The sequence below is a fragment of the Lycorma delicatula genome, chromosome 8 (assembly GCF_047948215.1).
Source record: "Lycorma delicatula isolate Av1 chromosome 8, ASM4794821v1, whole genome shotgun sequence".
NCBI lineage: Eukaryota > Metazoa > Arthropoda > Insecta > Hemiptera > Fulgoridae > Lycorma > Lycorma delicatula.
The window spans coordinates 2,420,710-2,481,657 of NC_134462.1; the positions used below are offsets into that span (position 1 = coordinate 2,420,710).

At 32.2% G+C, this 60,948-nt stretch overlaps 1 protein-coding gene across 3 annotated transcripts; it reads right to left on the bottom strand.

Annotated features, from left to right (window-relative positions):
- Positions 1–1,856: 1,856 nt before the first annotated feature.
- LOC142328727 (E3 ubiquitin-protein ligase LRSAM1-like) lies at positions 1,857–57,909 on the bottom strand. 3 transcript variants are annotated; one of them, XM_075372689.1, is made up of 15 exons: positions 57,340–57,908; positions 45,151–45,264; positions 40,814–40,942; positions 38,763–39,066; positions 36,814–36,935; positions 29,353–29,382; positions 24,533–24,634; positions 22,132–22,240; positions 19,340–19,489; positions 18,272–18,371; positions 17,177–17,429; positions 14,769–14,888; positions 11,144–11,560; positions 8,720–8,846; positions 1,857–2,648 (listed from the first exon to the last, which is right to left on the bottom strand). In XM_075372689.1, exons 1-14 carry the CDS (start codon positions 57,403–57,405, stop codon positions 8,724–8,726), a joined length of 2,139 nt encoding a protein of 712 aa, XP_075228804.1. In that variant the 5' UTR covers positions 57,406–57,908; the 3' UTR covers positions 1,857–2,648; positions 8,720–8,723. The 3 variants fall into 3 exon arrangements, with proteins under 3 accessions (XP_075228804.1, XP_075228803.1, XP_075228805.1); XM_075372688.1 differs by lacking the exon at positions 1,857–2,648 and having other exon boundaries at positions 8,563–8,846; XM_075372690.1 differs by lacking the exons at positions 1,857–2,648; positions 29,353–29,382 and having other exon boundaries at positions 8,563–8,846; positions 57,340–57,909.
- Positions 57,910–60,948: the final 3,039 nt, after the last annotated feature.

Below are 60,948 nucleotides of genomic sequence, written 5' to 3' on the forward strand. Positions count from 1 at the left end.
AAGGCAATGAAGGTAAAGTTGTAGAATATTTTAACAATAATTTAACCCCAGAAAATCAAAATAAATCAGATTTTGATGTTTCAACAGTTGGTGTTTGACAGCTGAATAGGATGATTATATTTTTCATAACAAGAAATATTAACGAAATTTAAAATGTAAAATTCCTTGTCATCGTTAATAAAGATTTAACAAATATCTGCATAAAATATATGTATGTATAAATCCTTTGTCATATATCTCATGAGAAGTTTAGACAGTCCTTCACCAAGAGATAAAGATGGTTTAAATCTGAACGCTGTATGCCTCTGCAAGAGTTGAAGAACATGCTTGGAGGCAATTTTTTCCTAATTTTCAATTTTTTTGTGGGCACAAAACGATGTACCGTCATTAGCCCCGAACACGGTATTTATAGATTTAAAAAAAATTTAAAAAGATTAACTGAAAGATTACTCAAAGTATTATATAAACACAGAAGAAAATGCCCATGTCGTATGCTAAGAGAAAATTAGAACAATGATAAAGTACAATAATTAAAATTTAACTTAAAAGGGCAAAAATACCATCTGGCATACGTCAAATGGCATAAATAGACTAAAAGGACTATATGAATAATCAAATTTTTGAATCCAGATGTACGGCCTTCAGAAATCGTATGACGTTCGATGACCATGTTATCGAACATCGATAACATGGTCATATCATTATCAATTTTTTTTTTTATCTGGACCACCATTAAGAATTGCTTCAGAGGATGAGATGATGGATGATAATGTAGCATGTAAATCTATTGTCATTTCTCGTATCTGTAAGAACAGAAATAAATGAAACAGAAAAACAAAGAAATGAAGATTTTTTAAAGAATTAAAATACTGCATTATATTCATATTTATATGTAATGTATAACCACACACTCAATCTCTTTATCAATCTCTACCCGTTTGTTCCTGTAAGGTTTCTAGGAATTTTTAAAAATTAATATTAAATTATTCAGCCTATTTGCAAACTGCTGCTGTGAGCAAATGGTAAAGAAATGGTAATGTTTATCAGCAGTAGTGCTATTGTGTTTTTACATTAAACTGTGAAAATTGTTGGTGTATAAGTACATGTTAGGATCAGACGTTTTAATTTCAGGGCCATGCTATTCTGAAGCTGAAAGAATTATTTTTTCTCATTGTAAATTTTAAACTTTGAAGAAGATGATGGTTTTAAAAATAAATGACATTACATATTTAACACCAGAATTACAAAAGTAAAAAGTGGTTAACCAAATGGAATTAAATTAAATTATGTCCCTTCATAATGCCTTCAGCATGCTTTTCAATATTTATATACATATGCAGTTTTATCCCTTTCACTCCTGTTCATCAAATAGAATTTGATTTTTGGGTTCCTTCAGCAATTTTCAGTAATATGGTATATATATAGATGTTTTAAAAGAAATTCCTTAAGCTTCTATATTTAGCCCTATCACAACTGTAACATCTGCGAGCAAACACACACCTGGTACAAGCGTGAGTATAGCACAGTTGTGATATTTGGGTGTTTTCTTATAACCTATCACACATAAAAGTCTTGGATATTATTTGTTTGTAAACACAAATATCAGATATTTATTGTTTTCAGATTATTATAATTGGACAATCTATTTCATAATGTAATATTAGTTTAATTCGACATATTTTACAAAAAAATAAATAAATAAAATAATAGTGAAGTACATAGCATCAAATTACAATTAAAAATAATAATAAAACATTAATAGAATGAATAGCTAAAAAAAGTGTTTCTGTTGAATGAGAATTCACACATTTTTCACTAAAATGTAATTTGCCAGTAAAAAGGTAGACAACATAAATTTAAAAAAAAAAATTAAAAATAACATGAGATACCTTACTGCTTAAATATTAATTTTTAAGGTAACTTACTATTATGTAAACTTTGACATGAAACTTTTTGAAGCAGTTTGATTGTTTGTTTAAACATAAATATACGTCACATTTTTCACAATAGCTCATACGACTTTACCAACTTCGGCTCATACAGTGTTCTAACCATCAGGTACGTGGAGCCTTTAATTCATCTTTTACTGGCCAGCAATTAAATCAAACCGATTGTAACATTTGTCTGCAAATGGCATTGGCAAAGGTTTGTAAACATTACAGCTGCTTCCAGTTCTGGGAATGTTATTTAAATCATCATTGTCTAAAGTTTCTTGAAATATCCTTTTCCTCGGCCCATGAATTAAGTATTCAGATATTGCCAAATGGAAAAGTGATAAATCTAGAAACTGTTTTTCAGGAAGTGAATTTTTTTTACATTTAGAGTGATACTCAATCCAACTATTAACAGCAAGTGGTTGGTATCTTTATATTGGTATCTAATATGTGAAAGCAAATTTGGAGCATCTGGAACATGCTTGTTTAAGACACCTTTTGATCAATAAAATCTGACTGAGGAAGTTAGTCTATTTGCTGATACTTGTTCCTCTCCTGATATTCTAAATCCAACCCAGCTGCTGCTGCTTCCTGGAGAAAAAATTGGATCTGGTACATATTCATCATCGGAATCACCACCTTCCATATGTGAATTAGGGTCATCTAGAATGGAGATAACTGAACCTTTATCATTGTAAAGATTTTGCTACTCTTCTGGAAAACGAAAGAAAATATGCAGAAATAAATTGTTAAGCATTATGGGAAATATTTATTTGCTCGAAAAAGTTACAGAATACAAAATAATTTTTAAATAACTAGCATTATAAATTTCTAATAGTCTAAATAATGAACAAATTATTGTCACAAAATAATTAATTAAATTTCAAACAAACGCATTTAAAATTTGACTTGTGCCTAGCATGTAAAACTTTTCTGTTGTAAAGTTGCATAAGAAAATACTACATCTATTTCCTTCATCTAAATATTACTCTGTAAACAACTATCAGCATAAAAGTCTTGGATATTAAATACTCATTTAACTATGAGTATTTTTTTGGTCATACGATATTTCACTGAATGATGCAACAATTGTGACATACATCATATACTCCTAGAGCTCACAATTGTGATACTTTAAATAATAAGTAAGTTTTTACCCTCAAATTTAAAAGTAAAGACATTTTATACATATAATTTAAAAATGCAATCCTTTAGCTAATATTTTAACTAAACAAGAATGTTATTAAATGTGTTTTAAAAAAAATAAAAGTAATAATTACCTGAAAGGTCCATCATGCATGTAAATACAACAATTGTTCAAATCAGAAGTTGAGTTGCTGAAAGGGAAAATAATATATATCCCTGTTCTGAAGTACCAACATAAAAATGCAATTCAATCACAAAGGAAGAAGGGAACCACATGCAAAGTTGTTTAGACAAATCATCACTGAATAAAAGTACTGTTACAATTGTGACACCAGGGAGGTGGAGTTATATATGAGAGTTTTTAATAAAATATACAGAAAAATGTTATCAATGTACAAAGTAAAATATTAATGGAAAGAGAATTTAGAACTGTATGTTTGGCACATACACCAAATTGTTAGTAAAGTTTATGTATTACAAAACCATACACAGATATAAATTCAAATTCATCACGCATTAGTAATATCTGTTAATTTAGGCTGAATCATTCTATCACTCCCACATGCAAGCTTAATTATTGCTTTATGCATATAATATTGTACTGTAAGCTAACATTTGTCTGGTGCAGTACTATGCCTATGATAAAAATTAAAGATTTTATTTAGTCTTTGTTATTGATGTTTAATAACTATCATTTGTAATTCTTCATACCACTATTCAGTTCAGTGAAAGGAAGTATTTCAATATATGTTATTGTATTATTCTGTATCCTTATACAGTTTTATGGTTCATTTAAATTTTGTGGTTCATTTTTATAACAGTTTTATTTGGTGTTATTTTCATTCGTTTTAATTTACTCAGTATTTTTGTAATAATTTGGTTTTGACAATGAATGATTCTGTCATTAAACATAAACCGGGAAAACCCTTAAATAATTCCAAAAAAAAGAAACCTTAAAAAAACTAAGAAACCCTGAAACTGCAATCAAAGACATTGCTCGGAAACCATGTAGTGCAAGGGGCATTAGTGATAGAACAATTTTTAATATAACAATAAAAAAAGTTGTAATATAATAAATTGATGGTAAACATGTTAGCTCGACAAAGACTCGAAAGCATGTGAAAACGACTGAAAAGATGGACGATTTTACTAAAACCACTATCGGAAAAATGTTAATTTTTTTTATTTCAATAAAGAGCTTCCTAACTTAAAATATTAAATGCTGTGAATATCGATTTTGAATAGCCAAATATTTGTAGAAGTACATCACATCCTGTTTTAAGATTAATGAATTTTCATTTTACGTCCAAAATAAAATAATTCTTTATTGACTGAACGTGAACATATTATTTCATGGAATAGGAGATATTTAAGAAAAATTAGGCGATTTCGTAAAGAGGGTATTTATCTTTATTATCTTGATGAAACTTTGGTTAATACAGGATGTGTGTGGATGATAAGGTATGGGTGGATAAAGAAATAAGAGCGCAAAAGACGCTTTTACAAAAGGTTTGTCAACTCAGGTGAAAACCCTGGCTGGAAAGGTAAACGATTAATAGTAACACATATAAGTAGTGAAAATTGGGTTTTGAACGGTGGTTTATGGATATTTGAATCCAGACCTTCCCAAGATGAAATGAACAAATAATGACAATTTTATGCAGTGATTTATTGTCACATTATTATCACATTGTGATAATTGCTGCTGAAGAATCCATCATAGTAATGGATAATGCGCTGTACCATTCTCTGAAAACTAAAAAAATTCCAAATGCTTCAACCTGAAAATCGGATATGCCGAATGGTTAAAATCGGAAAAAATCGCCTACACCGAAGCCATATTATGTAATGACAAAATAGCTGTGTGAAAAAAGTACAATATACTTCATCATTACCAAAATAAGCATCCGACAATATTCAAAACTCACAGAAAATCAACAATCGCTAAAATTGGAAAGTTTAAAACAGAATGCTTCATCACAACGCAATTTATTTGTAAAAATAAAAAAATGATAATGAAGCACTAACTAAAGTCAGCTTACAAATAGATCATTTCTTAACTGCAAAAGGGAAAAAATTTACCGATGGTGAATTAATGAAATCATGCAGATGCATGTTTCAGGTTTAATTTAATTTGTATGTTATATTGTTTAAGGATAAGTGTAATTTACTGTATGTACATGTCAACTGTACAAGTGTAAACTTTGACTGAACAATATTACAACTATAACACAAACTAATGAATCTTCTAATGATGGTCAGAGAGACCCCAGAATCTAGTGGAGGTGGCTTACATAAACACAACTTCAAATAAAGGGAAGTCTTCAAATAAAGGGCATAATGAACGATGATAGGGAAGAGAGTAGAGTATTTCAAAATGCATAGCAACAGAATCATTGTAATAAGGATTAAATCAAAACCTAAGCCGACAACGATTGTTAATGAACGTCTATATGCCTACAAGTACTCATAATGATGATGGAGTAGAGTGTGTATACAAAAAATCAACGAAGCAATTAAACACATAAAAAAGGATGAAAATTTAATAATAGTTGGAGATTGGAATGCAAGCATTGGAAAAGGCAAGGAAGAAAATATTGTGGGTGAATGTGGGCTGGTCAAAAGGAATGAAAGAGGGGATAGACTTTAGAGGTTTGCACAAAGTATTATTTAGTAACTGCCAACAACCAGTTTAAAAATCATAATAGAAGAATATACACATGGAAAAAGCCAGGTGATACTGCAAGGTATCTGATAGATTATGTCATGGTTAAGCAAAGATTTAGAAATGAACTCGATTGCAAAGCTTACCTTGGAGCAGACATTGATAGCGACCATAACTTAGTGATAATGAAATCTAGATTGGGGTTTAAAATCCTGAAGAAAAAGTGTCAGATGAATCGGTGGAATTTACAGAAGCTTCAGGAAGCAGAGGTAAAAAAGATTTTTGAGGGGAACATTGCAAGAGGTCGGAAGACCTCTTGCAATGTTCAATGCTCAATGTTCAATGCTCAAAAATCTTTCCTTACTTCCTCCTCCAAGGAATGCCTTATCTTTCTTATCTTATAAATACCTATAATACCTTATATTTAATACCTTATATTTTTATCTATAATACCTTATCTTTCTTACTTCCTCCTCCAAGAGGAGGAAGTAAGAAAGATAAGGTAAAAAATATAGAAGAAGAATGGGAGAATGTTAAAAAGGAAATTCTTAAATCAGCAGAAGCTAAATTTGGTGAAACAAACAGTACCTTAGATGTCAGAGATTATATTGCAGCTGATGGATGAACGTAGAAAATATAAGAACGCTAGTGATGAAGAAAGTAAAAAAAGGAAGTATTGACAATTAAGAAATACTATAAACAGGAAGTGCAAACTAGTGAAAGAACAATGGATTAAAGGAAATTATTCAGAAGTGGAAAGGGAAATGAACATTTGTAAAATAGACGCAGCATACAGGAAAGTTAAGGAAACTTTTGTGCTACATAAATTAAAATCTAATAATGTATTAAACAAAGATAGTACACAGATATATAATACAAAAGGAAAGGTCAATAGGTGGGTGGAATATATTGAAGAGTTTTACGGAGGAAATGAATTAGAAAATGGTGTTATAGAGGAAAAAGAGGAAGTCATAGAGGATGAAAGGGGAGAAACAATACTGAGATCTGAATTTAAAAGATTGAATGGCAGAAAGGCTTCTGGAATAGACGGAATACCTGCAGAATTACTGTGCAGTGCAGGTGAGGAACCGATAGATTATACAAACTGGTGTATAATATTTACAAAAAAGGGAAAGTGCCATCAGACTTCAAAAGAGTGTTATAGTCATGATACCAAAAAAAGCAGGAACAGATATGTGTGAGAAATACAGAACAATTAGCTTAACTAATCATGTATCAAAAATCTTAATTAGAATTCTGTACAGAAGAATTGAGAGGAAAGTAGAAAAAGTGTTAGGAGAAGACCAGTTTGGTTAAGGAAAAGTATAGGAACAATGGAAGCAATTTTAGCACTCAGATTAACAGTAGAAGAAAGATTAAAGAAAAACAAACCAACACACTTGGCATTTATAGACCTAGAAAAGACATTTGAAAACGTAGACTGGAATAAAATGTTAAGCATTTTAAAAAAATTAGGATTCAAATACAAAGATAGAAGAACAATTGCTAACATTTACAGGAACCAAACAGCAACAGTAATAATTGAAGAACATAAGAAAGAAGTTGTAATAAAACAGGGAGTCCAACAAGGATGTTCCCTATCGCCGTTACTTTTTAATCTTTACATAGCACTAACAGTTAATAATATTAAAGAACAATTTAGATCCAGAGTAACAGTGCAAGGTGAAAAGATAAAGATTCTGCGATTTGCTGATGATATAGTAATTCTAGCTGAGAGTAAAAAAGATTTAGAAGAAACAATAAACTGCATGGATGAAGTCCTACAAAAAAAACTACTACATGAAAATAAACAAGAACTAAACAAAAGTAATGAAATGTAGTTGAAATAATGAAGATGGATCACTGAATATAAAAATAGGAGGAGAAAAGATTACAGAGGTAGAAGGATTTTGTTATTTGGGAAGTAGAATTACTAAAAATAGACCAAGCAGGAGCGATATAAAATGCCAAATAACACAGGCGAAATGAGTCTTCATTCAGAAATACAATTTGTTTACATCAAAAATTAATTTAACATCAGGAAAACATTTTTGAAAGCATATGTTTGGAGCTCAGCTTTATATGGAAGTAAAACTTTGACGATTGGAGTACCTGAGAAGAAAAGATTAGAAGCTTTTGAAATGTGGTGCTGTAGGAGAATGTTAAATAAATCTAAAAATATTTTGTTTTTAAGTGATATCTAGTGAAAGACTAAAGTCCAAATTTATTATAAAAACACAACTAGTGGTTTGAACCTTGCAAATATTAGCTAACTTTATTAATATCATTATTATTATAAATAATACTTTTACAGATACGAAATCAGTTACACTCATTCTCATAATTACATTGCTGATATTATCACAATGATCTAATCAACATTGATAACCTTTATAGACCAAACAACAAACACAGATTGGGAACCAAGCCAATGAAATATCATCAAATATTTGCATTAAATGAAATGGGAAAAAATGCACAATTCTTAGCAAGACACTAAACTGAAACCAAGAGATCTAGAAAGCAGCATATTAACTGCTAAATTAATGAGCCATTCAAGACATCATACCAAATTAAGGATGTTTGCAAGATATCATTTATTAAGGATGTTATTGTTTGAATAAAGAAAATTGTATGAAATTCTTTTATAAACAATTTTAATGTATGTGTAAAAAAATAAACTATTAGAATAAAATACTGCAAATCAGTTGCTTTGAAATCACAAAACTTGTATATACAATATTTATCTTACATTTACTACCTGTTCTAAGATTAGTAACAAGATGAAAAAGGGTTAATAATAATAATAACAACTAATAAGCATCACAAGTGAAAGATTTAATATAATTTAATTGAATTTATATTGCTTATAATACTAGATATATTACTCCTAAAAGAATGTTTGAAAATTAAATGTATTACAAAAAATTATATTAAAAAAATAGCAAAATAAGAAAATTAATATACAACTGACTTAATCAAGGCACTATAACACGAATTTTCTGGTCAATAGACTTGCGACATAAAGGACAGTTCCTCAGTGGTAAAACACAAGTCATGCATACACAAAGATGACCACAAGGAATGAATACAATTTGGTACTGTAAAAAAGATACACATAAATTCATACATTAAATAGTATAACCAAAATATCAAGTTTTATTATCATAATACATCAATCAATATAAACATTAATTATACATTTTTAAACTTAGTAATCCTAATAAAAACTTCCAGAATAAATAATAAAATAAAATGGCAAAGTTTTTCTGGAGTTAACTCTATTTTTTATTATTTACAATAAATTACCAAGCACTCTATAGTAGAGTTGAACCACGAACAAAATAGTTCATAGTTCATCACATAATTCTTGGATGGACAAGGGTTTCCCCAAAGGAAATCTGGGTCTATCAGGCGGTTCATTACTATTTAGAAGAAAAGCAATTTTATACAGTGTTTATTTGAACTGGTCAATACAAAATCATTAATCAGCTATGTACCATATCTAATAAAGATAAAGATAATCTCAGATTTGCTGAGACTGAATGAGATGAATGTTCATTACTTGGAGAAGCCCTTAATCATTTTTCCTGATAAGTTTTAGTTTTAACAGTAAACTTATGAGAAACTGTTTACATACTTCAATGAGAAAGATGAGGTGGATAAAATTTTAAGTGAAAATACCAAATTCACAAAAATTGTACCTCAGACTTTCTAGAAGTCGGCATAATAACTGGGCAGTTAGTGTAATGGATTCTGGCAGTGTAATGTAGTTAGTGATCCTGGTGGGTTGACCATTTCTTTTTCAGTACATACCTTCCCCTTATCACATGGTGTATATTCTTCCTTCAAAGTTCTGTAGATTTAGCTAAATGATTACTAAATTTGTGCTAACTATGCAGGGTAGCTTTAGACCGTCCATGGTATTCATGTAGTTTAAGGGGAACTTCTATCTTTGGTCCTGCCCATGAATAGTATTTCTTTGATGGCTACAATAACAGGCATCTTGGGATGAGGTACTTTTTCTGATAAAAGCAGATTTCTAATCTTTTTAATACACAGATATCAGTTATCAAAAAAAATATTAAATTTTAACCTCAGTTGGTAGAATTTCCATTTTTTGTTTGCTTCAACATGATAATCTGAGTAACTGTATACCCATTAAGTGAAATTTTGGCACTACATAAAGTAGGCATGTCAAAAAAGTGTCTTTGTATTGTTTAATTACCCTCTACCCATAAACCTTATATAAAGATTGTAAAATGTACTAAAAACTTTAAAATAATTATCAGATTTTTATTATAAGTTCTTTAATTAGATGTGACTAAAAGAGCACAGTATGTCTAAAAAAAAAGTAATAAATAAAATTCTTCTGTTCTATAATATGGCTGGTACTTGGATTAACTCTTCTAATGTAACATGCAACAATTTGGTAATGCATAATTAAGGCAAAAATAAGTATTCTAAAAAACATTTATTAATTTTTACTGAATGATTTCAGTTAATTTTGACAAAATGAATCCCTCAATATGTATAACTATCCTGGATACAACTTGCTCTACATTTACTTACTCACTCTGGCAAACAAAAAGAAAGAATCTCTTCTATGGCACTCGTCTTAAAATTATAGAAATTGAATGAAGCATTTAATGATGGATTAGCTGAAGGAAAACTGTTATTGCCAAGCAAATGCAGTTAATTATGATTCAGTATAGAGACCTACAATATACAAGAATATCTAACTGTTTTTGTCAGTGGTTTCTTACTTATAAAAAGTAATGGTTTTCTTGTATGAACAATTTTCTTTTGTGAGATTCTATCAAGGTCCATCAAACTAAACAATCACATATTTGACTCTTAATTTCTTTTTAAGTGGTCTCTTTGTTAAGTTACTTCTACAAAGCCATTGGTAAAACAAAATTTAGCATAGGACAAAACATACCTAGAAGGCAAAACTATTAATATACAATTTCCACTATATATAATAATAATAAATTCAAGCTGTAAAGATATGAACTAAGATAGAAAAGGACTGGAATATGATTTTGGCTTGGGAAACAAAATTTCTAAGAAGGAAAATGAAAAATAGAATAAACAGAAATAAAACGAGTAAGGAAAATGTAAATTAGGATTAAACAATCTCAGTGAGATTGGCTGCAGTGGTACTAAAAGAATGGAAGTGCAGAAATTTCTAATGTTTACAGAAAATGTAGAGATAGGGAGAACCCAAGTGAAAAGAAATAAGAAGACAGAAGGGCAAAAAAAAAGATGGAAAATAGATCTGAGAGGAAAAGAGAAAGGATAGAAAGCAGTTTTGAAGGAAAAGAACTGGAGAAAGACTTAGTCAACACTGAGACCAGTAAACAGAAATGTATATAACAGACAGCCGAATACAAACCTGTTTATCCATGCATATAACACATGTATTGCATTCTGATTCTTCGGTTTCTCCAATACTTTCATAAGAATGGACTAGATGTGCAGGAGGTGCGGATGGTCCAGGTACATCAGACAGTAACATAGGAGCAGAAGGTGCAAATTTTCTAGATTTTTCTTCTTTGTACATCTCAACAGCATATATTATTGCAGATATTTCCTGTTCAGAAACTCCCATTTCCAGCAATATTTTATCGCTAATATCTTGTATAGGACATGCTGCAAGATAAGGAAGGCAGTGTGCAGCATTAGCTTGAACTAAGTAATGAACAAGCAAGGGATCTAAAGATCGTTGTGCATTTACCAAGGACTCTGGACACTGATCCATTAAATGCTGATATTGTTGCAGCCAGAAATCATCATCCACACTATTTTGCACCTATAAAAAATATACAAACTGTGAAAAGGTCAACTATATATGTAACAAATTAAAAAAAAAAAAAAAAAAAACAAATATGATTTAATGTTAAAAACTGTGCTGGGGCGTCCAGGACACTTGTCATCTTTAACATCTTCACAACCTTCTTGGAAACATTTATACCACTTGTAAACCCTTGCTTTACTCATAGCAGACTCACCAAAAGCAATATTTAACATTTTTAAATCATTGCTACACTTATTCCATTCTTATAGCAAAATTCAACAAATTCTCTTATCCATTTTACTTACACAAATAATAAATTGCCGATCGTACCAAAGCATGTGTTACCCTTTGACATCTAACAACAGACTAAACAATATGGCTAAAAATGTACACATACTTTTCAGACAGATTTACCAATACAATAACAAAAAAATCCCGAAAATCGAACTAATACAACCTTTTTTTTTTCTTTTCCTGTTTAGCCTCCGGTAACTACCATTTAGATAATTCTTCAGAGGATGAATGAGGATGATATGTATGAGTGTAAATGAAGTGTAGTCTTGTACATTCTCAGTTCAACCATTCCTGAGATGTGTGGTTAATTGAAACCCAACCACCAAAGAACACCGGTATCCACGATCTAGTATTCAAATCCTTGTAAAAATAACTGGCTTTACTAGGACTTGAATGCTGGAACTTTCGACTTCCAAATCAGCTGATTTGGGAAGACGCGTTCACCACTAGACCAACCCGGTGGGCTGAACTAATACAACCTGCGAAATTTCAAAATACTCGTTACTTTTTGAACACACCTTGTGTATTTACAGAGGCTATATGAAGGTTGTTTAATGCAAATCACTCTGACTATTGACATGCTGCTGATTACTTGAAATAAAAATAATTAAATCCAGAGAAATCAACAAGAGCTTAATAATGATATAATTAAAGATGTTCACACTTAGAGCTTAATTATTAATTTTAATGGCTCTTTAATTAATTCATGCTTGTGGCTCACTTGGCTCAACCTTTAGGCCAGCCTTCATTATATTTACACAAAAACAGTAATGTATTCCTCAAGTTTTGATTAAAAAAAGAATCCATATATTACATGAAATATAAATCACCAAAACACAGTAATTAAGTAAGTTAAACTTCGATGTTAATTTCCATTAATCAAATCTTGCGGTTCACACAACTTCAGTTGGTATTAAATTCTCTAACTACATTAAAAGAATTCTTTTAATAATATGTCATTATATTTGAAATTGTTTTCTGTTTTGAAATTTTGACCTCTATTATGACCTAATATGACATTACATTTTACTATCCTTAACACAGTGATCAATAAGTTGAGAAATTATTTGATGTTCAAAACAAAATTCTATATGTGTGTGTGTATATATATATATATATATATATATATATATGTGTGTATGTGTGTGTGTGTTGTGTGTGGGTGTGTGTGTGTGTGTGTGTGTGTATAAAAGTGAAAATTATGATAAAAAAATACATTTTGTGCGGCTGGTAATGAACAATACAACATAAAAATATCATAATAGATTTATAATATTATTTTGCCCACTAGTTATTGTTATTGTGAATAAATAAGAAATAATAAATGTCATGGATTCGTTAATGAGGAAAACATTCAATTTGAAGATAAACAATAGTAAGTGAAAATAATGAACTTAACAGTTACAGAAAGGTGGATAATACATGTTAAATATTAAGGTAGAAGCATATAATAAATTTTACTTAACAGTATTTATGCAACGAAATTACAAAGGAAATTAAAAGACTACAAATGGATACTTGGATAAGTACAGGGTGCAGCAGAACCGATTAAGCAGTTTAAGGAGTTATAAAAACTTAACGGGGGAAGTTAAAATAAAATCATTTTTTCTCTATAGAGAAAAAACGTTTTTATTTTCTAAATTAGCAGTACATACCATTTAATAATCATTAAGTTTTGAAAAACAATCCTCAAGATGGCAGCTGTTAGCAGCAACACACTGTGATCTCTAGAGATGATCTCTGAAACTAAATAGCTCATGCACACATATTACGGGGTATGGCATTAACTTCTTCAATAATCTGCTCCCTTAGCTCTGGTAGGGTGGCATATAAATACCTTTTCCTTCAGAAATCCACAAAGAAAGAAATCACAAAAGCTTAAATTGGGTGACCACACAGCCCACCCCATATCATCCCTCAGAGAGACCAGACGTCCAGAAAGAATTTCTCTTAAAACATTAAGTGAATTTCGGGCTATGTGAGCTATAGCCTCATCCTGTTAGAACCACAAGTCCCCCAATCCCTCTTCTTCAACAACAGAAAATTCCACAACACTGAGACATAACATACGGAATTCATGGTCAGTCACAATATCTTCCTCAAAATACATCACACCGTCAGTTTAGGGAAATGTAGCGGTCTTTCATGAATAATTTAGAGGTTATTTTCAGCCCAGTAGCAGAAATTTTGCTTATTCACAGCCCCACTGAGATGAAAATGTGCCTCCTCACTACTGAAGAAAGCTGCCTTGGGAATGATCTGGGCAACAATTTGCTCATACAGATTTTGGTGGTTGGCATAGTCTGCTGGGTTAAATTCTTGAGATATTATTTTAAAGGGTTAAAAATTCAAATCGAAATGCAGAATCTTCCTCAAATGTGATCTGACAACTCCAAGGTATCAGCATGCCTCTGAGCATAACACCTTGGCAATTGCTCAATCATTACTCTAACCAGCTGCACATTTTCTGTGTTCTGATGGTTCTGCATCGGCCATGTGTACTTCTTAGTGTGCTGACAGTTTCCTCCAACTGTCTAACCTAGGACCAAATTGTGTTCACATTAGGAACGGCATTGTTGCATAGAATGTTGAACTGTCACCAAAAAGCTCTTTGTTTTACAATTGCAGATAGGTTGTTTTCAAAATATGCGTGCACACCAAAGCCATGATGTACTTCGATCCAAACATGTTGCCTCCTAAAATCCAGTCACCGACAGAACAGAGGGTGACTACATGCACCAGCCTACCCCCACCACTGTCTGAGCATTGACCACTCCTAACCACTTAGTCGGTTCTGCTGCACCCTGTAAAACAAGTTGTAATGCTAAAAAAGAAATTTTGTTACAACCAATGTATAAATAGAAATAAAAAAGAAACGTTTACGAATATTTTATTTAAATGACTTGAATTACCTAACTAAGGAAATTACCTGTTTCTTTTCTTGTACATCAACTAGCGTTTGAAGAAGTTGCTTTCTACGTTCATCTTGTTGGTTAAGCAGATCTACAAGTAATTCAGACAAAGCTACTCGTCTACAGCTAAGTTCATTCTATTAACAAAAAATTAACTAATTAGTTAAAAAAACTATACTTCAAACAAAATAATAACTACTAAAATAATGATAAAAGTTGATAAACAATCAACAGTAATAGCAACAATAATTTTTTTTTTTTAATTAAAAAGGTGAAGGACTAAGCACTACTCATGTTATTCATAATTTCAATCTCAATTAATATGAAACTACAATGAAATACATAAACTATGTACTACCATATGACAGTACAATATAGTCCATTCATCTAACTAAATCAAAATAATATAAGATGAAACTAAAAATGTAAAATTTTTCTGTTTTTTTAGAACTAAAATTAGAAGAATCTAAATCATAATCTATAGAAGTAGATAAGTTCATTTCAAACAGTTAAAATCCTATTTTATCTAATCTAAAAATTAAACCTGTTCTAAATTTTGTTCTAATTTATGCTTTTGCATTCTAATTTTATGATTTTATTTTATAAAATATCAATCACTGAAATAACAATTAATAATTAAATGACAAAGCATACCTTTTTACATTGAAATACACATCAAACATTCACATATAAGTTTTATATGTATGTATGTATGTACACATGATTTTAATTTTTTCAAAGCCTGAAGAATATAATTCCATTGAAGACCAGTAGTCTTCATCGAACTTGGTTATTAGCATTCCAAGATACAATATATTTGAAAGGAGATGTATATGTGTACATGTTTGGACAACAACAGAAGTTATAAACAACGTAACATGAAACACTAACCATTTCAAAAAAAAATATTTATCCTATATCTGCTTTACTAGAATAAGTAAGCAATGAAAGGATTTTGATTACTTTTTTCATTGATAAAAATATGATCTGTTCCATATCAGCATGACAAACTCTATTATTATAGAAATAATATTTAATTTTAGAAGTGATTGCATTATGATCATCACCAGGACTGGCTGAATAATGAAAATAGTTCTAAATAAACAACGCTTGAATAATGTGCTTATACTTCAGTTGCTTTATAATCATTCTCAGACATTTATCCCTTTATGTGGGAACAACGTATTACATACACTTTCTAGTAGAGCAATGAAAGAAAATAAGCAGAATATGTTTTCTGAGTACATTTTTTTTAATGGTCTTTCTCTTATTTTACTATAGAGTTGTCCATAAAAACCACTACATCATTACATAAATTTTTTTTCATTGATTTTAACATCAAAATTTTGGCACATCAAATAAAATAAACTTCAATCTTAAATGGGTGAAATTATCTTTTGGAATGATACTTTTAATAACAGTGAAATAAAATTTGTTAAAATAATCAAAAACAAGTTACAAAAAGAAGGGATATTTGTTTGTAAAAAAGTTATTTTATTAAATATTTTTCTAATCAAATTTTTTGTATCTATTTACAGTGAAAAAATCAAAAATAAAATATCTGGTTTTTTATTTTACATCATTATCAGACTGTAACAAATAAAAATAAGTGTATCTTTTGGAATGAAAACTGTACATCAACACCACAGATACAATTACTAGTGCCATGATTAAGTAAATTACTAATTATACTTGTACATGGAAAATGCAAAATGCATTTGTGTATTGCCTTAATAACTATTTTTTAAACACACTGTCAGGCTGAATAATAGCATTCTTTATATAATATATATATATATATATATATATATATATATATATATATATATATATATATTATCAAATAGAATATTTAAAAATTTATTTATTATATATAGAAGAATGTTATGTTTGGCTATTTAATAGTTAAAATAAAGTGGAACTTTTTATCTTTATATCATGGATATCTTTAAACAAATTAATACAGAAAAAAAAATTCAATATAATTTTTTATAAAAATAATTTAACCCGTTTTAACTAAAAACAGTCTGACTTCATTTGATTTTTTGCATATACAATTATCAGAGTATGCACTACTACCTTTATAACTTCACTGTAAATAATTCAAATTTTTTTAGATGAAAACTGCAGCCACTTTATCATTTCATATAAATTTATTCAACTGCATCTGAAATCTGCTGTATGATTTATAATATTTTCTGTTACACCATTTATCTATTTTACATAAGAGTTAATGACCTAATATTAATTAATCTGCTCATTATTGATGTTCTCCAGCGTTGCACAGGCAAGTAAATAATCTAACAAACTAGAAAGGAATCTTTTAATTAAATCAATTAATTTTATAAACAAATTATAGAATTATACAGTATTGCAGAGCGCAAAATAACATTTACAACAAAAGTTATTCTCAGAAAGAATTTACCAGTCTTTGATCAGTATTTAGTTGTTTCCTCTGTAGTTCAACAGATGTCAATGCTGCCAACTGTTGCTGAACAAGGGTCACCTCTGATAGTAAAGCTTGAGACTGAATATCTGTTTTTTCTAGCAAGATACCAAGAGCCATTCCTTGCTTGCCACAACTATGGTTAAGTTCAGCCAACCACTTATCACTATCGGCTCTAATATTTTGTTCATCAAAAACTGTTTTCATAAGCTGCTGTTCCATCTCTTCAGCTCTGCAAATAAAAATACAAAAATGATTTAATGCATCCTATACTGACAGTTTATTTAACAGCATCTTATTTAAGAGATGATAATCAGCTAATTTCAATGCAATTAAATACTCAACATTCACATAAAGTGCACTCAGTAAGCTGGTATGCAGTTTATTTCATAGATTAACTGATATTTTATTTATAATACTTAATAAACTGATTTGTTAATTAATTTATTACAGAATCATCTACCAATGTGCGTATAAAAATCATTAATCTATATCTGTATTTTATTTTTGCAGTTTATGAACATACAATATTTAAAATATTTTTTCTTTTAATTTTTATTTGTTTAATAATAATAATAATAAAGGATACTAGTTATAAAATAAATTTTTTATTCAACATAATATTATTTAAAATGATTTATTAAATAAATATATATATATATATATTAAGAAGTATGTACTGTCTGAAGAAAAAAAAAATATCCTGAGAAAAATTAAGATAATACATAGCTTACCTCAATATTCTGTACAACGTGGTTTATTTAATACAATCACACTATTCCAGCCATTTTTATTTAGATTTTATGGCAGTAATAGGTAATATTAATTAAATATTATTTCCTAAGTAATTAAACTAATTCTAATATATCTACACACAAATTCATGTAAAGCAAAAAGCACCATATAAGTTTAAATCATTTGTAAGATCCATACAACCTTACTATACTTAAATGAACAAAATTACTGCCTGAAGAAAACATCTGAATAAAGTAAGCTGATAAAATAAAAAAGTTTAATACATAAACAGATTTAGTTTTTAACAAAAACCATTCAAAATATATTTAATTTACATACCTTAATAAAGTATCTCTAAAGCTGGACTCTCTACTGTTCTTATAATTCATTAATTTATCATTGCGTTCAAGTTCTTCAGCCAACATTCGCTCCATAGCTTCTGTAATGACAAATAAATATAAAAAAAGTCAATAATACCAAAAATTCTGATTACTACTCTAACATGAAGTATACATCACATGTGCTGCCATCCACTTGTGGTAGCATAGTAAATTTGTCATACTCCAAGATCACACTACTGTTCAGTAGAACAGTGAAAATATTGGACTTTTTTTATTAGACACTAGAACAGTGAAAATATTGGACTTTTTTTATTAGACACTAAGCAAAATCAGTAAGATTTATTCATTATATCATTTTATATTTTGTAGAATAACTATCTGCAATTGTAATCCTTCAAAAAATTCCCAACAATAGAATACCGTACTTTTAATGGAGAAGTTAAAGAAAGTAAAATATTTTAAACATATTCCTGTACTACCATAGTAAATTCAATGGGTACAGCTAGGGAGTAAGACGACCAATAAGAAGATGAGTGCAAGTGTGAAAAATGGAGATCTATATAACGTAATTCTTAGACCAGTAACAAGGAAGAAACATGCGCATAAAGAAATCATAATGGCGAGAGAGAGAGAGAGAGAGAGAGAGAGAGAGAGAGAGAGAGAGAGAGTGAGAGAGAGAGAGAGAGAGAGATACAATTAAGATTCTTGGAGACACAAGATTAGATAGTATTAGGAACAAAATATAGAAACCGTTTTAAAAGTTTAGATGTCAAAGAAAGTTTAGGAAAGGAGAATACGACAACATGGTCATAACATTAGGGGTAACAAATTTGTGGTAAGAGAACAATAGAAGTATAAACTTGATGGGGCAGGGGAAGAGGTAGACCAAGAAATACATATGTTAAAAGATTGTTCAGAAGGTGATCTACATGAAAGATGATTGAATGGTAAAACAGATGACATACTACAGAAAGAGTAAAGTACAGATTAGTTATAAAAAAAAACTATACATAAAAAGAAAGAGAGAAAGAAGATTGCACCACATCAAAAAAAAATAAATTAATACCAAGAACTTCCTTATGATGGATCTGTTGTGTTTCTAATGAGAGCATTTCTTCACGTTTTATTCTATCTAATTCTTGCAAAAGAGTTGGATTCCTTAATGTTTGAGTGACTTTTAAGAGATTTTCTAACAAATGATCAGATTCATCTTCAACTGTAAAAATAATTCAATAAACATTAAAATATGATCACAAAACACAAAAAAATAATAAATCAACTTATCAGTATTACTTAAAAGAAATATTTATCATAAGATGAGTGGAGAATGCATATCTTTCTATTCCATTCTTATTACACATTTAACATATCTTTTACCACCTTTTATATGCTAATGTATGGATTAGTTTCTTTATAAGTATGTATGTATTTTATCTTTTCCTTCTTAAACTCTTTATACTGTATACTATCTTTTTATAATAAAATTAACTAAATCTGGATGTCTTAATAAATAACCAACAAACCTGAATATGCAAAAGAAAGGTTTTGTTTGTGGTGATTTACTAGCTGTAGTCACTTCGAAGTAGAATTTAGGCTTAATTTCAGGATGCATTAAAAGACAAGAATGTATATAATTCTTTTCACTATTAATTACTATTGAGTAACATTATTGTTTTGTTATTAAAAGGACATGGACATCATTGTATGTACATTTCTACTTAAAAACAGCAATTCACTTTGCAAATGTAATGAGTCTTTATATTCGAAACAAATGATGTTACGAATTTGACGGTATGTCTGAAAGTAAAAATCTCAAATACATTCGATAAAAAGTTTTCAAATTTATCAAATCCCACAGTAAATACATAATCCTTTTAAAATTTCAAAACGGTTAACGTTTCATGATACTTTGTATCATTTTGCTTTTCTAAAACATGTATATTTCAATGGTAAATTATAAAAATACATGCATATAATGTTTATAAATTTTTGTTCTTTTTGAATATGTAGGTATATTAAGTCATAAGCCTAACTTCAGGCTCTTGATGACTGGGTAGGTATATGTTTTTTATTTAAGGTTTATGTTGACTGTGTATATTTTTCATTATTGCTTATGCAGTGAGTCACAGTGGTTGAAACTTTATGCTTATGTGTAGGATCTTCTGGTTAATCGAATGTGTGTAGAGTGTTGTACTCTGAAAATCAGTGCGTTTCTGATAGCAAAATAATTAGGGCATCAAAATTATTAACTAATTACTGTTTTCTTGTTGTGCATAGTTTATTTTATTTTAAATTGCTTTTTGTCTGTTTACATATCTGTTTACACCAGTTAGATTTAGATGCCATAATTGTGTACTGTCAGTCTGTCAGTTTATGCAATTAATACACTGTTTCTTGAAGAAACAGGTTTGACAATGAAAAAAATCTCCAGACAATGTGCAGACCATTCATACACCAGAAAATATTGAAATTGTTAAAGCTGCTGTAATAAAAGGCCACACCATTCAATTCATCATTATGCAGTGTCTTTATTCTCATGTAGTTCAAGTGTTCAAAAAATACTGTTGCAGGACTTACTTTACCATCTGTACAAGTTGCAGATCATCTAGAACTGAAACCAAACAATCACATTATGCGCCATTGATTCTGTAAATGAACATTTGAAAAGGTAAACAAAGATAACTTTGTTAACAAACTGTAGATATCAGACAAAGCCCAATTCCACCTTAATGGATTTGTTAATGAATAAAATTTCCATTTTTTGGCACAAGAGAATACTCACAGCTACATCAGTGCTCATTACATAGCAACAAGATTACTGTGATGTGCTGTGTTATTGTATGGCAATATAGGCTCTTACTTTTTTGAAAATGAGGATGACCTCATCTCTACAGTCACATCAAATCAATACATCACCATGCTAAAAACTTTGTTATGCAAAAACTACAGACATTTTCACAAATTACTGACGACACTTGGTTTCAACGGATCAATATCACTCAAACCATAAACAGTCATCACCACTGTTCAGCAACTGAACAGTTCCTTTGAGAAATGGTGTCATTCTACAGCCTCCCAAGTGTCCTAATTTGTCGGTGTGTGATTTTTTCTTATGAAGTCACTTTAAAAGCAAGGGCACAGTAGTCGGCCTGTTATGTCAAATCTAAATGCCATGATCCGAACAGCAATTTCTGAAATTCCTGATGAATTGTTGCGTTAAACCATGCATAGTTTCCCTACAAGATTGCAGGAATATCTAAGCAGAACCTTTGCACGATATGATCTTCAGAAAGTAAATTTTGTGTATAAGTGGCATCTTTTCTATTTAAATGTTATAAATAAATTTATTTAACATAATTTTTTTCATAAGAATTTTTCATTTCCAAAATTTTCCATTTGCCTGACTCACCTGTATTACAATTCTAAACTTTATGTTTTACACCAGCAGGCTTCTTGTTTACATGAATTCCCCTCCTCATTTGTGATGTAGAAAAGGAATGTCCATATACTATTCAGATAACATTCAACAGAGAAAATGTTACGATTATCGAACAAATTAGCTTGTTAATGTATTATAACCATGTACGATATGCATAAGTATGAAATTTTGAAGTAAGCTTGTGTAACTGGGATTAATCTATCTCTCCACCTTTTGTAGATCCCACAGCTTGCTCTTTCTTATAAACAAATTGTGAAAAAAAATATATATAAAAAAAACAGTAAAAAAACTCTTAATTTCTAAGAAATTAAAAATAAAAAAAATACTCAAAGGAAATAGGAAAAAACAATTACATTAATTTTGGTTACTAATGTCTAATGAACAGGATTTAAAATACAAATAAACAAAAGCATAAATACCTTTTTGCAGATTTTCAATTAATCTCATTCTTTCTGCATCTTTTTGAACCTGGAATTCAACTAATTTATTATGAAGACAATTTTCTTTCTGCAGGATATCTTCAAGCAGCTGAAAATATTAAATGTAGTCAAATTCTTAAAAACTGAAGTCTAAAATATTGGTAATAAAAACTTTTAAGCACAAGTATACTTGTTCATTGAGAGGTTATCAGTATAATCATTTCAATTTACAAAAATCTCTCACCCTCATCAATATCTCTCATTTTTATGAGCATTATTAATTACTTATGTAATTGTTTTGAAAATTACATCATTACAACATAATTACATACTACAATATTCATTATGCATATAAATTTTTTTTAACCCGCAATCTAGTGGTTAAATTCATTGAAGTAAATCAGCTGATTTCAAAGTCAAAAGTTGCTTAGATTTGAATTCTAATAAAGGTATGGTCAGCCTGAGTCTGTACAAGACTGCAACTCACTCACAGGTAACAAACAAGGGACACGGCATCCTACAAGTCCCAAATCCAGAAAGCTGCATGGAATATCTGGAGACTTCTGGAATATTCATAAGAAAATAAAAAATTCATTTTGTATTAATTAAATAACTAATTTTGTTAACATTTATCATACCTTTTTAAATACAAGGGCAATTAGTTTTAGTTTTATTTTTATGTCTCATGAACTTTTTTATATTTTTTTCTAAAATATATTTTTATTTTGTTATTTTTTAATGTAAACTTTTGGTAATTTATGGAAATATATATACTAACTACAAGCTTACATGTTTGATGTATTTGAACTGGTCAGATGGAAGGTGGAACCCCAGGAAACATTCAGTTCTAGTAAACAAAATTAGTTTCTCTTAATGCCTTGATTATATTTTTTTAATACAAAATGATTAATCAAACTCACAAAGCAGTGATTAGATTTTAAATTTTGAGCACAATACATTTTTATGTATTGTGCTCAAAATTTTTATGTATTATAATTCTAGTTTATATTTTTCTGGTATTTTATTCAAAATACCAGAAAAATATAAACTAGAATTTTGTTGTGTGGATCAAGGAAGAGCGATGAATGTGGGTAGTTAAATGGATATATGTGGAAGGGAGCAAAAGCCAACCATGTTAGTAGGTCACATTGCCATATCAAATCCTTTGAAAGGTGTTAAATCCTCTAAAATTTTGACTCCAACTCTAGACACAATTCAGAGATGCTACCCTGTCAAAAATTCAAGTGTTTGATTAGGCCAAAAAATTTCAAAGTGGCCTTAACACAAAGAAGAACAACAATTATAAACTTCGTAAATGGACCAGCATAAATGATAACATTCAGGCCATTTGTGACCTTGTGGAAAGTGACTACCATATAACCGTCACTGAAACTGATTCAGAGGTGGGCATAAGTGTTTAGAGTGTGTGTACAATGTTATCAGACACTATTGGATACAGCAAAGTGTTAGCGAGGTGAATTCCACGACTTCTCATTGAGGCAAAGAGAAATGTGCCTCAATCTCTTTGAGGAAGGAGAGACATTTTTGGACTGTACTGTAAACACGACCACAGGAAACGTGGGTTCACCACTATACCCCGGATAGCAAGATAACAATTATGGAAAGGAGGAAAAGTGGAGCGGAATGAACAAGACCAAGAAACGCTTGTCAGCTGGAAAAGTTCTGGCAACTGTATTTTGGGACTCAAAAGGTATGCTGCCGATTGATTTCCTGCTCAAACAAAGGACAGTAAATGCAGCATACTAGTGCAAGTTGTTGGATGACATCAGGATTGCTTATTGCAACCAACAAAGCCAGCAACCAATTCACAATATCCTCCTTCTCCACAACAACACATGGCCGCATGTAGCAGCTGAAACTTGTAATAAACTCACTAAAATTCATTGACACCTCTTAAGCACCCACTGTACAGTACAGAATTGTCACCATGTAATTTTTACATGTTTGGTTTGTTGTAAGAAGCTTTAGGAGGGGAAAGATTGGAAGATGATGCCTCAGTCTAGCATTATGTGAGCAATTGTTGGGACAGCCATCTTGTTTTTTTGATGAGGGGATCAGAAAGCTACCTATCTGCTAGAGAAAATGTATTTCTGTTGAAAGAAACTATGTAGAAAAATAAGGTAATTTATCTGTAACTTTATCTAATATCAATAAACTGAAGTAAAGAAATTACAATTTATATTTGAATGACCGTCGTAAATAAATAATTTATTGAAATATTTTTTAAAATTATTATTTTATTTAAATATTATAATCTTTACCTGGTGTGTAGCATTTTTATGCAACATGCTAAAGGAATTTTTTTACCTACATTTCAAATTCATTAATTTGTCTTTTTTTTTAATGTATAAATATATTATTTTAAGTTCAAAATAACCACCTTATCTTTTTCTTCTTTATTCCTTTTTTGTAATTCAAATTCTTTTTCCTTTTGTTCTTGTAATTCTTTTTCAATTATCATCAATTCTTTGATCCTATCTTCCTATTAAACACACAACAAAACGTAAATAGTAATTACAAAATAAGGATCTACCTGGTTATCAGTTAAGAAATAAATTATATTTTGTCTAAATTTTTATATCGTGAGCTTGACCATTTTTTAATTTATTTCATAATGTATGAATCAAACAAATTATCACATACTTAACTTTATCATGGTGTACAATACACTGTTACTTCTGCAATATTTGTTCAAATAAATCATCACAATATTGGTGCTGTCAGAAACTCAGATACAGGTTTACAAATAATGTAACACATTTCACTTCATGACAGTTTAGCCAGTCTCCATATGCTTTTCACCACATGCATATTATCACCAGTTACAGGATCAACAAAATTTTAAATGGATCACAGTTTGCTGAACATAATTGACCAGTAAATTTTAGATTTTCCAATGTGCTCTCATTGATAGAAAATAATCATAGTCCATGATCTGATGCGTAGCTAAATGATCAGCAGAAGTGTTTTGCCTCTGAAGCAACATTCATCCATTTCAATAGTTAATCTAGGGACCATCAATCATTTCTTTATTAGTTAACATGGAGTGTGCACACACCTCTTGTATATAACAATACATGAAATATCTTTTAGATGTGTTCTAGTTTACATAAAATGTTTATAAAATATATAAAATGTTCTTTGCAAGAATTTGATATTATGATTTTCCTCTTTCACTTGTTCCAGTAACTGAATAAAATTCATGTTGTACCCCTCATATATATGTACTACTAAGCTATCAGATGGTATTGGGCTAGAAATGCAGTGAAACAAGAAGGCAAATAACTAATGAACAATAAATGTATGAATATGTTGTAACATGCATAGACAGAAAATGTGCAATGAGTGTGCACACATACATAAAATTGATATATGTAAAAAGCCTTGCTGGCATATTTAAAGTTATCATTAGCTGCTCCTATAAACAGACTAAGCAAAACTAAAAATAATAAATTAAACTATATGAGTGGTCCCAGTTCATTTTCAACATACTAACAAGTTTAAAATTTTACAGATATATTTTTGTTTACAATTATTGAGATTAATTCTACAGTTATCACAATTGATAGGCTAAGTATGCACAACAGACTTTCTGTCTGCAAGACTTCTTGTCTGAAGATAGTAACACATGTTACTAAATGGGACGCCATGCATGATCAAACTCAATGTGCAATGGAATGTTAGTATGTCATGAAAAAGACTTGTGACATGCACAAGCCTCTTCAGACCAGACTATATACCGAACTAAAGATAATACACATGTTTAAACATCTCTATATATTAGACACAGACTTCCTGATCTCACTCAAACTGCAGTCAATGAATGCATTTAGTTCTAAATAAACTCAGTTTTTCTTTTAGGTATTTTTTGCAACTACAAATGAATATTGCTTATTTTTCACTGTTATTACTTAAATAATTTGAACTATAAATATTTTTTTTTACATAAATATGAGGGACGTTCAATAATTAACTAGAGAAATTGATGTAGAGAAAAAACAGATCATTTAATGACAATGAGACTTTTTGAGGGTCAAATTGCCAACCTTGGGAACTCAGCTGATCAATCATAATTAATCTAAACATAACCTCTTTAGTTGATTTCAGAATGTCAGCTTCGCTTGAAACATGTACGCCGGAAAAGCAACGTTCAGTGATAAGATTTTTGCTATAAGGTGTGAAACTGGTGGAAATTTAACTCCATAATATTGAAACAGTATGGCAAAAAGTGTTTAAACCACAGTAACGTGTATAAGTGGGTGGAATAGTTTAATTCGGACAGAACAAACGTAACTGATCTTCATTGCTCTGGAAGACCAGTTGAAGTTTTGACTACCGTGCTGCAAAATCGCATAAATGATCTTATTTGCAGACAGACATGTCAAAATTTCCCGTTTTCATGACGTACTGAATTATCACAATACGTGTCTGAGATGGGTTCTAAGACAGTCAACTCAAACCCATAAAGACACTCAAATTCGCATTTGTTCTGAGCTCAAAGAATGGTTTGAAGCAGAAGATAGTGAATTTAATCCAAATTACAGTCTTGAGTGGAAACATCCCGATTTACCACCAAAAAAAATTCAAAACTCACGCATCAGCCACTAAAGTGATGATGGTCTTCTGGGAATCGCAAGGCCCAATTTTTAGTGACTATTTTTAAGAATAATGTACCATGAACAATGAGTACTATTCTAACATGTTCCAACAGAAAATGAGACCCATGATAAGGCAAAAATGTCAGGGCACTCTCTCAAAAGATGTGATTCAAGAGAATCACTCCCCAACATCAGCATGACAACACGCACCCAACATCGCTCATAGAACAGGAAAAATACTCGAGAAGTTGGGTTGGGAGGTGTTGGCACATCCTCCTTACAGCACAGACGTTACCACATTCAATTTTCATTTGTTCTGTCTGCTCAAAGACGTTTTACACAGCAAGAAATTCACAACAACAAAGCCGTCATAAAAGCGGTACACAAATGGTTCAAACAGCAAGGTAAAGACTTCTATGCTCCAGGAATCAAAAGGATCACAGAATGGTGGGACAAGTGTCTAAATGTTGCTGGAAACTATTGAAAAATAGTTTAAGTTTCATTATCACTGAATAAATTGTTTTTGTCTACATCAATTTGTCTCGTTAATTATTGTGCATCCCTCGTATAAATTTTTTTCATCAAGGCATATGAAAATATTTTTGCAGATATGGTTTTAAATTTTCATAAATTTTATAAAGATCCCTAACAATCTTTTATTTATTACAGAATGTGTCCAGTATTTATTTTTGTCCAATATTTTTCTTTTAAGAATAACTAAAGTGTAAATACAACCTACTTCATCCACATTCATGATTGAAATATTTCAAATGAAGAAAGTTGTTTTACATAACCATCAGCTACTTAATTCTTCTTGCGCGTGGATTAAAGAAAGTCTAACATTTATAAATACACATGAGCAAACAAGTCTTTCAGAAAGATAGTCTGTCACTTACACTTACATCTATCATGCATTCATATAATTTTATTATGATTTAAATTTCATTACAATTTATTAGCTTGAAAGATATAATATGATTTTTCACTACTTCAGATATTAACTGTTATAATTACATTTTTCATTAATAAAGTTACAAATCTTCTACGTTTATGCTTCTTGTTTTTTCCTAATATAATTATTGAAGTATTTATTTCTTTCGTAATCTTTTAAAAGTATCTTTTATTTATACTCTTAAAAAATATCATTAAATCCATTTTTTCTCTGAAAATTAAATTTATTTCAATTATTTACCTAATTTTCTTTAGTTACTGTACATACAATTGTAAGCTTTCTGTACCATTTATTTACTTAGTGTAACAAAATGTAGTTTAATTTTTGTAGATGGGGTATTATGAACTGATGTAAAAACTCCAGTGATAACTTCATTGTTTTCATTAACATTTATTTTTACTTCTAAAGAATTTATTGACCAATGAATAATAATTCATTATCAGCTTCCACAGAGAATTTTATATATAAAATATAAATGTTATATAGAAATGTAGTAATATACTAATAAACTGTCTCACAACTGTCTTGTATTTACCACAATTGGGTTTACCTGACCACAGTTATAAGATAAATATTATACAATGAGGGCAGTGGTCGTGTTTTTGAAGCTAATAAATGCAAAGAACTGTTTTGAATTATTCCTACGATAATGATTATTTAAATTAAAATAAAACCTTAAAAAAATTATCAGTTTTGTTTTATAAATGTCTATTAAATGTCTTATAAGTGTCCATTGAACATCATAATGACTTTAATCAGGCCAAAAAAGGGCAAATAGGGAACACATAACAAACTCATTAATTTAAATATACAGTACAATTAAGCATCAATAAACTGGCAGGCATGGTAAACAAAACAACAAAGGGTAATACAATATTTTGTTCTAGATAAGAAACTGAACTGCAATGTTTCAGGGCATAGCATCCAGAAAATTAAATACAGAAAGGAAGAGCCAATGCTTGAAACCAGGTACAACAAATACCCCCTATCAGAAAAAAAGCCTTTAATAATCTAACACTGCCATAATCAGAGAATGCTGCTGGTATTTACTAACAATTGATCATAACAGTAAATGCCATTTAGAATTGTTTAAAAGAATAAATAAGCAAGATTATTTAATATATTTTAACTTCTTTTATAACAAAAATGAACAATTAATTTTTTTTTTTCTATTTTATTAAGTTCACTGCCTTTCTATTCCTATCGAAACCTACTACTATAGGCTGGAGTGCGATTAGACCAAACAATCTAAAATTTAGAACAGTCATGAACGCAGATTAAATTAAAATTTTACTTTATTTAAATGCATCAATAATAAATTACAACGCCCTTTGAAAATGACCACAACAGAAGAGCTCTACATATCTAAACTGGTTTTTTTAACTCTCTCGCAATGAGAGTTGAAAACTTAAAAACCGGAAAACTTAGGTTTTTCAATTTGTTTTACGTTTTACTTTAATTTTTATCTAATATTATGGCTACACAATGATCTTATAATCTAAAAACAAATTATTATTTGTTTACAAAACTATGTAACTTAATTTCAATCATAGAGAAACAATTGAAAAAAAACTTACTCAAACTTATTTGCATCTCTTTCTAATATATAAAACTGATTACTCAATATTTAAAACAGAAAATAATACATGCCTTAATTTTCTCCCAGTCCTTCAATGTAGCCTAAAAATAGATAAAAAAACACACAAAAACAAAAAAAAATAAGAAAAATGAATAAAGAGAAACTATAAAACAAACAAAAAACAATATAAAAATCTACTTGGTAAAAAAATAAGTAAAATAAGGTTTAAATAACAAATAAAATAAAATTTGGTTAAAAAACATGCAATAAATAAAAAGAAGGCTCTGGCTGTATTTAATTTTTGGGGCAGGGGGAATTGTGAGGCATATTTTTTTTAAAAATTGTAAGATAAGATGCACGAGTGCATCTTAAAGTTTTAATACTCATGCTTTAGCTTAATATAAAGTGGGATTATGTTACGTGGGAAAATGGAAGGTTTAGACAGGACGATAATAAACTACGATGTAAAGATTAAAAAGTATATAGAGAATGAAGAAAAGAGGCTTGCAGATGCAAGTGTAAATTTTATGACATTGCGCTCGAGCCACTTAAAAGAAAAATTGATGAGTATGTAGATGCCGAATTAAATGGTCGCACTACAGAAGATCTCGTGACCGCTAACATCAAAACACATTTAGAAAATGAGATTAAATCTATACTCACTCAAATGAAAAGATAAAATTAAAAGTACTTCATAAGATGTAGTCTATTTTATTTTATAGTTCGACTGGCTTAGTATAATTAAACGCGAAATAATCTGTTTTTTCGATAAATTTATTGTATTATTTTTTTTTAGTTTATATGAAACATTTTGCGGGTGAAGATCTTCACCACCTAATTTCGATACATTAAAGAATCATTTAGATTTTTATATCGATAATGTATTTGAATGAAAAATAAATGTTCATATATAAAGATATGAAGGTAACGAAAAATAAGAAGAAAGGACGTGGTATTATCGGTTCTACGGTCAATAAACCTGTAGATTTATTATCATTTGAAGCTCATTTGCCGGGTTATAATTATTGAGGTCCCGGTACAAAATTAGATAAGCGATTGAAACGCAGTGATAAAGGTATCAATAGATCGGATGATGCCAGTAAACTGCATGATACGGCTTATTTGAACTATTCAGATAATAAAAACGAGGTCGGTAGCAAAGCGTTGTTGAACGAGCTTGGGAACGTGCAATCGCATCAGACAGCAGTTTTGCTGAAAGAGCAGCTGCCTACTTTGTAACTAACGCGATGAAAGCTAAATCGAAATTTGGTGATAGATTGGGACTTAAGAAAAGCGGTGGGCGATTAGAAAAAAAACCAATTCAATACCGATACGCGCTTTATACGATCACGAGTTGATCGAGTACGCGAAACAGTTGAAAATTCCACACTTTAGAGGTGTTTTTATTCTCGACGCTTTACCGAAAAAGATTAGGACAAATGAATGCGCTATAGTTAATTTAGACACTTCATACAGTCGCGGTACGCATTGGGTTTGTTGTAAAAAAATCAATAAAATATAGATTATTTCGATAGTGGTGCAGGTGATGTACACCTCCTCAAGAATCGATGAATTATTTCGGGAAATCTAATGTAACGTACAATTATACTATACATCAAGCCGACGACGATTTAGTTTGCGGTCGATGTTTAGAATTTTTATCCGAATAAATTACACGTTTTTTTCTATATAGATAGATAGAATAGATATGTCGCGTCTATTATCGATTGACTGTAACAGTTCTATTACACGACTATTAGGAAATCGATTTCTTCTCTAATCAACCTTTCAAAAGGCCAACACGAATTGGGTTTAAAATGATGACCGCCAACACTATTCCGAACGTGGAAGAGAACAAAAATAATAAATTGTGTTACGCGTTCGACAAGGATGTTAAAAAAGATGAAAATAATAATTATGTACTTACAAAGAAAAACTATATAACAATACCGACGGGTAGTTATGAAATCGAAGATATCGGTGAATATATACAGAATGAAATGAAAAAAAATATATATATACCATTTCCTCGCGAGCAAACATCAATACGTTACAATGTGAAATTAAAAGCACTGTATGGATAGATTTTTCGGATACAGATTGCAGCATCGGCAGTCTGTTGGGTTATGATCCGAGAATTCTCAACCGAATGTAGTACATTTTTCAGATCAATTAATAAATGTCGCTCCTGTAAACGTAATACGTGTAAAATGTAATACTATTTCCGGTAGTTCTAGAAACGAAGATCAAGATCGTATTTTATAAGAGTTTCCACTAACTGCTGACGCCGGTGAGATAACTGAAGAATATCCATTTTATATAAAATTTCTACCGTATACGTGAGAGAAATTTGCGACTTAGTTATATTGTTGACCGAACAAAATGATAATTTATTAAATCTGCGGGGCGAACAAGTAAACATGTTGTTGGTATTGAAAGAATCTAAATAAACTATTGTAATAGAATTTTTTATTTTTTAGATATGCCGCTCGAATCCGAAAGTGAAAAAGGCACTGAAACGTTTCAACATCAAAAAACACGTTTCAGATTGACAAAAGAAAGCGTAGATAAATTAAAAGGATTTGAAACCGTCGGTGGGAAAATAAAAAGCATCAATACATTATTGAAATTAAAAATTAAATTTCCGTATTACTGAATGTATAAAATGAATTATTTAACAGTCAATAAAGTAGCGCGTTCATATGAATCCCTAACATATAATCGACTCCACGATCATTCCTTAGCGAATAAAATAGTAAAGGAGATTAAAATCCCTATAAATCAACCGGATATGTCTACTGTTCCGGGTGAAAGTTATCAGATTGTTTTTGGAAAACTCGTCGGCGCAAATGGAAAGAAATCTAGTACTTCGGAATTAGTTAATTTTTCCGTCGCCTTTTTATTCCAGGATGTACGATATCTTACCAACGCGCAAGAAGTAGCGTCGGTAAAAAATGTAAGTGTGACAACGGTTATGAAAAACTCTCTTTGAAAGACAAACTCTCTACTGCCGAACTCTCTACTGCCAAACTCTCTTGGCCGAAATAGCCGGATGGATCAGTGGAAAAAATAAAGTCGATTTAGATTAAAATGGTACTTTTAATTTATGCATACCGTTATCAGTGCTGTTGGGTTTCGCCGAAGATTATAAAAAAATAATCATAAACAATAGACAGGAATTAGTAGTGTTGAGACGTTTTGATAGCGACGTAAACGTGATACGGTTCCCGACCGTAAATTTAAGTTAGAATTAACAGAAATCGTGTGGGTTGTTCCATACTTAAAGGTCGCGCCCGAATACGAATTGGAACTGCTTAAGATGAGAGATCAAAATAAAGATGTGCGTGGGACCTTCACAAAAATACGGCTGTTCCTCAAACGAATTCTTTTAAATGGATGACAACTTTGTCACAAATAGATAAACCGCGCTATTGTAGGTTTTCAAACCGATAAGAGAGATACTCATAAAGGACGCGTCAGAATTTGATTCGATGTAAATTGATCGCTCGCGACAAAATAAATTCGTAAAGATGGGCGTAATCGATTTGAAAATTAAAGTTGAAGCGGAAGAGAATTTTAAGCCTAATACAGTCGCTTATTGTTTATTAATTTACGATAATATAGATACCTACTCTCCGTTAACGGGCACCGTGATAAAGCAACAGTAATAGGTCAAAGACGGCGAATATTTTTTTTTTTTTTGTAGCTAATGATAGTTATAATAATAAATGTAGTTAAAATAAATATGATATTTTACATCATCATTAAAGAGGAAAAACTTCTGAAAAAAGGGCGTATCTCGAGAACGGTTGGACCTAGACGCATAGGGCTAGGCTCTATCGTTCGGGGGGATCGCAAAGTACCCTTCAAAATTAATTTTTAAATTAAATTAAATTTATTTAATAAATTTAAAGTTAAGCCTTTCAAAATCGCGTCACAATTGGCCTACGACGCACCGTTTTCGAGATACGCCCTTTTTTTCAGATTGAACATAATCATAGCTTTTCTTGAAAATAAAGGGGTATTGAAAAATTCATAGTGAAAAGTGGGTTTGAGGTGAATTGACATATGCGAATTTCGCTCGCGCTAGTGCCTCGAGAACGGTTGGGGCTAGGCTCTATCGTTTCGGGAGATCGTAAACACCCCCCCCCCCCTTATATAAAGCCTTTCAAAATCGCGTCAGAATTGGCCTAGAACGCACCGTTTTCGAGATACACCTTTTTTTGAGAAATCATTATTTAATGTATTGAAACACCCGTGAAAAAATACCCTCAGGATCAATCGTCAATTTCTTTGTTGATATTTTGGGGATAACTAAAACTCGTGTTTTACTATATATTTTTCAATAAATCAACTCTTTCACTCTGTAAATTTAACTAGAAACACATGTTCACGCTGGAAAACAATGCCACTTAATCGACCGCCAAATTTTGTAAGACCGCCGACTGAATGTAAGATTTCCATACTACTACGTTGATTTGATGAAATTAATGCATATAAATTTAATTATATTGATTATAGAAATTAGTGCACGTGGTAAAACATAAAGAAACAAAGATTAAAACATCATAATAGATAACATAGAATAGAGGATGTACTGCAGATATTGCATTTAGAATACAGTGAAGCATATAAAACGAATACACAGATTACAAAAAATAAATAAATGAAGTTAACAAAAATAAACGTGCTTATAAATAAAAATACTGATATAATACTAAAACTAAAACTGGGTAACACTATGTAACACATAAGCTATATTTTATTTGTACATTAGTCTTAATAACTATATACGTAAGTAGAAATTAAAATTTATTTATGTAAAAAAGTGTATAAATTAAAATTTATTATAAATAAAGCATAACAAAAACAATACCACAAAAATACAGTGGTAATATATTAATTACCTAATTTAACGGCAGTTTTAATAACGAAAACTGTTCATAGCCTAATAGAAACAAAAATTGAAACCTACAATAATATATCATTTATTTTGATTCTCAATAAATTACGAATCTCCTTTAATAAAATAATACACCATTAAAATATATTCAAAAAACCGAATAACAACACAAAAGCATAAAATAATTTTGAACGCTTAATAAACAAACACTACTGAAGGAAAAATATAAACACAAAAAAAATAAGTCGCAGATATAAAATCAAAAAATAAGACTTACAGAAAAATATTTAACCAACAAATATTAGATAGCTCTATAAAACAAAATCTATATAATTAATATAAAGTAAGCAAAGTAAACTGCAATATTCCAACAGCAGAAAAACAACGCCACTAAATAAACAACCTACACGTTATAGAAGCAAAAATAATTTAAGTTTTTTTTTTTACAGTAACAAACAAAAAAGCTGAAAAGCAATTCTATAAAAGTAATGCCAAATAACTGTAACCATAAATAAATACTTCTACTTTCCAATACAGAATCTAACCCCTTGACCTGTTTCCAATTCCGAAAGGAATTCCCCCTTCATTCTAAGAATAAACAAAATCCAATAAAGTTTTGTCATAACTCTTTTCAGTCACTTAGAAGTTATCTGGAGAAACAAACATGAAATGCTGATTTAGTTCAAGTTTTCAAGTAGATTTATTTTAATTAGTTAAAGAACCATGTAATTAAATCATTACTTCTTTTACAGTTTATGACATTTTTTAAATAACTAGTTCATTCAGATCTCAAATGCACAGTAATTGTTTACTATTCCCCCTGCCTCTGAACTCTTTGATAACAAAACATATTCTTTGAAATAGTTTGCTAACAATAAGGAAAAAGGCCTTGAGAGTGGAAAGGCATTAGACTAACTATTAACACTATCACCTAATAATCTACTTATCACAAGCCTGAAGGTCAGCGCTCAAGGATCATGTAATTTCAGTTGCTTTGTCATTTTCATATAATCACGCTTTTTAATACAGTGGATGTGAATTTATATTATCACAGTTTATTATTTTATAGGAAGATGTGATTCCTTGTATGGTTTATACAACCACAGTGTTTTACCAAAATCTAAGATATGTCTGATTGCAGAAATCAAATGACATTAAATGAAAAAAGGGGAATCTTTGTTGTCTCATGAGGATTAAAACAGTTTATTCCTACCAGAAAAAGATTACAAAAAAGTGTGACTAACAACCTCACAAAATAAAAATACTTGGTTTTCCTTCATAATTTAACTAAAACACAGTTTTGTCAATCTTTTTGCACTTTGGATTACAGTAAAGCCACTGTGTCAAAGATTTATTGTGTAACAAGACTGGCATATCTTGTCATACACATGTAGACTGGAGTTCACACCTTTGTGAAATTTATGTGTACACTGCAGTCTTCAGTGATTGTTGATATAAATAGACTGTAGATGTAGAAAAATGCAAAAATAAGTCATAGAGAATATAACGGAAGTAGGCTGATTGATGCTTACCTGGACCTTCAGAGGTGTTGAGCATGACAGTGAAGGGTTTTCTTTGTTCCAGTTCCAACTTGCGGAAGTGAAACTTTATTAGCAACAATCAAACAATACATTTTTTTGCCTGCTACTACTATCATTAATAACATTTGAAGGTCTTATAATTGCTTATAGTTCAAAAGTTACAACTACCAAACTGTTAACCACTCAGTAAACTTTGTCGACCTGGACACTGGGCTCATACACAAATGATAGAAAGAATGCATATGCACGTATGCACGCATACACACATATTTATAATAAAACTGTTAATACATTAAACAAAAAACAAAAAATATTGAAAATACATTAAATTTTACAATGCCACGAGATATTTAAAAAAAAAAAAAAATTTTAATTGTTTAAAATGATATTTTTAAAAAGTCCACATGTAAAAGATTTTAATTTTAGTCAGAAATTACTTCCTACAAGCACCCTAATCATATCCAGACAAAAAAAAAATCGCTGGTGATTGTCAGGTTTATTTAAATTAAAGTTAGTTCAGGTCAAATATTAACAAAAAAAATATATACATTAATATTCTGTGTATCATCCATTTAATTTGTACTCTACACTAAAATTACTGTAAGAATAACTGCCATGAATAAAATGTCATAAAATTTCTAAAAATACAGCAACTGAATAAAAGTAATAAAAATATAGCAGTCAACTAAGAACTTTAAAATAGATGACAAAAATAAACTGAAAAATAACCCATAATACAAATGCTAACAGAATAATTAGATAAACTTTTAAATCTTTATTCTATTCAATTACAAATTTATTTTAGCAAATATGAATCTAATTAATTATTTCCTGATTTTGCTTAAACATTTATAAATAATTTTTTAAATTTTAAAAATGTTTTTGAATATAAAAAAGGTTTTAACAAGAAAAATTTTTCTATTTCAAAATTTTTTATCATATTTTGATCTTGTAAGTAATGAATAATATTTTATAAAGGATAGTTAACAGTACAAATTTTCTCGATGATAAATGTTACTTATTTAATTTGATTAAAATTCTAACTGCTGTTACTACCACAAAAAGGCTGTAAATATTTATTACAGTACCTGGAAAAGATCTTCTTGTTTGTTTACAGATAAAAACTGCCAGTGTTCTTTACCACATATTACATCACTTTCATCTTCAACCCCTTCATCACAAATTTCACTTCCATGTAATAATTCAAACGCTAAAAAGCAAACAAAAATGCATCAGATACAATGCATAAAAAACCAATTAACAAACAGAGATTAAAAAATTCCTAACTGAAGTAGTATACATATATAATGAATTGTTTCTTACGAAACAAATGCCTTAATTTTCTTTAAACATTTTTCATAGTTTTTATTATGACTGAGGCACAAGCAAAATAAATGAAATATAACTAGCACTAGTCAAGAGTTGCTTCCTAATAGAGTAATGATGTTTATTACAAAGTCAGTACTCTGTGGTAAACACAGAAGATCTTCAATTTTGACGATAATATCTTCATTTTGCATGATAATTAGTAAAACTAAAACTGACATCGTGTCTATGTCAGTTAAGAAATTGCCTTCTTAGTTAAGAAGGCAATGAGCAATCACTTTACTCCACCTCACTTTCCCTAGTTAGCTGGGTACAAGGTGCTTGTTATTCTCAGAAAGTATACACCAGTTTTGTATTTGAATTTCTTACCAACAGTTAGATTACGGTATGAAAAAACATACCTTGAAATGATTGGAACTGTTCGGAAACTATCCACAAGTAGAACAAAAATGCACTGAACTTGGGATGCCTAGTCAGTAAAAACAGGCCTCATACTTTTACTACATTCTTATGTAAAAAACGAAGGCAAACTTCATTTCATAATTTGAAAAATTTCAATTTCAACTTTCTTCTATGTTTTTTTTGTGATATTAAACAAAAATGTATAAAGTAGAGGAACTTTTTTTTACTTAACCGTCAACAGTTAAATAAAACTTACAATAATTACAAACAGGTGCATCATGAAGTTCTCCCAAGTCTTTCATAAGCTATTTTACTCATGAAAATAATGGAAAAAGTTCATATAAGCATATGTTTTGAAATGCTTCATTTGCAAGAAAGTTATGGCTAGTGAAAGATTTTGTTCAGATTTCAGTTACAATGGTGAAATAAGGTTGTACTGAAATCTTTATAACAATAATTAAGGGGCAGAATTAGTAATTCTTATGGTTTTTGACCTGAAAGATCGAATAAAATAGGTTCCAGAACCATATCTGCAGTAGATTTTGAGAAATCTGGGGTAAAACCCCTGTTTCTTATGTTTGACATACAATAACTTTGTTAAAGGTGTAATAAACAAATAAAACTTCTAAACAAAACTTGTAGAAAATTTAATTTGAACTAAATGATGAAAGATAAGTAGATAAAACAAAGAATAGTTAAAAAGATTCAAATTTCTAAACTACAACTATTCTTTTTTTTCTTTACTCTAAGAAAACTTTCATTCATAATTTAAGTAATTTGAAATTTATCATAAAACAAAGTACCACTTTGATTAAGTGATCAATGATTAAAAAAAAGTCTCTTTCTTTATTTTTCTTTATGTTCTGAACGACATTAAAATTTAGGAAGAATATAATGCATAAAAAACAAAACTATAAGTAAAAAAAAAGAAACTGAGCCTTAATTATTACATCAGAAAGCACCTACAGTAAAGTATTCAAAGAATTAATTTGATAAGGAAACAAGACCATGAGGATGTACCCTTACCAAGCATACTACCAGGAGATGCATATACAAGTATTGCTCCATTCTCATGAATGACACATTGCCATGAAAATATAACAACCCACCTTTAACACATTGCTAGAAAACCTGACGTACTCTTTTTAACTAAGTGTTCTTAATAAAGGCAATGCATTAATCCACTGCTATGATTAGTAGCACAGATGAGCTGGTGTCCATGTCTCCTCTTCCAATTAATTATTTGAAAACATTTACTGTAATATTATAACTATAGTATTATAATAATAATAAATACAATACAGTTTACCTTCAGCGAGATACTTAATAACAGATGCAGGTCCACCTAAACTAATTTCTCGAGGTGGATATTCTAAACTATTAACATCAATTTCAAATACTTGAAGACTGCATTTTAATTTTCCAAGACTGTTTGGTAATGAATGTAATTGCTTATTACTTTGTGCTTTAAATATTTGCAACTGTTTTAAATTACCAATTTGGAAAGGAAGCATTTTTAATTTATTAGATGATACATCTAAAGATTTAAGTGAACTCAATTCACACAATTCATCAGGAAGAACTTTTAATAAATTATTACTGATATTTAGTTCCTATATAGAAAAAAAATATGCATATAAATAATAACAAAAAATTGTAAAAATGTAATAGCAAAATAAAATGTTATTTACAAACATATGGAGCTTCAATACTTAATCTCCTGACTGTTTGAATTTCAGTTAAATCAAAGCAACCAATAAAGTACACACACAATAAATATATTGTGTATTATTGCATTTACATATTATGTAGTATTATACTACTGTATAAATAGGCATATTCTGCACATCTGTGTGTAATACTTAATACAGTACTATACTAAATTTATGAAGCATCTTGCAGAGAATCCCAGTGATAAGAGAATTCACCACAACACATTAATCAAAAATATAATTCATTAACCACAACCACATTATGTTATCTAACAACAATCTAGATTTCACTAATAAATAATGAAATTGATAGGATGTCACAAATTCATTACTTCACAACAGGCTGTAAATCAAATTATATTTTGTTAGCTAATCTTTTACAGTATCTTGGTAACAACTTCTGAGACAGTATTGTTTTCTAATAACCAACAGCCGAAGTACACCAGTAAACTGAGAGGTCAAATCCCCTTAAAAGTGAATTTACCTTTAAAAAGAACTGAACCTAGGCTCAGCAGCATTATACAATAGCTTACTGATAATGGCACTAAGTACACACACAAATAAAAGACGAGGAAAGATCATAAAATATTAACTTTTTATACTATGTAATTTCTAAATAAATGCCTGAAGGTGTGTCTGAACTAAACAATCCTGTCATCATCAATCGACATGCAAAGGCTAGGAAGATCTAGACAGGTGTACAACTCCTCAAAATAATACAGGAATACTTCGACAGTATGATTAATCAGCAAGTTAAGTTCCACGAACAGAGAGAGTGTGTAAAATAAAATATTTTAATAACACTATAATTTTAAAAGACTATTTAAGAAGCTTTTACTACATTTAACTCAGTAATTTTCCTACTGATCTGTACACTGCATTAATTCTCACAGAAAGGAGTACAAAAATCTGTTGCTTAATTGACCATTACAGTCATTTTTATAGCAAAGATGAGTCTGAAGTATAAACAGGATCAGTTACCAGAATTGCTTCTGTTAAGTAATTATCTTTATTATACAGTTAATCCTGATCATAAACAAAGTGAAATAAACTTATAGTGCTGAATATCGCCTAAATTTTAATGGGCATTTCCAAAATAGAATCCCCAAAATATCACTATTTTTTTCTGATTTGGAAATTAAAATGAAGAAAATAAATCGGAAATCACTTTTCTCCTCACTCTCCTGATCAAACATGACATGGATGATTTTTATTTTGAAAAATGACTAGCCATTTTCAGGAGTGACCGGTGACTTATTCATATTCCTATAATTGTTTGATTAAATTAAACATTGATACAACATGACAGTATAAATGCATATAAGATGTAAAAGTTTTTTAACACATCTATTTTAAAATGTTAAAATTCCGAATTGAATGATTAATAAAAATGACTATACTAATAAAATAATAAAGATATGTAAAAAGGACACATGCAGAAGAATTGCAAATTAAATCACAGAGATGTTGCACAATGAAAAAGGAAAGAAGTCTGTGAATGAGATGGATAGGTCATATAAGAAACAGCCTTACGAGTAATATTTGAATTGAAAAGAAATAATGAATAAAGATACTCTTCATGCCACTCATTCAACATATTTAAAACAAACAGTCCACTTATAACAAATATTATAACATTTTTACTTACTTGTAAATTTCTAAGAGAACATATATCCAAAGGTAATGCAGTAAACTTATTGCTATGAAGATCTAATGTAATTAATAATGCTAAATCATTAATATTACCACCATTCTGCAACCGAGATAGCTGATTGCACTGAAATTAAAAAAATAAATTTTATATCCTTATATGTAGACTTTATAAAATATTACTGCCGCAATAAACATAATAATGATTTTAAAAAATAACATTCCACTTCAGTTAATTAAAAGATAAAACTTCAGTAGTTAACTTAAATCTCAAATGAAAAAATTCAGAATATGTCAACGATTAAACTGATCTGATCACTCTCAAATGAAGTATATTCTACGTAGTTTTAAGTATACTATCTGACAAAAAAAAGAACTGATACCTCCGACTAACTTTCTGATTTTTAACTAAATATCAAAACAATGTGACTGTTCTGTAACTGAACTCGGTTAATACATGAGATTCCCCAAATGAAAAAGTCAATGTATACAACAATTCTTTCACAAAAGAAAAGTTAAGTTAATTTTCTTCTTTAGTCTAACAACCTACGGCTGGCCCTAGTGTTTTTGCTGCTGTAGCTTCAAAAAAACTTTAAAATTAAAAAAAAAAAACAGAAAAAGGAGCCATGTTAACCATAAAATGACACATAATTGAATTAAGACAATAATACAAATACAGATTTACTGAAAATTATTTTATTGAAAAACAAAATTTATATTTGGAGCTAACGACACGAACTTACAAATTAAAACTAATACCTACTATTTTCTGAGATAATTTAAATATACTTTTAAAATAATAAACAAAACTAGTACAATAATAATATTATTGTACAAGTACAATATTATAGCACTAATATTATTATTATTATTATTATTATTATTAGTACAATAATAATATTATTGTACTAATAAACAGTAAATAATATTATTTTCTAGATTCAAGTAATCAAAATATATTTTTTCGGTTGTTTTTACGCTCTAGTTCAGGTTGCTTTGCCACTCCTACATTTTTCTGCCATAGGCAGTCGCCCACCACCTGGGGCTGGCCCTGGCCATCCCAGTGATTCTTACAGCAATGACATACGCAGAGCATTTTCAATATGAAAGATGCCAATCAGAACTGGTTTCTCTAAGAATAATAATGTTCTCTACACAACTAGTTCCTACAGTCGACAGAGAAAAAGTTTCACTTTTTAAAGCTGAACATCATCTGTATTTTGGTGGGCGCAGCATAATAATGTGCAACAGCAGTGTTATCCAACCAGTAGTCCACAGACCCTTAGAGGACCATGAGAGATTGAAAGGGAGTCTAACAGAACATTTTCATTAACATCTCATTAAGCTTTAGCTTATCATGGTGTTCAAACTGATATTTTATTTATAATAATTTTATCTTATCTTAAACATTATACTCTAATTAGTGCAATGATTTTTTATTTTAAGTGAACATCGTTCTATACAGTCTTACAAACAAATCATACATACAGTATCCATTTAATTATTTATTAATACAATCGATTATGATTGCTTTTTTAATTACCATACATGTTCAACTTTGTGGCAACAGGCAAGTTACCATAAACTGTAAAGTGCTAAATGTAACATTAAACAATGTAATTACAGCATGATTTTCAAACCATACATCACCAAGCCTTTTGCAGTTTCTACCTTCTGCATTCATAGAGCACATTATATTTATTACGATGAGTTAATGATTGCATTAAATTTCATTTCCTAGATTCATACTTCCATAAATGTACGAGTGTGTATGGACAGATGACTTTTTTACTGAATGCCAATCAATTTTAGAATGTTAATATATTAGAACTGGAAATTATACCATAAATATACATAAACATAATTGTTTGTTTGATTGAAGATTTACATTGATCGTACATAACAAATAATTATGACAAAAATTTTAAAAGTCACTCATCACAATGATTTTCGGTCAGTGACCGAAAATCATTGTTTTCAAAATCATTAACATATTGAATTGATTGAAAATATTGAAATTTTATTCTTTTAGAAAAGCAACTTAAACTGCGCAAACAGAATGAAATATGAAACGACCACGATTAATGTTTTTAACCCTCCTCACCAACCGAACTAATAAACATTAACCAATGGAACACACATTTACAATTGTGCATTATAGATACCAGTAAAGTTCCATTGAAAGATTCATGCAACTCTTGTCAAAATGCACTGGACTCTAACCAATCAAACTAAACCACGTTTTAACCAAACACAAGTAAGAATACATTTGGTCGGTTGAAAAACAGCATATTTTCACCAATCAGATTAATTGAACGGAACAGATCAGTTACAAATCACAAAATTCTAATCAATCATTACTCTTCATTTTGTAACAAATCATAGCATTTAAAGGAACTGACCGATTATTCTGCAACTTCTAGCAGAAAAATAAATAATAATGAAGCTATTAAATTAAAAATATCTCTAAAAATTCAAATCATAGAAGAGTGACGCATGAAGAAACAAAGATGACCATGGTTGAAATGGGTAGGGCTTTTATTTTCTGTGATAGATTTGGCTATATACATATATATATATATATATATATATATATATATATACACACACACACGAGGTGTGTGAGAAAAGTAAACTTGGGGAGCTACACACCAGCAGAGTCATTGTTCCCACTCCTGATAGCAGCGCTGGAAGGCTACAACTGGTAGGACTTTTAACTGGTCGGTCACAGTCTTTTAAATGTTCTCCAGAGTTCTATAATGACATCCTTTTAAGACATCTTTCAATTTCTGGTAAAGGAAAAAGTCACAAGGACTCAAATCAGGTGAATAGGGGTGTTGAGGAACCGTAGGAATGTGTTTTGAGGTCAAAAATTCTGTGATGGAAATGGCCGTGTGATACGGGGCATTGTCATGATGAAGCATCCACTTGTCTGCAGCCCCACGTAAATCACTCTTTTCCTAAGCCTTTCAAGGACACCTTTGTAGAACACTTGGTTGACAGTTTGTCCTGGAGGAACAAAATCTTTATGCAAGGTACCCCTACTGTCAAAAAAACAAATCAGCATGGTTTTGATCTTTGAATTGCTCATTCGACATTTTTTCGGTCGAGGAGATGACAAAGTGTGTCACTCTTCGCTTTGCCGCTTTGTTTCAGGATCGTACTCAAATATCCGGGATTCATCAACTGTGATCACACGATTGAAGAATTCTTGTCATTGTCAATTCTCTCAAGAAGATCAACCCGTTTCTTCGATTGTCCTTCTGTTCCGTTGTGAGGTTTTCCGGCACCAATTTTTCACAAACCTTTCGCATGTCCAAATCGTCTGTCAAAATTTGATGTACGGTGAAAGTGTTTAAATTTAACTGTTCACTCATCATCCTTATTGTTAAACGACGGTCTGATCTCACAAGAACCTTCACACGCTCAAAGTTTTCGTCAGATTTTGAAGTTGAAGGTCTCCCTGAGCGAGGTTGATCTTCAACGTGTTCTCGGCCTTCCAAAAATGATTTGTGCCGGCGGAAAACTTGTGCTCTTGATAAGCAATGTTCCCCATAGGCCTGTTTCAACTTTTCAAATGTCACACTCGCGGGTTTCCCAAGTTTAAACAAAACTTGATTGCACAACGTCGCTCTAGATTCCAATGCTCCATTCTGTAACACACAACAATAACACAACTTCACTGTTGGCGCTGTCAAAAATAATGTGTTGGCTGAACGGAGTTGAAACTTGTACTGAGCATGTGGAAAGGATAAACAAACCGGTCTACCATAGACCGGTAGACACAGCATTGCCAGATTGCTCACAGTGTTACCAATCTCATTACTTTTTTCACACACCTCGTGTATATATATATATTTTTATTTATTTTTTTTTTTCAACCAATAAATCTCTCTAAAACTTTTTTGTTTAAAAAAGAAACAAAACAATGAAAAGATATAAAAGAGAGCTTGTTAGTTAAAGTAAAGTAAAATCTTTCTCAGACCAACATCAACGTAATATAATTTATATTACTGTACTAGAATACCTCCTAGGATTGAATAACAATAAATTACAAGCTTATTTTCTTAAAAAATTCTATAATTAGTATAATTATAAAGGAAACATTTATAAATTGCATAGCAAAGGAGATTCAATTTTTCATTCATTATACCTAATTAAGGAATATCAATGCCACCAACTTCTAGATACTAAGACGTTGGAAGCGTATTGAAAATAAAAATCTATATTAGAGATTTATTTTGTTTAATAAGAAATAGATAAATAAAAAGGTAGCTTGTTTTACAACTAAAATAAATTTTAATCAAAGAAATACATTAATTATATAAATCGTACCTGCAATAAAAGATGTTCCTTTCTTAACACTTTACATAATAGATATGTACCAGACGGTACAGATTTTAAATCACATTCTGATAAATCAAAAATTGGTTCTGGATCCACTCGAGCCTAAAACATAATACACACAAGTAAAAAAATAAAATAAAAATAAATTGATTCTGATCTGTTGATATTATACATGAACCAAAATATTTTTATTAAAAACTATGGTGACATGTATAGAATTTTAACTTTTATGAGTGACCACGAAGTTGAACTCCGGCCAAGTCTGAGAATGTTACTATTAAAACTTTGTATAAATAAAAATTATTTTTTAACGATTATTATAATTTGCAAACCGCAATACTAACAACAGATTCTCAACTAAATAGAATAATTTAAAATATGTTTACAGAACTTGGAAGAAATAATAGTTTTAAACATTTTAAGCACCATAAAATCAATCTACTAATTAGGTATGTAAATGGATACCCTTTTAATTTTCAATAAACAGATTAACCTGGGGCATGAAATAAAAAATATGTGAAAATGTCAACAGCTTCTGTTTTTAAAAACATAGAACACACACTGGAATTTGAAAATATTAACAGAAATATCATGAATAAAAAAGAAACTGAAATTAGAAGTCTGTAAAATGTAAAAATAAATAGTTCCAATCACCCCGATAAACAACAAATCAATACATCATCACGATCAAAAACTAAGCAACTTCTAATATTGCAAGCAAAAGCGTTTCAAATTATACTCTTGATAACAATCATGAGTTTAATTTTACACTATTACATATTAAACTTCATACTGATATACATAATGATAAGAATAGTGATTCCAATATAAGAGATAAAATAAAAAAATAAAAAGAATTACAAATAGAGAAACATAAATGTAATCCAACATTATAAAAATAATAAACAGTAAAGAGTACATATCTGTAATTTAAAAATAAAAATACTCCCAAAAAATAAATAAATAAAAACAATATTCTAATTATAAAATAACATATAACAAAAAAATACACAAAATGGGTAACATACGTCCTGCTTCATCAAGATGGTGATCATACAAAACCACCCCCACCTACTCATCAACGTAGTAAATATTGTTCCCCCCCCAAAAAAAAAAAAAAAAATTACATTAAATTTTATTATTCTCTGGAAGGGCAATTTAAAAGTTTCTAATTGAGAGAATCTTCTGCCATAAATGTTTATGTTAATTTTTTTTTTTGTTGGGGGGTGCCAAAAATGCTTTCGCTTTATTAACGCCCGAAACAAACATATACTGATATATTAAACTAATATATTAAAAAACTTACAACTGATATAACAGCTAAACTACCACAAAAACTTATTTAAAAACTAATATCATAATAGGAATCATAAAAATATGATATACCCTTTATTTAAAAAGAAAAGCAAACTTAAAAAATATAAATTTTAAATAAACATAAATAAAATTCAACGAAATCCGACAGGAGTCAATAGAGCCTCTTCTCGGATAACCAAAAAAATTAAGATCTAAGATTTTAACTATAATAATAATACAGTCGCGTGGATGCGGTGTGCGTTCCGCGCGGCTCGATCAGGATATTGAAAAGTTGTTGACAATTTATAAAGTTATTAAGTTTAAGTTTTATTAAGTTGTTAAGTTTTATTAATATAGTAATTACAACTACAATAATAGTCAGGATAATAGTAGTTAACGATTATTACATGACATAAGACATAACATAATCAAAACGGTAAGCATGACATAAAAACAGACAAAAATACATAAACGTAATCAACAAAGATAACAATCAAAATTATTACATGTAAATAACAACACATCAGATAGTGATAGTAATATCAATAGTAACTAATAAATACAGATTACACATAAGTGAGTTTGAAATGCATAATCGTTCGGAATTTATTCTAGGTATAAACAGAAAACTCCAGACTCATTAACAAAGAAACGCTAGTCTTAACCTTTTTTAACCATTAGTCTAACATTAAAAAACAATCTTCTAAAATTCACTTGCAAATCCCTTTTGCTGTCTATCTTAACAGTTTATGAATGAAGTCTATCGCATTATTTATTTCACTTATACACTTAGTTTTACTATAACACATCGATAATACTTTCTTGGTTACCGAATTACTCGTGGCGTTAATCGTATCGAACTGGATACTCTCCTCGCAGACTCACACATGTGACTCTCCACGCTGGACCGTCGTAGTACGTCTTGCAGACTGGTTCGCAGAACTCTCTGCCGAATTCACACAACTCACAGCCTCTCTTTGCTGAACTCCTTGCGGGACCGACGTCGTAACAGCTCGCAGACTGGTTCGCGGATTTCCGCCGAACTGAATTTTAGCTGTTCTTACTGGGCTATTTATACTGTTAGCCTCTTTACCTGTAGGATCAGACCCAAGTTGAAGCCTGAGAAGAGTCGACCGAGGCTTTGTTCCCATAAATTCCAGGCCTGGTCTCTTCTCGCTGCACTTGTGTGTTATGGGGTAGTATAACAAAAGACAGTCGTAAAACGGACCTATTCTTGACAAAAAGGGTTGTCCTTTTTTGTTCCTTTCTGAATCCTTCTAATTAAATACATTTTCTATTACTTTTATAATTAGCAGTGGAGTTTAGTTGAGTTGAGTTTAGTTTAAATGAGTTTAGTTATGTTCAAATGAGTTTAGTTGAGTTCAGATGAGTTTATTTGGTTTTAGTTGAGTTGCGTTGAGTTTAGTTTAGTTGAGTTTAGATGAGTATAGTTGAGTTTAATAGATTTTAGTTATCATTCTGCTTCGACCCATCTGTCTGGGTTTGCGTCGGAGACAAATTCGTGAAACTTTTGCCGAAAAACGATAGTACTTGTGGATTTCTTATTATATATGGGCGGGATAGTTACGAATTGCAAATTCCTCGTTCCGCTGTTACAACATTGTTTATAAGCAAACGTACAAGTTTTCTTCATCACATTAAACTAAACGATCGCCCCCTACTATATTAGTTTGCCGCAACGGTTATAGACCGTGTCAAAAACAATCCTAATTATTTTGATACGTTGTTATTTATTGACGAGGCAAACTTTCACACATGCGGGAAAGTTAACGATCACAATTGTCGAATCTAGGGTACTGCTACTATATAGTAATCGAAAATGAAAGGGACTAGAACTCCATCGTGAGTCGGCTTGACTGCATATGCGTATTCCGCGACCTTGAAAATATACAGAAAAAATCTTAAAGATATTTCCTCCTGCTGTCTGAGCCTACGTTTAACAGAGTACAACGACCGGTTTTCTAAATACACGCAAACTTTTGGATAACTTTAACCCGGACATCCTGTACACAACAAAAACATCAACAAATAAAAAATACGAGATAGGCAGCTCATTTAGTAATAATGTTAATGGCCACACCAAAGTGGCGCTCAATAAACTTCCTTGAAGTACTCCATTCTCCAAGGTGATACTATTCGACATAAAGTCTCCAACACGAAAACGCAAAGATCGGTTGTTCCCTTAATAAAGGGAAGCAAATTGCCATGACTTCACATTTTTAAGGATGTTTAGAATACCACGTCGCCAGGCCAAGTCGTACCCCTTCTTGATGTCAAAGAAAATAGTGACGAGGCGCTGATTGAACACAAAAGCGTTTTGGATAACTGTTTCCAATGACACTAGACGATCAATGGAAGATTGTCCTTGGTAAAAATCAGACTGTTTTTGAGATATAAGGGCATGTTTCTCTAAATACCATGTAAGCCTGCGGTTCACCATTCTCTCCATCATTTGCATAAAATGCATTTCAAGGAGATAGCGCGGTAACCTAAGAGGCATGCGTTTCCTTTACCGGGTTTAAGTACTGGCACAACAATGGCTACCGACCAATAGGATGGGAAGATTGTGCGGAGAAAACGTTGTAAATGCACAACAGGTGTTGTAGCGCCAGATTGGGAAGGTGCAAAAGCATACCGAGACTAATGTTATCAGGTCCAGGGATGGTGTCACGTGAGTTTTTTTAGTGTACGTAATAACTCACTGTAAATATAGTGAGCGTTTAACTCACCGACCGAATCACAAAGAGTAAGCGGCAGGATTTCCATCTGTATCTCATATTTCTGAAATTCGTTAACTTATGATTGAATGAGGGTCACCGAAGGAAAACAATCTGCCAAGTTAGTAACAACTGCAGAAACTTACAAATAAATTTTTCCATCATGAATATCTCCGAGAATAGATTGTTTCTGCAATCCGCAAGTTGCGCGAAGCTTCTTCCACACAGCAGCCGTGGGAATAGTATGAGATGGTGTCTACGTACTTCATCCACGACTTTCTCCTAGCGTCTAAAAGTACACACCGCTCTAGCCTTACAGCAAATTCAGATGTTCATTTGTAGGTTTGCAGTTAAAATTACGCAGTGCCTTCTGTCGTTTCCTAATCGCTTTTTGGCAATCACCATTCCACCAAGGAACGGAGGGACGCCTAGGATTTCCAGATGTTTTGGGATCTATTTATTAGCTCTATCGAGTACCAGCAAGGTAAAAGAGGAAAGCTGATCCAGGACATCAACACCATCATCATACTGTGATGGGAAGTCCGTATGGTAACCGTTCCAATCTACTCTTTCAACAATCCATCTTCGTGGTCTTTTCTTCACCACGCGGTCAACACCAAAAGCAGTAGTAATTGACCTATGGTCACTGCCGTAGAAGTCGTAACAAACAGACCGATTAAGACAAAGGAGTAAACTTGGTAAGCATAAGAAGATAGATGTTGAACAATTACCACACGATGATGAGATAAACTGCATGATCCATCATTCAGCAGGCAGAGGTTCAACTCTTATCTCACTCTGTTTAAACAGACTGATAAGCCCCAAGAAATATAGAGGGCATTAAAGTCTCTTAAAATTAACGACGGAGATGGAATGGGATTTGTAAGAGGAGATTTAATATAACTATAGTATTGCACTCCGAGTTCGGTGAGAGAAACAGATTACAGATATTTGGTTTACTGGCATTTCTCCCGTTACCACCCCATTCCGTCGCTCTAAATCATGAGACCAAACGTCCGCGCCACGAAGGACAATTGTGCCTCGAAAACAGTTCATGCGACCAGATCCTAAGTAGCGCCTAGAGCTAATCTAATAGCATGAACGGCGGTATAAGCACAGTCTATTTCACCGACTGCTTTGTGTCCAGCCGTTCATTTGTCATACATTTTCTCAATGGGTAGGCGCACCCCGTCTTGTACTAAATTATGACTGTCAAAAATATAAAATTTTATATTGAAACATTTTACCTACCTCACCGCCCCACCAAGACCCCCTAAAAACTGACTGGGGTATCAAACCACTTGTTTTATGTTTTTATATACGACTGGTGGAAGGAAATTGCTGTTTTTGTTGTCTAAATTGAATTATATAGATAAATATGGAAGGAGACGAGGCGTTTAAACCACGGAAGAGCCTGCCTAGGTCCCCGGTGAGGGAGATTGATAAACCCATACCAATGGAGGCTTAAGGAGGCCCTTTTGTGGTAGTTAAGCCGGAATCCACAAGGGTATTAATTAAGCTCCCAGAATGAACAGCAGCTTTGGACCGCCAAAAGAGAATACGCGAAGAGGATGAAGATTTGTCACTAACTAAGGAATTTTTAAATAATTTTTATATGGCTAGGGATGAGGTGGGTAGCTTAGTCAAGCAATTGAACCGACTAGCTGCATCTAATGTGAAAACGAAAGTGGAAATTAAAGAGCATATATAGAAGCTTTCAGAGTTAATGAAGAGGATTGAGAGGAATAGGGGCGCTAGGAGGGCCTATATTGAAGCCTGTTATAAAGAGCTGACGGACTATGCAACACAGACGACGGTCATTCAAGAGACGTATGAAATTATGAAAGCTCTCGAAGGAGGGGTGTACGAAGGTGTTAAGGCGAATCTTGTAGCCAGGAGGTAGCTTAAGGAGGCATTTAAATATATAGAAGTGACTGAGGGATCCTGAGGGGATTGAAGATTCTCCTTCAGCGTGAATTATGGATTTATCGGTGGCCCCGGACCAAGGTCTTAATGGGAAGATTTTTATGCGTGACCCACGGGTCAGAAGGTTGCTAAAGGAGAATATATTATCTCCAGGACAGGTACTTGTCGAGCGGTCGAGTACAGGGGTTCTCGTCGGTGAAGCATCGACTGTGGCAATAAGGCTAATTCTGCTATTGTGGTTAATTCTACTGAAGAAGGGGAAAAGATTAATTGTGACCCACCCAAGCTGTTGTGAACGTATGATCGAGGAACATGCTTTTACGGGACCGCCGACAAGGTTGGCCAAAGCCTCAGAAGGATAGTAGTGTACCATGGATGGAGGTGTAATACCAAGTTTCGGATTCATCTTGAGAGACCTGTATTGGACACAAAGAAATTAGATAAGAACAAGGAGAAAAAAGGTGTTCCTACAGCTACCGTCGTCGTTAAGGCGGAAGGACAATCATACACTGACCTCCTTAAAAAGGTTAAGAGTAGCGTGTCATCCGAAGTAGCAGGGATTCTTTCTGCAAGGAAGGGGGCGGAAGATGACCTACAAATTAGGGTGAAGGCAGAGAGCGAGAGCGAGATTACCGATACGCTTAGAAAGTAAATCTCAGAAAAAGTTGTGGGAGTTTATGTTACGGTAGACGGAAGATCCAGTTGAGTGATTCATTTGGTAGTTAAAGACTTAGAAGAGCTGACCACCATAGCCGAAATTGAAGAGGCCTTAACGTTAATTGAAGAGGTGGGTATTGCAGGTGTGGTCAAAGTTTTCTCGATCAAACCGACATTAGGGTCGACCAAAGCGGTAACAGTGGCAGTACCAGCGGGGAGTGTGGCCGCTCTTCTCAAGGACGGTCGCATAAGAATAGGATGGGTCTTTTGTAGGATCTCTCTGCCCTCCAACGAAGAAAGATGTTTTAGATGTTGAGCGCAGGGTCATCGAGCGTCTTCCCGCAAGGGACTGAACAGGTCAAAAAGCTCTGCTTTAACTGTGGAGGGGAAGGCCACATCAAATAAAACTCAGGAGGCGACCAAGTTGCGGTAAGGTAAACCACAGCCTTGGCACTCGACGATATGTTTATCCTATCGCATGAAGGTAAGACAAGTAAATTTAAATCGACATAGAGGTGCTCATGACCTGCTCTGGATTACCGTCAGATGGAAGAAGACCGACCTTTTATTCGTCAGCGAGCCTAAGAAGGGGTTGGTGAACAGTGAGAGGTGGATCAGGGATGTGAGTTGCGACGCTGCCATATCCTGCTTGTTAAGGAGCACTGCCTTTTTGGAATCCGGCCAGGGTCGCGGGTTAATATGGGTGGATACCATGGAGATTAGAGTGTCCCACAACATCGACCCTTCAATCTTCGAAGAGAGAGTTGATGGAATAATGAAGGCCATGTTAAATAGTGTATACCCATGCATTGTGGCTGGCGACTTCAACCCCGCATGTGTTGAATGGGGCTGCCAAGTCACAGATCGCAGAAGAGCGATCATGGCGGAAGCTTCAGCAGTGGCAGGCCTTCAGTGCGTTAACTCACCGGGTTGGTCTAGTGGTGAACGCGTCTTCCCCAATCAGCTGATTTGGAAGCCGAGAGTTCCAGCGTTCAAAACCTAGTAAAGTCAGTCATTTTTACACGGATTTGGGTGGATACCGATGTTCTTTGGTGGTTGGGTTTCAATTAACCACACATCTCAGGAATGGTCGAGCCGAGACGGTACAAGACCACACTTCATTTACACACTCATACATATAATCCTCATGAACCTGTCAAGTATTATCTGAACGGTAATTACCGAGGGCTAAACAGGAAAAAGAAAGGCCTTCAGTGCGTCAATGTAGAAGGGGTGGTCACCTTTATCAGGGGGGAATACTCGCATCTTGGATTATACTTTTGTCCAGCAACCGTTGGTTAACATGATCTTTGGATGGAGGATGCTCGAGGAGGAGTCCCTTAGTGACCACTGCTACATTGAATTCGAAGTGGCACAGGAAACGAGCAAGATAGACGCCCCCCCCCCCCAAGGGCTTGCAGACAGAGCTTTAAAGAGTTACAGGAATTCAAAGAGGCGTTTGCAGATAAGCACTCCGAGGAAACTGTCATGGCTGATGCCCTTCTACGAGTTCTGTCCGAATCCTTAAATACCGTTCGGAAGAATAAAAGTAGTCTCCATCCCAATAGGAAGGTAAATTGATCGAAACCTGAAATTGCTTTTTTGAGGAGGGAGTGTCGAAGAGCTAGGGAGTCCTACTGTGGCGAAGACGGGTCGGCTCCGACACCTTGGTCGCTTCCGAACCATTAACCAGATGTAGGGGGGAGATGCAAGCAAACATTATGAGATCTAAAAGAAAGAAATGGACAGAACTCTGTGAAGAAGTGGAGGAGGATCCTTGTGGGAACGGGTACAAGATCGTCATGGTACGATTTGAATGAAAGTTACCTGTTCTCACAGACACATAAACGCTTGAAGTTATAAGGAGATTATTCCCTAAGAATATACCAACCTTAGGGAATTAGCTGCGCAAGAGATTCCGCGTTTCACTGTAGGAGAGCTGCAGGTGGCTTGTAAAAAGCCGAGGCCTGGAAAAAACCCTGGGATCAACTGAATACCCGTCAGGTAGTGAAGGTAGCTTCATAATTTGGAGGCTGACCCACTGACCATTTTAGAAGCGGTAAACCATGGTCTACTTAGTGGGATAATTCCTGAAGATTGGAAGCGTGCCTGGTTGGTGCTTTTGAAAAAAAACCGGGATGAATGGTCGTAATCAAACGGACAAGCAACCTACTTTTATTTTCTCCAGTGGTACGGGAAGGTTAAACGTTAATATAAGGGAATTAGGTTCCTCCACTCCGCTCTTACGTCCCATTATTCGCTTCATCTCTACAACACCTAGGAGATGAGGCTCATCAGCAATTTCAGTAACGTCAACCTCCAAAAAGTTCGGCAAAAAATGACTCCTCGGCTGGTGTTCAAAGTTTTGTGGCATACTACACTTCAGTTTATGCCGCTCATATTGGTGAAACGTAACAGAGATAGACTCTGCTCGTCATTAAACGTTTCGATCAGTATCGATCCGTCTCTTAATTTCCTGATGTTCTTCGCATGAACCACTTGAACCCGTTATTGCTTTGTTAATCAGGAAAGACGAGACCTTATTATGAAAGCCACCTTCCTAATTTTTTTGAATAAGTACATATCTAATATTTTTATATTGTGTACGGAATGTGTCATAATTTAAGCTATTATCTTCTACAGGACTGTTGTCCTCGAAGAGGAGCATGTTATGAACGAAGAGGAGCAAGGCCTTTTCACAAGATAAATATTGATGGTTTTTTACAGATGGACCACCATCATAGGAATAATTTAAGGATTAGAAATTTTGGTCCCACTAGTACCGGGGCCACCTCTGCAGAGGCCACGCATCCAGAGGCTAGAGCTAGATATAACTGGGTTCGCCCAGGTGCCCAGAGGACATCATTCAAGACTCACTACGTAGAGCCTTTCACACATCGGCATGATAGTTTTCATGTAGGGTTACTGTTACAATTGTAGCACATCGCAATGGCCATGACAGAAGATCAATAAGAAGGAACATAAGAATAGGATTGAAGGAAGAGAGGGTGGGAAAGAAAGGGAAGAGTGATGAGGTCAATGTATAGTTGTCCTTTGGTCAACTTTTATGACAGGTACTAAATACTGTGGGCCTAGATTCTTCCCACAACTTATTTGAGTGGACCCCTAAACCTACAGGGGAATTTCATGTTAAATATTTCAATCATGGTTTATAATTAACTCCAAGTTAAGTTTTACTGAAATCGGTACTACCAGTAATAGCTGATAATATACCACAAATATTATATAAAATAAATAATTTCAAAATTAATAATAATAATAATAATGAATTTGAACACCTCAAACTATTAAACATAAACAAAGTGATACAGAATACGGTTTTATATATATATAATATACAAAAGGCATTAGGAAAGTTTTGCAGTCTGATGGAGCGGATCATCACAGGCAGTTAAAGTCAGTATATGTTTGACATATCCCAATGTGCATTGTAGCCGTACTAGTCACTGTCTCAATGTAATTTACGTTTTAGATAGGTTAGTGAAAAGTGATGTCATTGTGATTGAAAACTAAATACCAAGCAATTTTGCACATGGGTCAAATGTTGATTAGTGTTTAGAGGAAATGTCTCTTGTACTTGGAGAGAATTATCCTCATCACACAACAATATTTAGGTAGTACCAAGAGTTTGAAAGAGGAGATTTAGCCCTTGAGGATACTCCAACAACAGACCAACCATGTTTATCTGTGACTGACGGAAACATTACCAAACTATGAAAAATCCTTGAGACATTTAGAGACCTGCCATCACTTTCCTTGTAACTTACCATCAAATAGAGTTGTCATTGGGTATTAATGACTTGCATGATCTATTTCAAGTTAGAAAGTCTGTTGTACCCTTTGGGTGGCACATAACTTGACTGTCGATCACATGGTATGTTGGGTTTCATAGTGTTGTGAAATGCTGAAAAAGTTTAAAAATGGTGAATCTCCCTATATGAACAATATTGTGTAAGAAGATGAAATTTGGCTGTACTGTTATGATACCCCGAACAAAGCTCAGAACAAAGTGTGGGTGTTCGAAGATTAGGATACCTCTGTGACTGTTCAAAAATCCAGATAAGTGAAGAAGAGAATGGTAGCTATATTTTTTAGTGTGAGAAGTTTTAGTGCAAATTGTGTTGAAATCTAAGAAGACAGTTACAAGGAAGTGGAGTATACCAAGGAATGCCTGCCTAAAGTAGTGGAAGCTGCACTCAAGCTCACGTTGTTTCTTCACAATGATAATACTCCAGTGCACTGCTTAAAGTTTGCTCAGAATATTTGGCCAGCACTGGAATAAAATTGTTAGACCACCATTCCTAAGGTCCAGACCTCGCTCCATGTAACTTCACACTGTTTGCTAAGGAGAACAACAAACTGAAAGGGAAGCATTTTGTAAGTGATGATGATCTCCTATGGGCTAGAGACAATGACTGTGTCCAGATCTCAAATGAACTATGGCCAGGTTTTTTTGAAGACTGGTTTCAAAGGATGGTATATAATGTGTGGTGGAAATTATTTTGAAAAATTATAATAAATAGTCATATTGCAAAACTTCCTTAGTGCTGAATATATGTTTTGCTGTTCAGGCAACTAATAAAAAGATCTAATTTATTATTGTTACAAACAAGATTTTAAAAATCTCTTAAAGGTTAGTTTTAATAATTAGTTCACAAACTATTCACACGCTTTTAGTTCATTTGGAAAGCCCAAATTGAAATTTTTTGCATCATATAGGCAACAAGCTGTTCTTGGACAGGTCCACAGACCTGTCGGTTATATCTACCATTAGACAGCAGATCAAGGGGTAGGAACTCTGGATAATCCCACACTGGATCTCTAACCAAAGGAGACGTGTATCTTGGGAAAGGAGTAAGAGAAGAGTCCTATAAAAGGACTTCTATAAGGAGACTAGTTCTATAAAGGGACTGTGAAACAAACTCATCTGAAAGAATATTTTATGAGTCTTCTAGATAGTGAGTACCCAACCTCACAACAATTTCTTGGGAGACTATGAAATCTAGCCAGGATGGGAGAAGAATATTACTGATTAACCATTTTCCACTGATCAACACTATACTGCAACACGCTGTTCCTCCTTCAGATATGTAACAGCCATCCAAATTCAGCATCAGGTTACCTAATTTAAAATCACTGTCTATCACTAAAATCGTTTGACATGGAAAAATCCATATAACACATTTAAACGGATATCTACCAGCAGATAATACGGCATTTTGATGAAAAATATAATAAACGAATCTTTCAGAAGGAAAATCATGCCATTCAAGAAGAAAAAAATTTGAAATAATTTATAAACATAATTATAAATAATTTATAATTAATTAGTTATACATAATTAATACAGTACAAGCAATATACTTCTGTCATATCCTAATATATTGCAATAAAATGATGTTATCAATAACCAACAAAATAAACAAGGAATTTAGCATTACAAATATAATAATGAATAATATTAACTATGGAGTCGTCACGTTAGTATTAATTGAATGGTAATTAAGGTATATTCAGTTAAATCAAATTAAACACTCACCAAATAAAGCTTATGTTCCAACCTAGCTTTATAATCGACATCTTTTTTCTTTCCAAAAAAAGGCATAATTTAACTTTTCAAATAGCATATACAGACACTAATTTCTAAAAACGAAAATATTTTCTCCTATATTCGAAAACATAACCTCGGGGAGCTACAAATTTCACTGACATTAACAAAAAAAAAAATACATTACAACGACGGTTACCTCCTCATTTCACGCATAATACGTAGCCGTAGTAAACGTGAGTCACATAAACATTTAACTTTACAAAACACGACAGACATCTTACACAACTTTTCATTAAGTAGTAATAATACACAATTCAAACGATTTAACTTATCAGGACTAGCAACTAAACATCCAGTTCGATATAAAGAATCGATAACAGCTGTTTTTGATAAGTAGCAATCGATAGTGCTAATATTAGTTATTGTTTAACAATATAATTTAAATTGCATTAAGAAAGATAGCTATTTAAACAGCTACTTCTAGGACATGAAATCGGAAGAACTTGCACACCATTACAGTACTTAACTCTCATTACGTTGTGTTATGAAACTGTGTAATGAACTGACGTTCACGAAAACTGACGTCATTACTGTATGCGACATTTTACTGCGTACTACAAAAATTAATGTTGTTGCGGAATAGTTGACATCAACATGAGTGGGGGAACTCCCCACCATTTTACAATTTTTAAAAATAACTTTTTTTAATAGTAAATTAGCCATAGTTAGCTTCTTATATAAAAAAAAAAATGCAAAAGACAACGTAAAGAAAAATACTTTACAAACATCCTCTCAAAACCATACATCCTGACCACCGTAGAGGAAGACACCCGCCTTGTGACGATCCCAGTCACCACATCACCCCCTCCGTTCATAGCCTTGATGGGCTTTACCAGAGATGGCCTTTTAAACACTCTAAAATCTTTTGTTAAAGAGCTGTATGAACCTCATTTACGGGCGCCAAGGTAGTGTCGGGCTCGCTAACAGGTTCCGCAAGATGTTATTAACTGCGTATGTGTTCCTGCGCACTACCGACTAAACCTCCACCCCTGGCTAATCACCCCTCCTGGAAACCGCTTATGTGGCATTACTTCAGGAAGAAGGAAACGCCCATACACCAAACCGCCAACAGATCAAGGAACAACCAAAACACACACACATCACACGAAACGCAATAAAGCTACAAGAAACACCCAACAATACTGTCAAAACAAAGTACTTACCGAACAGAGGTTATCTTTCTTCGTTATAACAGCGAGAGACGCCACCGAGCACCACGAACAGAGTGCCCACAGCTTCGTCGCACCAAGGCGTCCTCCAGATGCTAAGGAGACCCCCCAAGACGCTCAGCCGCGAGCCTATCCGACCCGGTATCCTCCGACATCTCCTTCCCTTACGAAATTCCTCTGCAGCATATAGTTTTGCCATCTCCTTCCTAGTGAAATCTTTCACAGCTCTCCAGCCCTACTCACCTTCCCAACAGGATCCCTTGCGTTTCATTCAGCGTGAACATACGGTCACGACCCAGCATGCCTAAAAATTTACAAGCGATCCTGCGTGAAACGCGAGCACCAGAAATATACGTCTTCTGGAGTTTCTTCTTCCTTGCAGTCTGGGCAAATGTCCGAGTGGTCCAAGTTAAACCTATAAAAATATGCTGCCAGGAACTGCATAATACTGTATCCCAGTGAGCCATGCACTCTCTCACACCACCCCTTCAAATCACCAATGAGGCAATGTATCCATCGACCCCTCACGGTTTGGTCCCATCTCTCTTGCCACAATTCCATGAGCTCACCTGTTATTGTTAGACCCTCTAAACTTGATAACACAACACTGTCATCAGTTTGACCTCTGTTAGGATGCTACTGATGCAAATGCATCGGTAGCTATTTCCATCAGTGTGCTTACAGAAACTACCCATCGCCTTCATATGGCATCTTCCGTCAACAACTACCTACCATAACTTATAATCCTTAACTTCCAAATTAACATTTCAGTGTCAGGGGAAGGTGTGGGGATCACATCTTCCCCTAACACTGAAGATTTCACTCAAAATCATAGAGCTGATGTCAAAAAAATTAAAATATTTTGGCCAGTTACATTCCACAGTAAAAAAAAATATGTTTTCTAATAATAGTAGATTCATACCTCATATAATTATTTGTTAATTAATCCTCTTATTTGGCATATCCTTACAGTAACTGTTTTATCATGGCAGTCTTGAATTCAACTTCTGCAAAACTAAAATCTAGATCATTTTGGGACTGCTTCATCTCTTAAATTATCAATAATCCAGAGACATAAGTTTTAAACACACTTTCCATTAAAGTTTTTTCAGCGAAGCAAATTTTAACTCTTTAATATATTTGTCTACACCTTCAATTGCAACTTATTCAGCTAAATACTTTACTGGCAAGTTTTACCTGTCATTTTAACCTCATTAAAATATGTCTGAAGCTGTACACATTAATAATAAACAGTCAAACGTGCAATACCATCAAGCTTATTAGAAGGGATGATTCAAACTTAAATTTCAATTAAATGCAAGTAGTACAAAAATGAAACTGCATACCACCAAATTGTTTAATTACTTTCCAAGAAAATTAAATATATCAAACAGGTTTCAAATGAAAATAAATTTAAAGTTTCATTATTATTTGGATGTGATTGAACTAAAAAGAAGTGTATCAAAATTAATGTAGAAAGTTTTTTATTATTAAAAAGCTATTGTAAAATAAACCATAAATATGGTTTATCTAATACAGAGTGATTCAAAGAAACGGGAAATTTTGAAAGTTGTGTTGGTAGCCGTGGGCGATTGGTACCACTTGATAAGTGGCGCCAGCCTCTCTAACCTAACCTGCCATTTAGTTGTCATGGATCCTTGGAGTGGTGAGCAACGTGCATTTGCTATCAAAGCGTTTTACAAAAACAATGACAGTGTGGAGGAAGCGCGTAGAGAATTTCGCCGACATTTTAATCTGGGACGGCACGACCGTGTTCCATCAGCACATGCAATTAAAATATAGATATCTAATTTTGAGGAAACTGGTTCGGCAATGAAAAAGAAACCTCCAGGCCGTGAGCGAACCGTCGCACACCACAGAATGTTCAAGCTTTACAGGATCCTGTCACACGGTCCACATCGGTCAATCCGTCGTCTCTCAGCATCTTTACAATTACATAGTTCAAGTGTTCGAAGAATGTTAGTGAAGGACTTGCAATTCCATCCATACAAGTTACAGATCGTCCAGGAACTGAAACCGAACGATGCAGTTGTGCGAGCACAATTCTGTAATGTAATACTTCAGAAGATAAATGATAACGAAGAGTTTGTTCACGAACTATGGATGTCAGACGAAGCGCATTTCCACCTCAGTAGATTTGTTAACAAGCAAAATTTCAGATACTGGGCACAAGAAAATCCTACGCAGCTACACCAGCATCCGTTGCACAGCCAGAAAGTGACCGTGTGGTGTGCTATGTCATCTTACGGTGTTATAGGCCCTTATTTTTTTGAGGATGACAACGGTCTTGCGATTACAGTGACGTCGGCTCGTTACGTAGCCATGCTTGAAACCTTTGTTGTAGAAC

What these genes read in the sequence shown, in the direction of transcription:
- LOC142328727 (XM_075372689.1), bottom strand. Translation starts at nt 57,405, where the DNA reads ATGCCTTTTTTTGGAAAGAAAAAAGATGTCGATTATAAAGCTAGGTTG. An exon ending in AACAAGAAGATCTTTTCCAG is followed by an intron (nt 29,383 to 36,813) that starts GTACTGTAATAA and finishes ATCTATTTTTAG; the next exon opens with GCTACATTGAAGGACTGGGA. An exon ending in TTTAGAGATACTTTATTAAG is followed by an intron (nt 17,430 to 18,271) that starts GTATGTAAATTA and finishes TTTTATTTGCAG; the next exon opens with AGCTGAAGAGATGGAACAGC.